This window comes from Sorghum bicolor, chromosome 2 (assembly GCF_000003195.3).
Source record: "Sorghum bicolor cultivar BTx623 chromosome 2, Sorghum_bicolor_NCBIv3, whole genome shotgun sequence".
Lineage (NCBI taxonomy): Eukaryota > Viridiplantae > Streptophyta > Magnoliopsida > Poales > Poaceae > Sorghum > Sorghum bicolor.
In genome coordinates, this window is record NC_012871.2 from 62,620,450 (window position 1) to 62,691,161 (window position 70,712).

The following is a 70,712-nucleotide window of genomic DNA, read 5'->3' on the forward strand; positions in this document are numbered from 1 at the left end:
TTTTTTTTATCTCGCCGTTGATTCTTTTTAACAACTAAAATCATGTTCTCGTCGCGAGGCACGACGATCATCTGTACCGGTGCCGCTCGATCTAGGTCCAGGACATCGGGTTACCGTGCGTCGACTCGCACAGCCCACGCGACAGCTTATTCGCTTGCAGCTATGCGTATAAATATTGTTTGTTGATTCGTTAAAAAACACTATTAAATAGTTAGCAGATTCAACAAATAAGCTTAAATAAAAAAAATTATAGAAGTGTCGTCGCCGCCGCTACCAATCTTCACCACTGCTAGTCTCTTTCCCTCCTCCCTCTTGCATAACACCGGAGGCCAAAGAAAGTGAGGAACTGTCTTTTTTTAATAAGTTCTTTTTTGTAGATTAAGTATTTAGGGTTAGTGTTTCTACGAACTAAGTTTTTTTGGAAAAAGTCTATATAACACCACAAACTATTAGGGTGGACTACTTCACCTTCTAAACTATAAAACCAGATATTCTACCCCTGAACTTTTAAAATCGGTCAAATAACCCCTTGAGTGGTTTTGAAGGGTGGTTTTGTATTTTTCTTTTTTATTTATTTTCGCTAAATATTAAATAAATCATAATAAATTACAAAAAAATCATAAAATAAAAAATTTAATTTTGTTGGACTCCTAATGAGTAGGTCTATAGAGTAAATATATAATATGGTATACTTTAGTACAAAGTTTTTCTTGCAAAATTGAAATCTATATTTTTTTGTAATTAATAAGAATAATTCATATATGTAGTTCATATGGTTCAATTTTGGTAAAAATTTTTATGGTGAGCTCATTATTGTATGCTTATGATAAAAGTTTCGTACCCATTGGATCACATATAACTTAGTTATAGATTTATTTATCTTTATTCTTGTTAAAACTATGCTTTATCTATAACCAAGTTATAAGTGATCCAAAGAATATAAATTTTTTATCATAGTTCAAACATACAATAATGAGTCCACCATAAAAATTTTACCATAATTGGACCATAGGAACTACATATATGAATTATTCGAATTAATTACAGAAAAATATAGATTTAAAGGTACAACAAAAACTTTATACTAAAGTATACTATATTATATATTGACTGTGTAGATCTACTCATCATGAGTCCAACAAATTTGAATTTTTTATTTTATGATTTTTCTGTGATTTATTATAATTTTTCAAAGATTCAGCGGAAATAAAAAAAAAAGACAAAACCACCCTCTAAAACCACTCGTAGGGGTTATTTGACTGGTTTTGAAAATTCAGGGGGTAAAATATCCGGTTTTATAGTTCGAGAGGTAAAGTAGTCCACCCTATATAGTTTGAGAGGTTGCGTAGACTCTTTTTCCTAAGTTTTTTTGGTTATAGAGATTTATCTCCTCTCCGACGACAAGGAGAGAGTAGGATGAAATGGTTTTCTCTATGGTTATTCTGCTGAAGATGGGGGCGACAACGGTCTCTTCTCCATTTTATCATGGTTAGATTTGGTCACGATAAAGGTCTAAGGAGAATAACTTTTAAAAATTACTCTTCCTCATTCTTCGGTGGCAGATCAAAGAAGGAAAAAGACACCAGAAAGAAGTTTCTCAACTCCTACATAAACATTAGTCGTCGTTCGTTGGGCATCTGTTCTCACTTCTCAAGGCTTTTTGTCGAGTGTTTATATGTGTGGTTATCCATACTACAAAGCGTTGTATAGGTTTAGTTTTGAGATTTGGAGCTATTCATAGTGTGCCTATAATGTGTTCATGTACCTAGTTATTATCTAATATTAACTAATATAATTATTCTTTCGTCAAAAAAAAGGTAGGATCTAGGATGTCGACATGTAGCCTCAACGTCGACGCCGGGCATGAGTGAGAGAATTTGGATCGAATTAGAAGGCACAGGGAGTTGGACAACAAACGGGGCGATTTGTCTATCTTTATTATTAAGCCAAGTTTTATGGAAGTTTTATAAGTATTAAATATATAACGCTCTTCGGACACTTTAGGCGATAAAGTGCGTGCGAACCCTTAAGGTTGTTGTACTTTGTCTGTAGAAAACCATGATTTTGTGAAGCATATTTTTATTTTATATGATTTTTTATGTCTATATTTATTTAGAAAACAAAATCTAGCCTAACAGCCAAACTGTTCTACGAAGCGAATGTGATTCACCATTTAAAACGTTAGAACTATTTCTTTAAAAATTGCTTTCTAGGCGTAGCCCTGCTCCTGCAGCAGGGTAGCGATGTCGTCTTGGGCTAGGCTCTGTCCAAGCCTCCAAGGTCTCCGTTAGTCACGTGGACTTGGCTGCGGTCGTTGTTTCCATGATCATTGCTTTAGGCTACCGGGGTCAGCTCCGTGGATACGAGTGGCTTGGGCCTCTGTTTGCCTAAAAGCATCGTGGATTCAGTGCTTCCCGAAAAAAATCTGGTGGTCCTGTCCTGTTTCTATTTAATTCTGTTTAGCCCATTTAATAAATTGTTTGGTGGTTATGTCCCGTTTATATTTAATTCTGTTTAGCCCATTTAATAATTTGTTTAGCTCAAATAATAGCTAAATGGTAGGTGACTGACTGTTTACTATTTAGCATTTAGAAAAACATTGGCTTGGGCAGAGCCTTGCTCGATCGCTAGCTGGTGCCAACAATGATGTCGCCCCCGTGTCATGTTTCTTCTTAGAGGCTTCTTTGGTCCACGGTGGTGCTCTTTGTTGTGTTTGTGTGAACTCTTATCATCCATCTTCATAATAGTTGGTCCTACCGAAGTGTTATTTTGGTCATCTTGGGTAATGCTTTGTCACCGTTGTTTAACTTTTTTGTGGCGGATGCTTTTGCCACTACAAACCTCTCTAGATAGATGCTTGACCATCATTAGTCTATTTCCTAGATGATGCATTGATGCTAGCGTTGCTTCGGTCTCCATAGAAGCTTTGCCTCGAGATTGCGTCCCTATTGTAGATGCTTTTGCCGTTATAAGTCTGTTTGCCTGTCTGAAAAACCATGACTGAAAGTACTGTTCGCTGATTTATTATAAGAGAAAAACACTATTGAATGACTGACAGATTTAGTAGATAAACTCAAACAACCAAACTGATAGTCTTTTGGCTCCTTTCCGGTGAATACTTTCCCACCAAGGTTTAGATGCACGTGTCGTCTACTTTGGGTTAATTCTTTGTCTACGTATTTAGGAAAAACAAACATCTTATAATTTAATTAAAAGCAAAGAAAATATTTTATTTAATAAATCGTGTCTTTTGCTCCTCGATATAATATCTTTTTGACTTACACTAATGGGGTGTTTGGGACTGCTCCACGAACTCTGCTCCATAAACTCCGTCGTGGAGCAGCTCTACAAAAAAAACTGGAGTTCGTGGAGTACCTCTTTAGGTACTCTCATAAATCCACTATTTTTTCTCGAACTAAGTGCGTGGAGCTGAAATTGTTTGGCTAAAAAACGTGGAGCGGAGCGGAAAAATATGGAGTAGAGCAGTCCCAGACACCCCCTAACGTTCTATCGGCCCTATGCTTCTTTAGCCAACATAAAAAAAAATCCACTAAGTCAAGTTGTTTATTATGATATTTCCAACTTTCAAGTAGGTCACACAATACACTTATATAAATAAATAAAACTAAACTAAGGAGCCAAATGAACGTTACTAGAAGTTTGGCATCAATTGAAACTGCAACCGAATCTGACTCGTGTGAAGTTGTTGAACGTCAAGCCTATCGAACATTAACGAGTCTCTCATATTCTCATGAACTTCACTATGATACTATATGTAGAAAAACTTTTTTTTGAAAAATTTAAGAAAAAAATTTAATCGACATTTATATGTTTTATGTTTTTTTTTACTTGAGAGTCTCTACAACGAGAATTAGATCATATACGACGGTCTACAAATTATTTATAATTCTACAGCGCTAACATACTACTACTACTATGAAAAATTATACTTTCCTCCATCTCAGATCATAAACTATTGTGATTTTTCTAAATACAGATATATATTATGTCTAGATATATATAAATAGTCATATACTATATAGAAAGAGAAGTCGGAACGATTCCCAAGGGAATATATATACGCTTTAAAAGAGTATTAACATTTATATATACAAGTTATGTAACTTCTCTTGTTATTATAAATAAATTCTGGATGACCGTAAATTTAAATCTGGTTTCAATGTTTAGTTTCAGAGGCGAGGGTATCCTGTGCTCAGCAATAGCATGTGCGCCTAAAATAAAAGACGCCTACCGGCAGCCGCAGGCAGCCAGGCACCCCTCGCACTCTCCATCGATTCACCAGCAAAAATTTCTCAGCGCCGGCCTCACGGCAGACCGGCCTCTGTATCACTGCGCAACCGATGGCTTCCTCCCCGTGGCCGCTCACCGCCGGTGCCGCCCCCGTCCCGCCGCCAGAAGCAGCAGCTGCTGCTGCTACCGCCGCCGCCGCCACCCCCGCCCCGACGTCGGAGCAGCACCGGGTTAAGGTTCCCCCACAATCCCATTTCTTATTATCTCCCTCGCTCGTTGGCTCGTTTTCTCTGGCTCTCCAGGTCCAAGCTGAGCTCCTGACTGGTGCGTGCAGGAGGAAGGAAACGCTGCCGCCGCGGCTGTACCGAAGCAGGAGGAGGAGGAGGAGGCCAAGCCCCACTTGCCGCGGGACGATGACTCGTAATTGCGATCCCCCTTGCCATGCGTCGCTTCTCTGTTACCGCAATGCATGCTCTGTCCTTGCGTGATTCTCGATAGAAACGCTGCTTCACTTACGGTTATATTGTTGTTTTATGCGTGCACCCATAGGGCTATATGGGATCCGCGAACACGCTGTTGTATACTTGTATTAGTCGACGGAGGTAGTCAGGTAGATGTATGATACTAGTGCATGGATGAGATGGGGCTGTTACCCTAATACTGGTAGCCTCGTAACAATGCATAGTATATTAATGTTATTATTATATACTCATATACGGATATACCAATAACAGGAGTACCTCATCAGGTCACCACTTTTTGTAGTTTTACCATGTGCACAAGGAGTGGTGGAGCCAGAACCAAAGCCCTGTCTGTCACTAGTATTCTGGACTTTAATAAATTTGTCTGTAAGCAAATTTCAGCAAAAGAGGTACTACTTTGCAAAAACCTGTGGGGTCGATGTGGTTCCACTATGGAGCACAGGCGAGTGCCCCTTCACCTGTGACGGTGTTAGGCATGCGAAGGGAACATGATTAGACTATATGTTACTGATAATCATGTAAAAATAGTGGCAAAAAGAAATCAAGTTAGTATGTATTTTTTTCAGAAAGTGTGTCAAGGTATGAAGGCTATCATTTGCACTTATATTTCTCCTAATTTTCTGGTTCCAGCATATTAGTTCTCTGGAAGAAGAAGAAAAAGGATGACATCTGTTCTCTAGTTAGTGAAAAAAAACACATAGGTTTTGTCCCTATACATTGATTCTTTGCATCTGCAATGTCATATCTTCTATCTTGTAGAGTTTTGGTCTCTCTTGCAACAATGTATCCAAATCCCATTATTGACAAGCTGATCTGAACAATTTTGACTTTGTAGTAAGTTACACACTGAATTATTTGACTAATTACCTTTTGGTTCAGAATATCAAACTTTAGATTATTTTTCTTTACACATTAAACACAAAATTTTGAAGAACCTATTTGGTCCTTGAATTATACTATAACTTACATTTGCAATTGGAGGGAGTAGAAATTACAACATCTTAATCCTGTTAGGCCTATGATTGGCAGAGCAGAGGTATTCCTTTGATTTGGACCTAGATTCTGCATGTCGTCACTTTGAGAAGCCATCAAGGTTGACAGTAAATTTTGTGCGTTGTGTTTAACATGTGTAGAGAAGCAGTAATCCAAGAGCATGGACAGAAGATCAATAGATATCAAGCAATCCTTGCAGCCCGTCTGAAGGCCAAGTTTTTCTCCAAAAAGGCTTTTGACAGAGGTACTCATGCACTCTTCAACCTCTTGAACTTTCTAGAGTCACATAATTTCTAGTGTATGCCATTTTTTTCTTTGTTTTATCGCAGACAATCAGATCATTTTGTCTTGTCTGTAGCAGCTCTGCCGTTGAGTGAAAATGTGTTATAGTTCTCTCTAATATATTTTGAGTACATTATCAGCGAAAGTTAGGGTGTCACTGTTCATATTGTTTTTGACTGGAATCCATGACTCAATTTCTCTTACATATTAGTCACAATATGTTAGTCTAGGACATAACTCTGTTACAAACGAGTACTCCTTAAACCTAATAATCATCAGTTCTAATTTAATAGCTGTAATTTTTTGAGTCTAGGGTCTGTTTGAGCTTTACCTGAATTAGAATGTCAATCAATTTAAGATCATCACAACTCTTTTCAGATGCTAAACTGGAAAATGGGCTTTTCCCTTTTCAGTGTCAGCTCAAGCTAGCCTTAGATCTGTTATTTGGCTGCCTGATAATAAAGAACTAATAACTTGCTAATGCATCTTCCTCTGCTAGTCAGACAGGTATTAACAACTTCAGTGTCTGTTATATCTGATGTGTATGCTTAGAGCCTTAGATTTCCACTTCATATAGAAAATTTACATCAAACAGGACCATGCAAATTATTTGTTAGTCAGCATTGAGTAGACATGATATGTGGCTATCGTTTCTGTATGAACCTTTTGTGTTGACAAGTCATTTAATCATCTCTAAGCACTACAAATCTATGTTTATGGACTTATGGAGGCTACTATTAAAAACTATGAACAATATGTCAATATGCATGTATTTATGTTAACAGTTATCTAATGAGCTGCTATTTTCTTTTCTGAATTTCAATTTACTTTGCTGTCCTCCACTAGTGGACTCTTAGAGAAATGGGATTTTCTGAGAAAGGGAAATGGCGGTGAAAATGATTTTACTGGCTGGACGTCACTAGGATGATTCTGCTAAATTTACAGATGGTCCTTTTACATGTCAATGCTTGTCCAAATAGTCTAGAAGCCTTTGTAAATAACTGAAAACTGTGTATATCAACTGTGATGTATTGTTAAATTTCTCTGTTGTGGTTGGTCACCAAGTAGTGGTATCAGCTAGACAGGGTTCAAATCCTGGCTTGCCCCCAAAAAAAAACTTGCTCTGCCTCCCCACAAAAAATAGCTTGGCACCAGCCTGTTGTAGTGGTGAGGACCTGGGTAGTGGCAGGGTTCGGGGGTTTTCTTGGCCGGTTTGGCTGGGGTTTCTTCTCAGAGCAAAGCTCTGGGGGCAGTCCGGTTGAGTTTTTTTTATATAAAAAAAGTATCTCTGTTTATGAGGATTTATTTATTACAGTTTCCTTAGTTAATGGTTATTCTTCTTGTTTCACATGTGTTTTCTAGTCAGACATTCCCTGTGTCTCGATGCAAAGTTTCATTTTGATTGATTAGAAGTTTAAAACAGTACTGGCTCTCTTTTCTTAGACTATATAAATTTTCTGCTATTTGTCCTGTTAATAGGGAACATCTTTGAATCAGAAACCATTGTTGGAGGTGAAACAATCCGGTCAAGCAGGTATATTTCCTGTGAGCTATTACTCTATCAGTACCATCTCAGATTTCAGTATAGCAAGCATCTAAATGTCTTTTCCCCCATAGGTGGCCATGTACAAGATCGTTTGCAAACCCTGAAATTTTTTCCCGCGACAAGAACAGCAATGAGAAGGGAAATTCTCCATCTTCAGCAGCAGATTCCTCTGCCAAGAACAACTCTCCACCCTTGGCTGGTGAAGCCTCACCAAAAAATAATGCTAGTGCTTCGGTCACAGAAAACAATCTAACACCTGGAAAGAGACAGCAATCCAAGAAGAATTGACCTGATGGATTAATGTAGGATAATCAGGTTATGTTCTGTTCCTCTGTAGCCTGAGGCTAGCAACCTGAAGTATACGCCTAGCAGGAAAGACAAATTGACGCCAAAAGTGCTTGTAACCTGGTATTTAAATTCAGTTTGTTGTACCTGTTCTAGAAAGCATCTGTAGCGAGGAATACTGTTTTTTACTTGGTATTTAAATTGATGTATTATAGACTATCCCTATTGAGCCATTGATTGGTTGCTCAAATCTGAATACCAAATTTTCTTCATTACTCTGAATTTCGTTATGCGATTTAACTTCTTTTATGTTGTGGTGATACACTTGCAGATGAGAATACGAAGCTAACTTTTTTTCACATGGCAATTTATAGCTCCAAAGAGCATGCTGATAGTCTGCTATTGACACTTCATGATAATTCTTTCAATTATCATTTTTTTCTCATCTCATTACTGTCCATATTCTTATATCTTTCTGTTAAAGCACCAGGGACAGAACCCGAAGTATTCAAGGTTCAGAGTTGACAGCATTATAGCAGGTACACACATTCTCATTTACAGGTAAATGCATTTAAAAATATATATATATATACTTGTAAATGGACTTACAATGCTATCGAGAGCTGAAGGTCTGGAAATGCTTATGCAGTAATTTATGGGAGGGTAAAATGTTGTTATCTACAGAATCATGTTAATGAACTGTAAGCTGTTTCTATCTGAAGGTTGGCTCTCTGTACTTTCCGGTTCTTGTCCCGTTGTGTGGAAAGCTGCATCACCAAGCCTACAGAGGTTTTTTTATTGTTGTCAGCGGCCTGCCCGCCTGTGCAAGTATGTATCAACTATCAATACTATTGCTTTCTAAATACTCTGCTTGGCCCTTGTGATGTGAGCAACTCAAAGTGGTCTATGCTTTTTGTATTTTATATTTACATGCTCACAACAACCTTTAGACAGCACTGATTGATGGCTCAATTGCCAGTTGCAAATTTCAGATACGTCCTTGTTTCAGAATCTCTTTGATTTGCAATTTTATCAAGATTAATTTGACATCCACATTACTGGAAAGATAACAAACCTGGTACGTTATTGCCTGGTTACTACATTATATTATTTCCAAGTGAAGTCAAAATTAGATGCAACACTTCTGAAATTGTGCTTGAACTATTGCACATGTATCTGATTCTTGCGTAGGGATGACAGTTGAACCCACGTGTGTGGGTGCATGCGGGCACCGCAGCCGCTAGGGTATGGCCGCGGGTGCCAAATTGTACCCGTTGGTCTCATCGGGTTGGGCCCTGAAATGTACGAGGGTCAGGTGCGGGCGCTAAATCCCCACCCGAAGGGTGCCTATCCGGGCCTGAAATATAAGGAACATCTCATGTAACTAAGTAGATGTCTAGTTGTTAAAAACATGTTTGACATCTAAGTATTAATTTTTTAGTCCATTTCAAAAACTTGTATAATTACATGGCACCAATACGGTAGTTGACTAGATGTGTGATATATAGATGACAAACTTCTCTTGTTTTCCACTTTCTATAGTTATTAATACAATCATGATGATATATTACTTGTGAGATTAACATAACCAACAGGTGCCCAAAATCCGCAGATGCAGGAGGTGTGTCGAGGGTGGGTGTGATAATACGTTGCCAGTGTTGTCGCAGGCAGATATTTGCTCTACTCGCATCACACTCAACCCGTTGACATCCCTTCTTGCAAGGTTTCCTATGTTCAAATTTGCCATTGAAAGAGCACGCATAAGCATCCTAGAATGATTTACATGTTTACTTGAGATGTTTGTATTACCTGTAGTTTCAGTTTCATTGAATTTGATATGTTAGCCCACACATGGTCTTGATTATTTTAATCTACTATGTTACTAGCCATTTCTTTCATGATCAAGTCTTTTCTGTTTACTGTCCTTTCTGTGCCCGCAGGGTTGGGTGGGTTGTGTGTGGGGGGGGGGGGGGGGGGGGGGGGGGTTATCCTATTAGAGTGTTCCAACTAAAGAGCATACATTTACATGTTCGATAATTTTGCTTTCTTTTTTATATACATTAGTTTCACTATGTATCTAGACATAGTGTATATCTAAGTGCATAGTTAAAAAAAACTTAAAAGCCAAAACGTCTTATAATTTAGAATGGAGGGCTGAAGAACCGCTGAAGCGAGCAAGTTTACAGCAGCCTCCAACCCCATCCACCACATCATTTTCAGTGGAAAGCATCAATGGAAACCAATCATAAGGCTTCTTATTCCTTAATGGTTTATGGGCAGTTCCTTGTTTTTTCATCTATGTGCTGTTGTTACTTTGGATAGCAGCTTGTTAATTAGTACATCTGATCAAAATTTGTCTTGGCCACCTTTATAAAAAGAGATGTCAATAATAGGTAGTTAGAATATACCTGTAGACATATAGGAGGCAATAAATCCACCTCAAAACATATTTTATTTGGTATAGTATAGTAACAAGCATCGTAGCTAAAATGTGAAAATAAGAATGAATTTATTCAGTAGCGCGCGGTGTCATGTTGCGGCTCTGAGGAGGAGCTTGGCGTGGCGGTGTTCTGCGCCTGGGTGAGCCGCTCGAGCTTGGTACTGAGATCGGTCTTCTCTTTCTCAAGCCGGGCGTTCTCGCAGCACACATCACTGCAGCCCCTCATTGCGCGGTTCAGCTCGTCGAGGAGGCGGCGGTTGGCCCCGCGGAGGTGGACGACCTGCGCCCACAGCTCGGTGAGCTGCCGCTGCTTGCGCATGCGTGATCTCCTGGCGGACTCCCTGTTGGAGACCATCCTCCGCCGCCTCCGCTCAGCCTCCGCCATTGCCGTGCGGCCGCCGCCGCCGTAGGCATCATCGGTACTGCCGGAGCCGGCTGGACTGTTGCCGGCAGCGACAACCGCCTGTGCTTCGTGGATAGGTTGTTCAAAGGTAGAAGGCGAGAGGTGGTGGAATAGCGGAGTGGGCGGCATGGCGATCATGTTGCTGTGGTAGTGAGCGTGGAATGCCTGGTCCGGATTTGAGAGGCAGTGAAGGCTAGCCACTCCTCCATGGTAATGGTGCTGCTGCAGCATGTGTGCTTCACTCGTTTACTTGCTCAGTGGAGACTGCTGCAGACCTTCGAGGGTGAGGTCGATCTGGGATCTCGATGTAGGCTGGCTTCTTGGTGGATTTTTGCTCTGGGTGAGCGGAGGGGGCACTTGGTTGGTGAAGGCCTTTTATAGCGTACCAAAGGTAGTTTCGCTTGGCCCCTTAAGCCTTACCCAGCTAGAGAGAGAAGCCACCTTCTCTCGCCTTTTTTTTTTATCATTTTGGTAGAATTTGGTCGCTTTAGTTTTGTCGATTTGGTACATGGCCATGAAGAGCAACCTTTCGTCTTTTATGCTCAACAATATCCAAACAACCTTCTATCCCTCTAGCTCTGCCCTAGTACTACTTTTGAAGAGAACATTGGCCTTTTCTTTTACCCGGCCTCTTGCGTGCATCCATGACTTGACTTGCGTGAGTAGTCTTGTCCAAGGGTAAAATTATATTCCAGATAGCATTCATGCATGCCAAACTCTCACTTTCACTTGTAATGTATTCTCCATTAATTCCCCAAGATGCCCGGCCTTTGGCCTCTGTCATCAACAAATTACTTTACCGATAGAAATTCTTTACCTAGTTGTAAGAGTTAGTTGCATGAACCTGCTGTATGTATGGATAGATGTGTAGCTTTACCTACTTGAGAGCCACTGTAGGAATAAACAGGTTGAGATTGTTAGGCCACTAGCTAGATTATGAAGCGGATCGGCTATGCGTATCGTTTATACATTAGTTTTTATTACATCTGCTTGTATTGTATGCACCGTGCCCGTGCAAGTACGACACCCATGAGTTTGATCACGAGAACTGCAAGTGCCTTTGATTAGCAACAGCTTTATATCACTACCATAGGGGTTCGACAGCTAAGAGGATGGATGGATGGATTGGTACGTCGTTCCTTTTTGCACTACTGTAGCGCTTTACTGTTTATAATAATTGTAGTTTCCTTTTCTTTAGCAATTTGGATGCTGGTATTGTAGTAATTAATCTAAGATATTTGGCTTTTCAAGATAATTGAACATTGCTAGATGCACATGTAATAAGCTGAGGATATATATGAGCCTTATGTCAGTTTTTGGTGGTGTGGGTGCACACCCCAACGGGCAACCACGTAGGGTTGATCCCTTTTTTCTTGGCTTGGCTTGGCTTGGCTTGTGACCTTTCTTTCAACTTTCTGACTAAGACATTGTTCATCCTCCATAAGTGGTACAATTTGCAAAAGCAATTGCAAATTGACAATTCTAACCATAAATAAATAGGTGAACCATGTAGCCAAAGCAGAGTATGAGGTGCTGCAAACATTCCTTTATTCTTTTTTTTTTGTAAAAGAAAATGGAAGCAAGGCCCCCCTTCAAATCTTTATCTGACAACAATATAGGATCAACTGAAACTGTAGGGGAACCTTTATCAACAATAAAGATGGTACCTAGGCAATAAGATTATAGAATAAAGAAATATAACAAAATCATATGTTTTAAAGACAAGAAACATGAAGCTACTGTTTGCTCCTGGTTTGGTTCAATTAGCTGCAGTCAGATGGGATAAACTTAAGAGGAAAAAAAAACGATTGACAAATTGAAAATGACTGAATTTTACCTTTACAGATAGAGATGCAAACATTTTGGGGATTCTTGTGCAGGTGCTCCATCCTCCTATTTGTAAGTTTGTTCCCTGTAGTTTAGACCATGGTTGGGGGGGGGGGGGGGTGCAGCTGCGGATGAAATTGGGGGTTATGAACGTGATTGCCCTGAATACTAAACCCAGCAGATCTCTGTGATTTACTTCTGAATTTCTCTGAAACATTTAGGCACTGAATAGTGATAGAAACCAGAGCATAGTACTCTTTTAGACTGTCACTAGAAATTCCCTACGTACTTACCAACACCTGTGCTGCGCCGGCCCAAAGCAATAAAGCTCAGCTTTGTTGATATGCATGCATCGGCATCTCCATTTCGCGGAATACTGTTGCATTATTCGCGGCAGAGCAGCAGCGGATCCGCGCTGACGCCATCGGACGCATGCTTTTGCAAAAGCAGCAGGGACGCGGAAATATTTGGGCGATTAAACCCCCCCTCGGCGCAGCGACCAGCGGCAGCGACAGGTTGGGTTGGCGATTGCAACCACCAAGAACATATTAAATCGTATAATAAAAAGCAGTTGCTATCCCGCTTTGCTTCTTGCCAATTGTGATGCCCCTGTCCAACACTTCGTTTTCAAACTTTCCTTTTAGTATGTGTGTGTGTATATACGATCGATCATGTGGCTCACAGATCTAACTTTTGTGAACCGGACTTTTTCTTCTTCTTCTTGTGAGTTCTTGGTGTGATCTGTGATGTAGTGGCCATGGAGCTAGAGGGATGGAAGTCAAGAAGACAAGAACTCAAGGCAAGAAGGGCCAGTGAATGTATGCCTCATTGACACCTCCAACCCAAATCCATTTCTCATCATCCAAGTCATTTCTTAGGCAGTTTCAAGTAGTATTATCAGCAGCTCAACAGAAAAATCAGCGCAGAGCAGAGACATTTTGTTTCAATTTTTTTTTCTCAGTGGCGTCACGCTATCACTGAACAAATCTCACTTGATTCTACGTGGGACACGGTCGAAAATACCTTCGTCGATGTTTCTGGCTTTGTGCTTGGCTGGAGGCTTTGTCCCCTCGGGTTATTATTCTCTTCGTCCTCCTAAGCCAGATGAAATCCTTAGGATTCAAGTTGAGTATTTGACATTGATGCAACAAGGCAGTAGTAGAATATGTGCTCCGAGTCACTAGGAGGAGGCAGGGACACCTGACCCGAATCCTCCATGTTTTTTTGCTTCCCAAATCTGGGCTCATGGTCGGGGCCGCATGTTATGGGATTCTAGATATGTACTCCTAGAATTAGATGCAAACTTGCGGATAAAAAAGCTCACGTGATTAGACTAGGGAGGAAGCCAGTCCGTGAAATGGAGAAAGGTATTTCAGTTAGCTTAGAGCATCTCCAACAACTCCTTAAATCAACTTGGTATTCTTATAAACGGTAAAAACACAAAAAACCTTCTCCAACAACTCTCTAAATCTACTTGGTATTTATTCCAACTTGCTAAACATCGTCGCCGCGCGCGTATACATCCGCACTCCCTATCCTCGCGTATCGCTGCTGCAATCTCCCTCGTCAACTTCGTCATCCACCACAGGAACACCAGCGGGCTGCAGCGAACTCGCAGAGACGGAGGCCTGCTGGCTTCTGAACTTGCCGAACTTCACAGGAACACCAGCGGGCTGCAGCGAACTCGCAGAGGCGGAGGCGGTCGTCGTCCGCGAACTCACAGAGGCACACCGCGCAGTCGCCCCCGTACGCGTCGCCGGGATCCCGCGGCGCCGGGCGGAGCAGGAACCGGACGAGGAGGTGCAGCAGGCGACCATGAGCGGAGGCGACCAAACGTTCGGCACGGGGGAGCAGCCAGGGGCGGAGGACTCGGTAGGGCAAGGTAGGGCGCTCGCCCTACCTTGGTTCCGCCGCGGATGCCCACCCCAAGTTGAACGGACCGCCATGGATTCCAAGTTGAAGGTCCCGATGGCCACCGCTGCTGCTATTGAGAACTCTGAACGAGGAGTCTGAGGAAGATGACTGAAGTACTAAACCGCTACTTTCATTAGTTGGCCTTTGGCCCTTTTAGCTAGCACGTCATTTTCTACGGTAAGATGACGTCTATTTGCCTTCCGCCGCCGGCCACTGGCACTCCAAATTCCTATCGTTGTATCGCGTCTCCCCGGTTCGAGTTCGTCAATTCGCTTCAAGGTCTCGATCTCTCGGATGCGGTGCGGGCAGGGGCAGCAACAGCAAGCCGATGATCACCGACTTTGAGACAAAGCCTTCAGTATTGACAGTTCGCATCCCAGAGGAAGGGGAAGAAGAAATAGACAATGACAAGTGGGTTCCATCTGTCATCCTATATTTTTACCAAGTGAGAATATTAATTTGTTGGAGATATATCTTTTTTTTCTCTTGCCAATTAAATTAGCAACTTGCTATAACCTAAGATTTAGCAAGTGAATTTTACAAAGTTGTTGGAGATGCTCTTTTGCATTTTAAATATAGTGTAGTGAAAAGATGGTGGTGGCCAGCCGGTAAGCACAATAACAAAGGTATCACTTTCTCATTATGGAACAACTTCTTATTCCGAACTTCGCCGCAAAAAAAAAAAAGGGGGATTTGATAGAGTTCACTCCTGATTGTCTAGGTTAACGGTGACTGTGAGAAGAAAAAAGGAGTTGGAGTTAGCTAGCTAGATGTGCTTATTGAGATGGCACTTCCCGGCACACTGAGTTTAGTGTGTTTGTATGGTTTAGGACGTAAAAGTGATTATTCTTGAGAGGCATTAATAAATTTGATTCCTTGAAAGAAAATTCCAATACCTCTAATTAAATAGTTTTTGTCACCTCTCGGTACCTTCCAACCATAAAAAATTGAGAAATTTAATTCGTTACCTTTTGGTAGAAAATCACAATGACGAATTATGAAGCAATTCATTCATTCATTCGCATACGAGGAATTTAAGTTGGGCCTTGTTTAGTTACCAAAAAAATTTGCAAAATTTTACAAATTTCTCATCACATCGAATCTTCAGATGCATGCATGAAGTATTAAATATAGACGAAAATAAAAACTAATTGCACAGTTTGGTCGGAATTGACGAGACGAATCTTTTGAGCCTAGTTAGTCCATGATTGGACAATATTTATCAAATACAAACGAAAGTGTTACAGTGTCGATTTTCCAAAAAAAATTGAAAGTAAACAAGGCCTTGAGGTTCATCATGTTTTTCGATTCTTATTCATTTCTTCTAGGCAATACTTTAAATAAAATGGATTTATAATATCGAAAAAATTGGTTGATGCATCATACACCTTGCTTTGAGGAAGCGCAATCGCATACCATCTCCTTCGGAGCAAAGCTGGACATGAGGGAAAGGGGAAAAAAAGTGAACTCATCAGCTCAAAATGATAGGTTGGCAGTCGAGATTCCATTTGTGGTGCATCACGCGCTCTTGTATAGTTCATTTAGCTACCTTGCCTTCTTGTTAGGGCCACATTGTCGAAAATCTTGTATGATAAGTTCTGCTTTCCATTTCTCTAAAGAAAGCTGCTACTTTGGTTTCCCTCTCTTTGAAAGGAAAATTATTCAGTTTTGGAAAAGAAAAGAATGGTTCTCTGTTCATGAAAATGAGGTTTGCTGTTCAATTGACAACATAAAGTTCCAATGATGGTTGTCTTTGCAATTGCTGTTAGCTAGTATATTAATTCACAAAATTTAGGCAAGCTTAATTTGCACCTCACCGTACTAATTAAAGGTCTCAATGATGTATCATTATGAGACAAACTAAAAAAGAAAAATCCTACAAATTCTCACAACAATTAGAAACATATGACCTTTATTTCAGTTGACTCTAATCATCGTCGCTGACTATAGCCATTGGATCTAGATTATTTTATAATGCACACCTATACCATTATGAAAATTACATAAAGTAACCCTCTAAGTTTGCATATGAATTACCTAACTCTGGCATTATAAAAAAATAATTTTAAATAACTCTTAGTTTGTATAAAAAATTATCCATCTTTAGTATTATGAAAGATAATGCAATAACCCCTAAATTTCTATCTAAATTACTAATTTATGTCATTATTAAATATCTCTAGATTACTATTTTACTAAGTAAAAACTTTAATTTTAATCTAAACTATCCGCTTATACATTCATAAAATAGACTAAAATATCACTAAAATCTGTTTATAAATACCAATATAAACCATTATGGAAAAATAATTCAATAGTCACAAATTATAAAATATATATTTCTAAATTACACATTTCTACTAAAATAAAGTAAACAAAATTCTAAATGCCACAATATAGATGAAGTAAACATGCAATATATATTAGCAAAAATATTATTTTATTAGCTATCTGGTGTGGAAAAAGTCCCTTGACAAACCACATAACATGACACTACACAATTTGTTTAAATATATAGTCTGTGAATAGTTTTGTAAATTATATTTGAAACATTATGCTGTATCAATATTGAAAATTTAGTTTTAAGTACCTATGTGTTTTTATTAGACAATACTATTACACATACAATTCTTTGATATAGCAAAATTCAACGTCTTTAATGTTGCGGGTGCAACAAGCTGAAACAACCAATTTTGTCATTGTAGGAACTAAGAGCGTAGCCTAAAATCTAGAATTTTTCTTTATAAAAATGGAAAGTTTTGAATAAAAAATGCAATAAGTACTAGAGTTTTAACTTAACAAGCAAAGAAAATTTAGTAACAAATAATAACATCAAACATTGAAATCTAGTATATAGATTTATGATGCCACTGAAAGGATGAAACAAGTGCTTATCTAACTACTCCCTCAATCTTGAAATATAAGATATTGTAGGAAGTTTAAGACAAATTATGAGATAATGCAAATGATACATGTTCTGTTAATGACTCATGATAAATGATATTAACAAGCTATGTAAAATTATATTAATATCCATGATTTATACTTATAGAGATTGTTATTTTAGAAAAGTTTATACAATTTAACTTAATGAAAACCATTTGACATATTTATATTGATAGTACAATTATAATAACTTTACTTCTATAATAAACAGTATCACTACACAAATAATCTTTTATAAGAAAAATTAAACATCTTGAAGCTCATCCTAATCTCACTCTTGAAGCTCTACCACCGATTGTTGAGTGATGTGGTGTAGGTTTAAATGACTATTTATACTATAATAGTACTTAAGAGTACTGTTTAGTACCTAAAAGTCTTTATGTTTAACAAAATATAAAATAAGAGTTAATAAAGATATAATATAAGAGTTTCAAGGAAAAAAAGTCTATAGCAACTGACAAGATCAAAATTTGGAAATCAAACTCGATATTTCTGATGCCATGGGGTTATGTCTCCTAAGATTCTAGCTCACGAGAGTGCACGGCTTGATGAACTAGTATACATATGTACAACAATTTGAATTTTTTGCATATCTGTCGTAATAGAGCATTTGATTCAGTAACATGAACTATATAAGTCAGAAATGGATTGATAAAAGAAAATTACACCAACACCATTGTGTGTGATAGTTCCTTTTGAACTACGGCATAACGCACGCACCACGCAGCTAATCCCATGTTCCTAAACAATAGCCTCCACAACCCCATAGTAGTAGTGATCCGAGTTGGGAGCACATGCAACATATGCCTGCTCACATGAATAGTTTCACGGTGGCTTGGCTCCAACGACCCACTACAAGGCCGCCTCAAATCTGCTCGTGCTGGTGCTTGCATGGAGTGTATAATAAACATCATTTGCGATTGGGATTTCATTACGAACACAAGCTCCACATGTGTGCCGATACAGGCCTTGTTTAGTTCACCCCGAAAACAAAAAACTTTTCAAGATTTTTCGTCACATCGAATCTTACGGCACACGTATGGAACATTAAATATAGATAAAAACAAAAATTAATCGTACAGTTTGTCTGTAAATCGTGAGATGAATCTTTTAAGCCTAGTTACTTTATAATTGGACAATATTTGTCAAATAAAAACGAAAATACTACAGTGTCGAAATCAAAAAAAATTGTATGTAAACAAGGCCATGAACGCACGCAAGACAAAACAAACAGTTTGATTGATTCTATGTGCATGCATATAGGCGGCTGAACTGTTTATAACCAGGGTTCAAGAAAAGCACTTGCTTTCAGTGAGCACACACACTGGATTATAGGCCTCTGTTTGCTTCACGCCCCGGCAGGCAGAGCACCCGCCAGGCAAGAATCCTGGCCCAGGCGTGGAGAATCAGACGTCTGGGAGTGTCTCCGGTGCCAGGCGGCTCTATTTGGTGATAAAGCAAACATGCCCTATGGATTAAGCACAAGATCCAGATGAAAAGCCACATGATCTGTGACCTAAAACCTGCAATATGGTGAAGAAAGTGAGCAGAATGGGCAGTCAAATCACAGGGTATTGGCGAATAAAAGTGGTAAGGCTGAGTTCACAGAGAGGGGATATGCAAGTCATCACAAGATGGGACACCACCAGCTTTGGATACAAGTTGCAACCAACGGCATTCTGTGGTGTTAAGTTTCAACGCTTCCAGCTTCCTATATATATATATATATATATATATATATATATATATATATATATATAGGTATACTATTAAGAGCTTAGGGCTCCCAATAGTAACAGGAGCCTACCCCAGTTGATCCGACCAAACCATCTAGTCATCCAACAACCCATCCTGGCCAAGCCCATCTCAGTCCACCTAGCCGCATCAGCCCATCATCACGGTATATAAACTAAACCCTAATTGCGAGATGCCCACCCAGCCGCCGCTCGCCATCCGGCCATTCACCCCCCCGCCCGCCCGCCTCCCCCCCCGGTCATGCGGCAACCGGCCCCGGCCGCCCTTCCTACCCACGGCGTGGCCCGTCGCCTCTGGAGCGCCGCGACCGCCCCTGGAGCGCGCGCGGCCACCGCCTGGAGCGCGGACAACGGGCGCGCGACGAGGCCATCACGCGCGGGATAGCAACGGCGACGGTGCTCTGGAGCTTGTGGCAGCGCGCGGGATGACTACGGTGAACGGACTGCAGCACGAGGTAGAGAGGGACGGCGACAACAAGGTCCCCAGCTGTGACCCCGGGCGGCGTTCCTCGAACTGTGACGGCAAGGTCCTCCACGAGACTCGATCCGCAGGCACATAGCCCTCAGCAACCTCCATGCTAGGCGTGGTTGTGGATCCACCACACGCCGTGGCGGGCCTCGCCGGCTCGCCCTCACCAAGTCACCAGCCACGGCATGGCTCGCGCACCACCGGCGATGGTGGCCTGCCCAGCGCGGACAGTGCCTCCCGACGATGGTGTTACTGGCTCGGTATGGATCTTTCCTCTTGTGAGATTTCCTGTCCTGCATTTCTGTTATATGCATCTTGCTCCCTCTCTCAGTTTTTCTCTTTCCATCCTTTTGGCCACAGATCGGCAGATCTGCGAGGTCGTCAAACAGCTAGCTAAGGAGGCCACGACGGTGGTAGAGCATTCTGCGCGTCCTCATTTTCTACGCGTCCTCACTACTATTCCCAGATCCAGACTGGCAGCGGCTGCGGTGGCCAATGAAGCACCAGCGGCGGATCCTTGCGAGAAGGCTGATAGGCTCGTGAATGGCATACAGAGGTGTAAATCCCAAATTCAAAAATTTTTCTCATGTATGCAAATTTAGGTGTGAATTGCAATGCATTTGTGTAGTTTTTTATGCAATTGATAAGCTAATTTTTATGAATATTATTATTGCTTTTTAAGCACTCAGGGTTGTTGGCTTTGTATATATATTTACTCAACTGATGTGCAATTAATTCTCTCATGTTAATTTCTCTTATGTTAATTTCTATTAAATGGATTGATATATTGTTGTGCCTTCGTTTATAGAATACTTTCCTATTTCTAGATGACCCGTGTGCACTTAAGTGGAGAAGGTGAAGCTTATTAATTCTCCTAGCAGTAGTTTTATGCTTGCGTTAGTGTCTCCTATAAAATTGAAATCTTATTTTTTTCTATGCTTGATGAGTTAGCTTTTTATGCGTTCAATTCATGTGTGTAATGTGATTTTAGCTGGAGTTGCTCTTAGGGAAGTATCTAGTCGGTTAATTTGCTTGTATGTATAGTTTTTTTACGCATGGTTCATAGAGCATTTGTTTGGTCACTGGATTTGTGATTCTTGGTTGCCAATAATTATATTAGGATGCATAATTTTGATTGTGTTTCGTAACTCATGAGGATTTTGACCCTTGTGCACTTAATTGGAGAAGGTGAAGCTTATTAACTCTCATAGCAGTACTTTCTATGCTTGCGTTAGTGTCTGCTATGAAATTGAAATATTATTTTTTTGGTTCTATGCTCGATGAGTTAGCTTTTTATGCATTCAATTCATGTGTGATCTGATTTTAGCTAGAGTTGCTCTTGGCCAAGTACCTAGTCAGTTACTTCGCTTGCACGCATAGTTTTCTACGCATGGCGAGACTGTGTTTTAGACCTGATAAAAAACTTTTATTCATGTTTCTATGCACCCACTCGTTCAATTTGATTGTTTTTTTTTGCAGATTTAGAACATGACACATATCAATTTTGTGTGCTTGCAGTTCTTGATTGTTCAAGTTATTCATGCTTAGTTTGTAGGATTCTATGCTTAGTTTGCATAGGTTTTATTCATGCATTAGGTGAGTATTTTAGACTGTAGCTCAATTTTTGTTAGGAATGACAGATGCACTAGTATCTAGGATTCTAAGTTAGATGCTTCATGTTTGATTATTCATGTGGAGATGCTCGATCTTTCTTGTTTGATGTCTTTACAAGCTATTAGCTTTTTATGCTTGCAATATATTTACATGTTTTTCTTGCCGCTGTAAGGTTTCTTTGTGTATTAAAACATGTTTCTATTCTTTGCCACTTTAAGGATTCTGTGCATGCTAAAAACATCTTCCTATGCTTTTGTTGTGATGTAGGATAGTTGTGGGTTCCAGATTTGGTTGGATTTTTTAGCAAGCATAGATTTTATGCAAGAAATCATAGTTTCTATGCAAGAAATCTGCATGATTTTATGCAAGAAATCATAGTTTGTTGCATGATGAAACTATGATTTCTATGCTTATTTTCCAGGTTCCTCGCCTGTTGCACAAATGCCCGATATGCTGAGTTGCATAGGCCCTACACCAGTTGCTCGATATGCTTAGCTTTTATGCAAGATTGAAGAATTTCTTATGTTTTTATGACATGTTTAAACAATTTTTGTTGGAGCATATTTTTATACATTGTTGGAATGCAATTTTATACATTGTTAGAGCATATTTTTCTACATTATATTAACAGTTATTTATGCATTCTTGAAAGATGATGCAGTCCATGGCTACGGTGCTAGTATGAAGCATCGGTGGCGGTTGGTGGCGTGTAGTTCACGGCGGCGGCGCTAGTGCGATTCAGTGATGGTGGTCGGTTCGATGGAAGATAGTAAAGGAGCAGCATGACGCGGCCAAGGATTTTTTGCATTTTGTTTGTTGAATTTAGTGTTCTTATGCTTGTGTGCATAAGTTTCTATACACACAATGGAGCACTTCTATGCATTTTTGTATTCTTAATGCTTGTGAGCATAAGTTTCTATACATTGTTGGAGCAGGTCTATGTTGTCTCTATGCGACAATAAATTCACTTTTTATTCATCAAATTACTAAATTCTATGTAATGCCAGCACGAAAAATATTTAAGTGTATCTTGATCACTGAATTTACGAATCTGGTCGTCTATCACGTGCTATTTTTTCAAAATTTTAAATTTTTGAGAAGACGAGATCGTCTTTTATGTTTTATGTGTGCGGTTCTCATGTTCTATGTGTTTCTAAACATTGTTTCCTATATTACTTATGCATCCTCTCTAGAAAGGTGTGGTTGGACGCGGTCACGATTTTTCAAATGAATAATATGCAGAAGGGAGGGTTTTTACGCGACAATGAAATTATTCTTATTCACCAAACCACTAATTTCTATGCAACGTTGGAGCAAAAAACTTTTCTACGCATTTTGACTATTTGATTCTATGCATCTAATCGTCATCACGTGCCATGATTCAAATCACGGTTGTGTCAGATGAAATGTCCATCTCGCGGCTTTAGATGGTAACAAAATTAATTTTTATTCATCCAACCACTAACTTCTATATAATGTCAGCACCAAAAACTTTCTGTGCATCTTGGCCATTGATTTTATGCATCCAATCGGCCATCACATACCATGATTCAAAAGTCAAAGTTTAGAGGAAGACGAGATCATCTCCATATTTTTTTTCACGTCCAGTCTCTATGTTTTATGAATTGTTCCTATGTTAGTTATACATCCTATAGTGAGGAGTATGATATTGGTGGAGGCAATTACAGTTGTTTCGTGGAATATCTATCTCATAGAGAAGTTTTTATGCGATAACAAATTTAATTTTTATTTACCCAACAACTAATTTCTATGCAACATCGACGTAAAAACGTTTTTACGCATCTTGATACTTGATTCTACGCATCCAATCGGCCATCACGTGCTATGATTCAAATTTAAAATTTATGAATTTTAAATTTTTTCAAAAAAATATTCACAATGGATCTTGAATCATGCACAAAAATATCAGGAGTTTAATGGTGAAAACCGTTTTTGAATCGAAAGCTTCATTGAGGAACTATTAAGAAAAAATGGACGAGATTAGAATGGATGCATACATGACTGTATGTGTCAGCTTGTGTCAGTACGTGGCAGGTGCAGTTAGGTGGAACGACTAACTCGCAGAAAGGTTTCTATGTGGTAACGAATTGATTTTAATTCATGCAACCACTAGATTTTATACATTGTCGGAATAAAAAACTTTCTGTGCAGTCTGACCTAGGATTTTATGCGTTCGATTGGTTGGGTCCCCAAGGGGTCCACCACCTGCGCGCATGTCAGCTCCGTAGCGGGTTAGGTGGGATGACTGGCTGGGGCTTCCAATAGCTATTTGTAGCCCTGGGCTCCCAATATACCGACCCTATATATATATATATATATATATTCTCTCAAAAAATATCTAAAGATATCTAGCGAGATCCAGCGATAGATTTTTTCATAATAAAAACAGAAAGAAAAGTAAAGGAAAATGATGACCAATCAAATCACATCAGTGTGAGTTTTTCTTGCACGACAATAATTTTATGTGTTAATGAACAAATCCTATAAACTTTGTGTCATGTTTAACGCTTGACATTAAAATTTTGTTTAGCTTTGGATTGTAAAAGACTGCTTGTGAATTTTGAAAAGCTATCTCGTTATATAAAAACATTGATTGCAAAAATTTAAGAGTAAAATATATTTTTCAACCTTCGAGTTGCATGTCAATCCGATTTTCAACCCTAAAATATGATTCAACTCTTAGAACGTGACAAATTTGATCCTCAAGCTGATTTCATTGGTGGTTTTTGATTTTCCAAAATTAATAAAAAAACTGGTTTATTTGTATAAAAGTCTTAATTAATTTATTTTAAATTTAAAAATATGAAACTAATATTTTTTTTCTAAATAGTCATCTACATGTTTGTGATATGTAAATAGTTATTCAGAAGTAGTTTATTTATGATCCTATTTTTATTGCTTGTAGTCGTGCTCTATTCATTTAAATTAAATAAGATCCAAATAACTATAAAAATGCACAAAAAATAGGAAACTTTTTTTAGAAGAGAACGGACTGGTTTTGTATTTTTATGATTTACGTAGATAAATTATTTTTGAATTTTTAGAGATGCAACTAGTTTTTTTATTATTTTTAGAAAATTAAATCACCTATGGAACCTAGGGACCAAAATTTATCCGATTTTGATGCTTGGAGGTCGTCCGTTATCCGATTTTATAGTTTATTTAGGGTATAAAATAGAACCAAATTACATGATGAAAAATATAATTTACCCAAAAATTAATGTCGTCTAGCAAAACGCACACACACACGGACTTTCATAACCCTTGTCATTGGTGCATCCCCTGGCCTGGGCATAAGGTAGTTCAATGTAAAGGTAGATAATTTTCCTAAAACTCCAATGGATATTTTGGTCATTAATCTGCTGCAAGTTAGTGGAAGGTGAATTGCTAGATGGTTAGTATCTGACGTCGCCCACATTGCCTTTTTCTTTCTAACAGCTCAAATTGTATTGTTGGTTTCACTTTCCGGTTGTAAAAAAAAAACCACGTTCCATAACAATCCAAAAACCAAAAAAAAAAGAGCTCCCCCCCCCCCCGCGAAATTCACACGAATAGGTACAGTCATTATGTACGTAAAAGAATACCGGAAATCCACTCCCGCGTTTAAAACGAGCAACCTCTGCCACACAAAGAGAGCGCAGACCGAGAGCAAAAAAGATTTGTCAAAATTAGTGGCACGCAGGTCCAATCTGGCCCGTCGCGTCCGACCATGCACGGCTGACCACGAGTGCGGACGGTGCGCCTGCCTGGGACGTGACGGGTCGGGCGCACGCCCTGGGCTCTCGAACTCGTGCTACGCCCAGTCGCCTAGCGAGGCCAATTGCCATCGCTCGCGGGGGTCGCCGGGGCGGCAAATCGATGCCGGCCACCTGCGCGCGCGGCGCCGGCCAACCGCGGCGCGAAACGTCGCCCCACTCGATCGGGTGGAGCCGATGGCGACGCGGGCGCGTCGCGTCCTGCGCCTCGCCCGCACCGCATGCCTTTCGTTTCGTTTCGACGAATCGGGCCGACCGGAGCGGAGGGCAGCAGGCCGTGGCAACCGGGCGGCGGACCGGTCGCCTTTAATTTGCTTCTGCTCGCTATCGATGGCGCGCGCGCGTGCACGGAGGGGAGCTGAGGTCGACGTCGTCGTCGACCCACTCATCGATGCGGATGCATGTGGAGGCTCGATCTCTACGTCAGCTGCGAGCGTGTCGCTCGATCCACCGTGCAGAAAAGATATGATTTGGCGTACGGGCACCGAAGCTTCGGCTCTCCGATTCATTGCTTGGAGTGGACGACGACGATGGCGATGAGAGTGTTCCGTAGATCGTACGGATGGGAGTCTCCTGAATGCATGCTTCATCATCTCTCCCGACCATCGTAATGTTTTTTTTTTTTCGATCGGGTCGTTACCTGTTTTTCATCGAGAGGAAAGCAAACTAAACTGACGAACAAAGCTCGAGAACGAAAACAGGTAAAGGCGAGCTATCTTAACACCAACAAGAGAGACCTAGGACTATTGTGTTCACAAAAAGAGATTACATAATAGCAGAGTTTTGCGACGTAAGCGCCGAGAGCACTACCAGCGGTGCGAACCCCGCCTCGGCCCATTCAACATCGTTGGCCAAAGACATCGGACGCCCAAACACCCTGGCGTTGCGCTCTTTCCATAGCGTCCAGGAAATCAGCAAGAGCACGCTATCGAAGATCGGTTGGGATCCCCTGTCGATGCGTTTTCGTTGCTGAATCCACTAGCTGCCTAGATCACTGTCGCACCGGCTTAAGGTCAACCGGTCAAGAACGCCGAACCAGACCTGCCGAGCAAAGGCGCAGCCCAGAGGTGACTCGCGGTCTCCGTGTGCTGATCGTAGAGCGCGCACGCATCGTCGTCTTGAAGCCCATGTCTTTTGCGACACTCCGTGGTCCACAATCTCCGGTGCAAAGCGACCCAGAAGAACATTTTAACTTTCGACGGCGCCTTGGTCCGCCATAGCTCCTTGGCTCCGAGCAGCTTGGTCGAGCCGGCGAAGAACGCACGATAGGTCGAGGACATCGAGAAGGATCCGTCAGCTGTCCACTTTCAAACAAAACGGTCTGATTGAAGAGGTTGAAGCTGTACCGACCGCAGCAGCTCCCATACCTTCAGGTAGTCTCTCACTACCTGTACGGTGAGAGCTCCATTGACATCGTGTGCCCACTGGTTGTCAGCCAAGGCGTCCCTTAGCACGCGCTTCCTACCAGCGCGCGACGTTGCCACATAAAGTAACGACGTGAACTTGCTGAGTACCCCGATCGGCGTCCAATTGTCGGTCCAAAGCAGCACCGTCGCCCCATCACCCACCACTACTGAGAGACTCGCAGCACACATTGCAGCAACATTCTGCTCCGCACGCGATGGCAGCAACGCCCAACAGCGTTGGGGTCTGAGCGTGAAAGCCATTCCCATCTCAGCCTGAGTGCATAGCCGAACACACGCAGGTTTAACAATCCCAGGCCGTCGAGCTTCGTCGGCCAACATACCAAAGGCCAAGCGACGCGACATTTCCCCCCATTGCAGGATTCAGCACCGGTCCATATGAACGCCCGCCTCCTTTTGTCAATCTATGAGATGGCCCAAGACGAGAGACAACAGACAATGCTGAGGTGGACAGGTATTGCTGATAATGTTGCTTTGGTGAGGGTAACTCTCCTGGCACTCGTCAAGAGACCCGCCTTCCACGTCAGGATTCTCGCGGCAACGGCGTCGAATAGGGGGAGTTCATCAGCGCGACTGAGACGTTTGAGCGACAGAGGAATACCAAGGTATCTGTACGGGAAGTTGACCACTGAGCACGGGAAGGCTGCCTGTACCACGGCCAACGTTTCTTCATCACAGGAAATCGGTGTAGCAACACACTTCGCCGGGTTGCTAGCGAGGCCCGAGGCACCAGCAAACAAATGTAGGATTTCCAGCAGTCAGTGCAGATCTTCTACTTTGGGCACAGTGAGTATGATCAGATCATCCGCATAAAGTGAGGTACGGTGAACGACCACACGGCCCGACAGTGGTGACAAGGCAGCACGACGATCAGCCTCTCTGATGAGGGAATTCAGTACTTCCATGACGAGGACGAAAAGCATAGGGGAGAGAGGGTCGCCCTGTCGGAGTCCTCGTGCATGAGAGATACGACGCCTAGGTCTTCCATTCACCAGCACGCGCGTGCTGGCAGTGGACAGCAAGAGCAAAATCCAGTCTCTCCAACAACAGGAGAAACCTAAGTGCTGCAGGATCTCAAGGAGGAAAGACCAGCCCACCGAATTGAACGCTTTCGCAATGTCTACCTTAAGTAAGTAGTGACGAGAACTTTTTTGAATTTAGCCATCTGCAAGCTAGTTGAATTGTCCTAAAATTGTCGTGTATGGCCCTCCCCCTGATGAAGGCGCTCTGATTGCGCGCCACCATCTCATTCAGTCTTGGACCGAGACGCCTAGCCAGGTATTTGACAAATAACTTCCCGAAGCTGTGGATCAGAGCGATCGGACGAAAGCCCTTGAGTTCGGTGGGTGCATTGTTCTTCCGCAGTAGCACCATGGAGTCATTCAGTAAACTGAAGCTCCGACCGTCAAGCGACCAAAGCGCGTTCAGCGCGTTCATGACATCGTGCTTGATAGTTGGCCAAGTGACCTTGTAGAACAGCCCGGTGAATCCGTCAGGCTCTGGAGCACGATCAGTCGGCATATCGCAGATTGTCTCCCATACCTCCTACTCAGAAAAGCACACATCCAGGCCTGATAAGTTGAGCTGAGGCAGTAGATCATCGAGCAGGATGGAGTGCGCACGGTTGAACGGTGTTCCGGGGATGGAGTTGAAGTAATCATAGATGGCCTCGGATTTCTCATGGTGACCGGAGAGCCAAGAACCCTCATGCATAATTGGTGGGATTATGTTTTTGCGGTTTCGATGACATGTTTGAAGGTGGAAGAACTTCGTGTTGGCATCGCCTTCGTGAAGGAACCTGAGCCTTGAACGTTGTCTTGCAATTGTGCGCGCCAAAGAAGCGAGCCCGAGGCTCATCAGCTTGGCCTTGTTTAGTTTCAAAAAAATTTTAAGATTCTCCATCACATCGAATCTTACGACACATGTATGAAGTATTAAATATAGACGAAAACAAAACTAATTACACAAATTACGTGTAATTTGTGAGACAAATCTTTTGAGACTAGTTAGTCTATGATTAGATAATAATTACTAAATACAAATGAATGAGTTATAGTACTCAAAATCTAAAATTTTTGGCGAACCAGGCCTTGGTGTGCTAGAGAGAATCAACATAACGAGAAAATTGAATATATGGGACTCTAATCGTTACATTTCGCAGTTTCGTCATTCGTAACGTGAACTTCACAAAATTGGGTCTCCAAACATAATACACTATTTTCTTGCCATCATGTGTATTTTTCTCTCTTGTATACTATTCTCCCATGTATTTGGCACCTAAGCGGACGTATTTACCGATGTATGAAAAGATTGTTGTAATCATAGGCATAGATTGTTTCATATAAATTACATGTACAGGGTCTTGTAGCCTCGTAGTACATACATATCTAGACATTGTTTTTTCTCTCTAAATCCGTAAATTGGTTATGTTTTGGACTGCTCTGCTTTATTTTATTTAGCTCCGGTCCATATTTTTTAATTCAAACAGGTGCAACTCTACTCTAGAATAGAGTTAGGAGAGCATAAGGGTGCTTAAGAAACTCTTGTGTTTTATGGAGATGTTGTATGATGCAGTTTGTGGAGCAAATTCAACTTCTTATCGAAAAAAGTCACATTGAGAGAGAGAGAGAGAACACTACTACTATTCAGAATCTCCATTTCCCTGGTGATATCTAGCATTTTAGATAGTTTTATACATCCCTATCTGGCACCATCTGCAGAGGAAAAAAGAAAGAAAAAAATTGTTTCGCCATGCGCATACTCATGTGCAAGTTGTGTTTCATCATTAGCCTTTTTCTCTCGAAGTTGCGCACTTGCGTGCGCATAAACATCTCTTTCTTGGCATAAAGCTAGCAAAACTCTACTCACATCTCCTCAAGTAGACTGTTCCGGAGTTTAGATGCCTTTAGTTGCACCGAGTATTATATTTACCCCCACTGAACTCCCCTTCTCATTGGACTGATGTGGATAAGCCCTAATCTCTCTTTATCTCTCACGCACACAGACGTCTCTCAATTGCAGCACCTAATCAATTAAGCAATAAACAATGCAAAGACATGGCTAATGGAATCTTCTTTCATTTTTTTCTATGGAAGATCATTGTCAAAATAAAAAAAACTTGACCCATGAGGGTAAAAGACAACCATGAGCATTATGTTTAAAATAAAAGGTATTATTCTCATATAGGTTGAGAAAACCCTCGAATGACAAGGTGCTCATGCGAGAACCTAGCTAGGTTGTTCCTTTGAACCTGTGTTTTGGTGTCAGACAGACGAGGGAATTTTTTTAACTTTAATCCTAACGTTCGCTCCCATAAGGAGTAGACCCAAGGAATAAGAAGTGCTTCTAAAGCCAACTGACTGGCCTATTCTAGAAATTTTAGAACAAATTAAGTGAGAATACAAAAGACATATATACCCTTATTTCATTTTTAACTAGACGTTATCATCGGCTTGGTTAATGGAAATTGGTTTGTACATGATAAGTAGCGATATAATTCCTACTAATTAATGTTATTATTAGTGCAAAACTACGGCTCTAAAAATCCATTATATTTGTGTATTTTGAATGCACATCGACCCCCACGGTGACATTTGTTTTCGAAAATACGCCTTTGCACTTGCACACCAGCTATATATATTTTGAAAGAAATTAACCAAGATAACGACAGACATGAATCAGAAAGTTATTAACAAACATATTGGTTGCTTCTGGTGAGAGAAATGCTGACAGTGTTGAATGTTACAGAGGGTGGTAGATTGGTTGCTGCCACGGAAAAGGAGTCTCCAGTGTCAACAAAGCCTTGACGCCTAATAAGATTAGGCCAAAACTTAACACAACGGCACGATCGAATAAAAGTTGTTGGGTCACCGGAGAGGTGATGCAAACAAACTTTGGCACGCATGTTAAAGTCTGCTTACGCATCTGCTTTTAATTAATTACTAGGGTGACCCACTAGCGGCAATGTGGATGACGAGGATAATGAAGGCCATTAAGGCAGTAAACCTTCTATATTGCCGCAACGTCCAGACCAGAACAGATGCCGTACGTCGTCCTAAGACGTGTGCAACCAAACTCTAATAGTACTTTAATTATTATAAGACAGTGTTATTATGATGTAGTATGAGTAGTAGCTAAGAGAATGGCATTACTGACAGAGATTCATCGCAAAACCTCTAATAATCAACCATTTTCTAATTTTTAACGTCGTGCAAAAGTGTTCATCGCCGTGCATTCTGTGTCCTAATCCGCTAGACGCGACAAGGGCATGCAGCCCTAATGTTAAAAATCACACATAGGCACTACACATAAAAGCTATATTCCTAATATAGATAGTTTTTATAGAATTATGTTTTGCTAATCATATGTTTTATTTCTCTCCCATCTACCTATTACATGTCTTCATGTTTTGGTTTTTGCGTAAACATAGTTTCTTATCAAGAAACTATTTACATCTATCCTCATTAAATCTCTGCTCACATCAGCAAAATATTTAAGTGGTAGATTAAAAACTATGATTTTTTTTTGTGAGTGTCCTAACTAATTGACTGAAGTGCAGCACTATTATATATACTAGTAATAATAATATCAAAGAAAGAGGGTCCGGCCGGGGCACCAACCCAACTAAGCGACTACGGTGCTCTAGCTCTCTAATGGTGATTAGAACAACCGCCGCGTACGTCGCCATCTCCCATGTGGCGCTCGCTGTCAAGCTGACGCCGGGGCTGTCACTGTCAGCGTCGCCGGGGCCGGAGGAGGTAGTAGGCCTTTGCAGTCTGCACTCCGCCGCGTGACGCCGGCGCACGACGCTTTCAGGTGTCGCCCAACGAGGCGCCTCCTATTCCGCTCCCGTCTCTTTTTCGCGTGGGGCTCCGTGGTTACAGTATTTTTTTTCTCATAAATCAGATAATAATATTTTTATTATAGTTTATCAGCCAAACGAATAAGATTGACTTATTCATTTGAATTTATTAGCCAAATCTGCTAGCTTTTTCTCTTACAAAGCCAAACGATGCGGGCCTCGCGCGCTACATAAAGATGGGGATGATCCTCCAAATGCATACCCACAGTTTTTCTATATTGTAATTTAATGAACTAAATAAACAATTCTTTTTCTTATTTTTTTATTTAGTTCATTTTGTTACGCTAGAGAAAAAAACGTGTGCATCCCTTTAAAACACCGTTCCCATCCTTAGCGCTACGCCCACTAGTTTATAGCCAGATATACTTGTTCCGGCATGCATGCATATGCGTTGCATGCCCTGATTATCTGCCTGTGTGAGTGGCACGGAGAATGTATAGTGTCAAACACAGGTGCACGAGGAGCTAGAAAGCAGACAAATGGATGGAGCATCGTTCAAAAGACGTGAGAAACTGGGGGGGAGAAAAAGGTGGCTAATGGTCCACGCTCTAATTAAACTCCAAAGGGGAGTTCACGGCTTAAGCTTCGCCATTAGCACAAAAATATTCCGGTGTGCTTGTGGATAGATATATAGCTAGCTCCTTGCTTCTGCTAGCTTAATTAGTGGCCAACTATGGTGTCGTCTCTGCTTTGCCGTCCTAAACTACCGAGAAGCACGTGTCTAAGTTAACCATGTGACGGCTGGGCTCCCGGCAGAATAATGTCGTGTGATGCATCTTTTGTTACGTTAGACATTATATATGTGTACGCAAAGTGCCAGTATACCTAATCTTCGGAGCAGCACTGTTTGAAATGGCAGGATTTTCTTGATTCCAACACAGAGAGAATAATAAAACGGCTTATACACAGACAGAGGTATGCACGCACATCTACCGTTGTGAAGGTTATATGAGTTTAAAAATAGGTTTTTTTTTACCCACTTCTCACGTCAAACCACCTTTTATAACTGTATAGTATATAGAGTTTTTTATTAATTAGAAAAACACTCCTCTCCCAGGAGGAGCTACGCATTGACCACTCAAGAAAAGATTTGGGCCTCAAGAAATTTACATGGGCCTGAACGGCCAAGCCCACTTCCACCTCATCCGGTGCGCGACGCATCACGCACGGCAGCTACGTGGGCCACGTCGCGGCGGCGCACGGCGGCCTCCTCGTCCCGTGCCGTGCGCTCTCCCGCCGGCCGGTCGCGACCCAGTGGCCGCGCGGCGCGCGCCGTGCTCTCCTGCTCCACGCACACGCTGCCAGAGCAATGCCGCCCCCTACCGTCCCCTTCTTCCTCACCGCCACCACGCTCGCCACCACCACCGTGAAGAAACCGCAGCCGCAACCGCCGCCGCTGCCATGCGACGCGCAAGCCCAGGACACCGTTGCCTCGCAGGCCTCGGCGGCGTCTGCCTCGTACGCCGCGCGCATGCGGCTCAACCCGCACCTCGCTCTCCGCCTGTTCGACCACCTGCTCCGCTCGGGCGCCGACCCGGACCCCGCGGCGTACGAGCTCGCTCTCGCGTCCTGCGCGCGCGGGAAGGACCGTGCCACGGCCGCGCAGCTCCACGCCCACGCCGCCAAGCGCGGTTTCCTCGCCTCGCACCGCCGCGTGCGCTGCAGGCTCGTCCACGCCTACGCCGTCTGCGGGATGCTCCCCCACGCGCGCAGGGTGTTCGACGGCGGGACCGACAACGACATGGTCGCCTGGAACTGCCTGCTGCGCGGGTACGCGCAGGAGGGTGGGGACGCGGACTTGCTCCGCGATTTCTTTGCCAGGATGCCGTCCCGGGACAGCGTCTCGTGGAACACAGTCCTTTCATTGTGCGTCGTGAATGGGGAGTATGACGAGGCAATCGCTGTGTTCCGGGAGATGCTCGCGAGCCAGGAGTGCCAGCCTGATAGGGTGACATTAGTGAGCGTTGTCTCTGCAATTGCATACTTGGGGGCACTTGCACAGGGTCTCTGGGCACATGCATATGTCATAAGGAAAGGTGTTGAAGTCGAGGAGAAACTGAGCTCAGCTTTGATAAACATGTACTCGAAGTGTGGGTTCCTTGAGGGTGCAGTTTATGTGTTTGACAATGTCCGAGGAAAGAGGAGCTTGGATACTTGGAATGCAATGTTAGCTGGTTTTACAGCGAATGGCTGCAGTGGGAGAGCTCTGGCGCTCTTCACCAGGATGGAGACAACAGGGCTGATGCCTAATAAGATTACTTTTAACTGCATACTGAATGCTTGTAGCCACGGGGGGTTAGTTGAGGAAGGTATGAGGTGTTTTCAGAGAATGTCTAGAGTTTATGGTATTGAGCCTGACATTGCACATTATGGTTGCATGGTGGATCTGTTCTGCCGTGCAGGGATGTTTGAGAAAGCTGAGGAGATAATTCAGATAATGCCGATGGAGCCAGATGCTTCCATGTTGAAGGCCCTATTGGGTGCTTGCAGAACTCATAAGAACTTAGAGTTGGGAAAGAAGGCTGGACATAGGCTTATTGAGGCTGCCCCAAATGATCACGCTGGGTATGTGTTGTTATCCAACATATATGCACTAGATGGCAACTGGGGACGAGTGCATAAGGTGAGAAAGCTTATGTTGGATCGTGGTGTGCTGAAGACCCCTGGGAGCAGCTCAGTGGAACTTAACGGTGTAATTCATGAGTTCATTTCTGGAGACAAAAGCCACTCGAGGAAGAGGGATATATATAAGATGCTAGATGAGATTTGTCAACAGCTTAAAAGTGCAGGATATACTCCTGACACTTCACAAGTGCTGCTAGATATTGACGATGAAGATGTGAAAGAGAGCTCACTAGCTGTACATAGTGAGAAGCTTGCAATAGCCTTTGGACTGATCAGCACTGCTCCTGGCACGCCTATTAGGGTAGTAAATAACCTCCGGATCTGCGGAGATTGTCATAATGCCATAAAACTTCTAAGCAAGATTTATGGGAGGTGCATAATTGTTAGGGATGCAAATCGATTTCATCATTTCAGAAAAGGGTCTTGTTCTTGCGGGGATTACTGGTAACATTTTGATAGCAATGATGTTCCTTCTTTTTACTTATCATACACTAAAATGTATATTATATGAGACAACTGTTGGCAATGGTTATTATTGTCCAGAGGAATTCTTAATGTGACATGAAGCTCTTGACTTTATTGCACGTCTATTGAATACTATGGCCCCTTGAACCAACAACATGATTGACATCTCTTGTGTCTCAGCAACTTGAAACCTAATTATTGTCCTTTTCAGTCAGCATGATTCAAAACTGAACATGAACCTGAGATGTATGTCCTACGCAAAAGTGTCATTAAATTCAGATAAATCTAGCTTCTTTCATATGGTAGGGACTAGGAAACATCAATTACCTGACACATACTTAATGCTATTTCCTAGTGTACTGACATTCAGTTGTGGGTGGCAGCTTCACATAAACTTTTTTTTTTGAAAGAGAAATGAATAGGAGAGGTGGTAGGGCCAGTTAGGCCTATAGATTTCCTTTTGGGGCATGGTACATTTTAGTTTCTGTTTGACAATGAGGCAACCTTGTGCATCTATATTTTCATTCAACCCATTAGCTTTTATGATTTTTTTTCACACGTAACATTGATCTACCTGGTTGGTACATTTTTATTATCACATCATTAATAAGCACTTATACTTATTGTTATACATTATCATCACTCGCTACCACTGCAGTGTCTCTGTAGAAGAGGTTGCATAGCATTATCATGTTATTTAATATAGGTCTATCTTAAAAAATAATAATAATAATAATAATATAGGTCTGTATGGTCCAATGCCTTTAAAATATTTCTTGGTGCCTTCTTAGTTTATTTGCATGTTAAGCTTGGTCAAACTTTTTCAAATGGATGGATGTATAGATCACAATAAATGGTAGGAGAAAAGTGGGGTTAGCTGTCCCATGGGCTCACATGCTTTGGAAAAGGCCCAATACATACATTAGACCTTTATCTTAACTGGGAAATTCGGAAATTGCTATATGTCTGAATGTCAATTACATCCAGTACTGCTAGTTCTATATTTCACTTGCATGACTGTTGTTAATTCTGAAAGAGACATGAAGCATTCTGCACAAGAAATTATAGCAATTAATAAATTGAGCAAAAGTAAAGACTGTTATTTGTGGTAAGGGCAAAGATCAGCAACATTATGGGAAGTAATCACTTCCACCGTGCTGTTGTTATTACTGCCTGGTGGATGTAGGGGCCTTTGAACAGGTAGACAAAAGGACATGTTCGATGCAAATGCACGCTTATCAGGCATTTGCAAGCACAGATGCTTTCAAATTTGAACATGTGTGTTTTTCTGTGTTGAATCATCAGGTAAGGAGGAAGGATGCACATATCCTCCCATGTTTAATGTTTGCTGCTGTTTTAGGGATAGCACTGCAACCAGAGAGCCATAAAATTTGAATCTAATAACCCTGTTCCATTCAAAACAAGGTATCGGTAAACAAACTAGACAAGACCAAGCAAACTGGTAGTTCTATGTGATTTATCATGGACAACAGCACTTGTTCAGTTGGATAATTTGCACTCTAGCTGTTCAATGCATTGAAATAAGCACCAGAAAAGCAAGGACTACTATACTATATTATAAGGGCTCAGATCTGGTACATTATGTCTGTGAACTTTTTTTCTTCACAGACAAGGCAACAAACACACGCACGCATACACAGATGTGCACACACATAATGCTATATGATATATAGTAGAATTACCCTAGCACCGTGCCAATCATTAACAGGTTGGCCTTGACAAAATAAGGAGCCTGGCTGCCCTTATCAACTGTATTAGTTTATTTCTCTTCTTGGGGATAGTTCTTTAGTGTTCCCCAGATATGTATTTTGCAGTTTAATCTCTAGCTTACAGCTCTAATCACTACCCTAGAAGTATAATAAGACCATTAGCGTACGACATAGTGCATAATTAGGGTTTAGAATAATGAGTAATTTGGAGTCTCGGTTTGGATGATCATAACCCCCAAGGTTACACCTAACATAGACCTTTACCAAAAATATACTCACTTGCATCTCGCGTGCAGCTGGCTTTGCCACGGACTGTGGTTTGTTTATGGTTTTCAGAAAGGTGTGGCATACACTTTCCTAAGCACAATTAGAGATCCTGTACCCTATCACATGGGTTCCGAATGCTGAATTAGCGCACGGTGTGTGCACTCGCAATGTTGAGATATTATGGGCTAGCTTGTTCTGCAATCGAATCATCCATGTTCAACTCTCATCATTCATTCTTGGTAATGATCTCATTAGGACTGCTTTTGCGTTCTGTGCTTATCGATGCATCTCTCTAGTAACTGTATGCACAAACTTTTGAAGCATGTACAAATTATGGTAGGCGTGGTGGATTTGGTCTGATCATTCTGTTTTACTTTGAAGAAGCTTAGCCTGTCCCTATCAACAACTCTTTGTGTTCTCTGGATCTTATATTGCTACTGTTCATGTTCTGATTCAAAACCCCAAATCGTCTGCTGGGATGCTCTTCTGATGATTCTCAAGTTTTGAAGGTTAGCAGTACAGTTTTGTTACAGCGAAGAAAAGGAACCTCATTGGAGCTGTTAAGCAGGAGGACAGTCTGCACAGGGAGCAGGGTCTGCGCGATGAACGAATCCGATGTCGAAAATCTTATCTTCATATAACATGGGTTGTGTTTTTTTCACCTTTAGATACTTATACTAACCCGAAAGAGACGATTGCCAGCTAATCCCATGCAGGCATTGTTCGATTTGTTTACTTTGAGTACTTTGGCTGTTATTTCTTGGAACTGTTTTGTTTGCAGGAATCCTCTGACCTCACTAGCAAGCACCGAATAGCCCAGTGCCGACAGGTAGGACCTAATCAACACAAGAAGTCTCATCCATATGAATATCATGTTTCCTTTCACTCTACAATTTTTTTTTTCTCATGAAGAGTGGAAGAAAAGAAAAAAGCAGAACATGATGCCTTCTCTTATTTTTCAGCTACTGCTCTCAGGCTCAGCTCCCTGTTGCCAGCAAACTCTGAGCTGATCATATCATCCTGCCCTCCGCATTATCCAGTTTCTGCCCGCAGGCGCATTCGATGTGACTTGCGGACGCGAGAGAGCATATGGTACACATGAATATGCACGGCAATGATTGGCAAGGAAGACACAGATCTGCAGCAACCTTTCTGGCGAGCATAATGATGCGCGGGAAGATAATCTGGTGGATGGTCGGGTCCATTCCCCCCATTCCTCAATGACTGCATGCACGATGAGCCGGAGCCGCCGATCCCACTCCCACTCCCCACTCCCCGCTCCCGGAGCAGAACGGGTGAATGGGCGACGCCGAGGCCGGCCGCCGCTGCCGTGCACGAGACCGGGCAAAAGAAGAGCAGCGCGGCACGGCAGTGGGTCGTGGCTCGCGAAGGCAACGCGCAGGGCTAGCCCCAAACAGGGCAGTGCATGCTATGGCCTTGCATTGTTCACGGCGTGGACGAAGAAAGCAGGTTGGCAGCCGTGGCTAGGAATCTAGCAAGACTTGTTATCCACGTAGCCGGCCTGTGGTCCTTCTTGGTCCGTCTTCCGGGGAGTTTGAAGTCGTATCCTTTGCAGTCCTTAGTTTACATTTCTCGCAAGATTCGGCTTTGGTTTGCTTTCCATGACCAACTTTAGGAGCGAGAGCACAGCAGCTTAGCGAGGGCGCCGCTAATGGCAGGCAGCTGCGCTGGTGCTGAAACAAAGGTAAAGCAGGAGGTAAGCAGGCAGGGAATAACCAGTAACTTGCAGGCCACTTCTGGTAGTGACCATCATGGATGGAGCCATGGAGGAGGTGACTGAGCGAGGGAGATAGATTTATCAGGTCAGGTTCCTGATGCTTTTTTTTCCTTTCTGTCTTGTGAGAGAAAACCCAAATTTAAATTTAAAAGCTTAAGGGGGGCAACGCAAAAGCGTGTTTGGAGTGAATAAAAGTATTGCATGGGCGGGGGCGCTTTAACTAATCTAAAGCTAGATTCGAGCTTGTGCGCGCCCCGAGGCTAACGAATAGTTTTTAACTTGTTTATTTGCTGCAAGGAAAGATTGAGATTAGGGGAATCTGAACCCTGAAACCGCATCTCTTTCAGGCTTTCAGCTGGCCGAAGGTTGCTGCACTAACCAAAAAAGCTTATAACGATCTACTGAAACCCTGCCTTTGATTTTTCTCAAACTCACTCTGCTTCTGCTTCTAAGCTGTAGTAATAACTGAATTCATAACCAAGAGCCAGAGAGGGCCTAATAGAAGACTGGAGAAGGGTGCATGAAATGTGAAGGAAGAAAGGGGGTGAAATGAAATGAAAGTAGGCTTGCTTTGCCGTGGGGGTAAGTAGAGAGCTAATGCCTCGATCGGCACCCCCTGCTAATGTTGACCACCATTTTCTTCAACAAAACTAATCATGCCGATCATGAAGGGCGTGTAAATAATTGGCCGTGCCGACCATTAAAAAAAACCCAGCAGTCAAATAATGATTCGGGTAGGGAGGGCGAGGCAGGGGCATAATTTACAGCCAGGCGCCTTGAGGAAAGCGAGCGGTTGCGCCCATAAACAATTGCCCGTGAGAGTTGGCACTGTCAGGGATGCCGGCATGGTATGGTAATGCCATTGCAGTGTATTGCTGGTGATGTGTGCTTGCTGTGAAGAAGAACCTGATCGATCAGCCCCGGAGCCCCCTTCCTCTTTACGCTTGCTGTGAGAGAGAGAGGGTAGTACTCGTAGGAAGTAAGTAAACAAAAGCAAAGGTAAACAGCATGATTAAAGGGCTGTTAAGAAAGATAAAGCGAGGCGGAAGCGAGACACTTAAAAATAAGGTCCATCAAGGTTAAACAACGCCGGCCATGGTGGTGGTGATTAGGAGGAGTAAAGCGGCTGCCTGCAACTCCTGCAGCTAATCCTCGCCGTGGCTGGCTCACCATGCATGGTGGTAGTGGTATCACTACTGGTGAAACTACAACAGCTACTGAACAACTGCTAGTAGACCTATAAATCTGACAAGCCTTTGCCTACAAGCCCCTCTCTCCCTCTCTCTCTCTCTCTCTCTCTCTCTCTCTCGTATATAGTCTATGCTCTCCCCACTTTCGTAGCTAGCTCTTCTTCCTATGCCCCTCGCCGGAACAGATAGCATCAGAATCTCCAGTGGCTGGCTAGGCATCTTTCCTTTTCCTGCCATAGGCCGTGACGAGAGCTTCTTGCTTGCGTGCTTGCTCCGGCTATCATATTGCCTGCCTATGAAGCTCTCTGGCCAATGGACGGAGGAGCAGAGCTACTTCTTCCTCGCTAGCCTTTCTCGTCTCTGATTCGTCCATTGACCTTCGGTGAGCTCGGCCACTTCTGCGCTCCCGGCCCCCGCGACTTGTCGCGTCTACTCTTGTGTGACTGCTACTACAAGCAACCTGCAAGCGATGGACATGAACGAGAGCGGCGAGAAAGGGATGGAGGGCAACGCGTCGTCCGGCGCCGCCGGCATCCCGGTGGAGTGGCAGACCCAATTCAGCGCCGCCGCCTTCTCGTGCGCGCCGCCGCAGCAGCAGCAGGTTCCAATGATGGACTCCGCCTTCGCGTCCGCCGCCGGCCTGTGGGCGTCCACCTCCCAGGCCATGGCGCTCTCCGACGTCGGCGCCATGTCGGCCGCGCGGGGCGGTGGCGGCTTCTTGGCGCCGGTCCCCGGTTTCCTCCCTCAGGGCCTCGGCCATTTCCCCGTCGACTCCGGCTTCATCGAGCGCGCCGCGCGGGCGTCCTGCTTCGGCGGCGGCGGCGGGGTGATGGGTGCTACCGCTGGCTACGGCACAGCTGATCATCAGACCATGAACAACGCGTTCAGTGGCTCCTCAGAGGCGCTGTTGGATCACCAGAGGAAGGACGGCAACGACAAGGGCGAGCCGGAGCTCGGCCGGAACGGCCACGACGGGGTGCTGAGCTCGGAGGCTGCTGCTGGGGACTGCTCGTCCAAGGGGACCTCGGACTCCAAGAAGAGGAGAAGGCCTAACGAGGTGAGCTACCTAGCGCTCTTCTTGCTTGCTGCTTGCTTGTGTCTGCAGCTTTTCCACTGCCGTTTCAAAAACCTGTCGAAGGATCGATCTAGCTAAGTTAAAATGGATGGATACATCTGTGCGTGTTCTGATGAAAGGTGATGGGAGGCGATCAGGTTCAGTCGGCCAACCTGCCCGCGGACTCGGCAAACGAGAGCGTGCACAGCAAGGACAAAGGCGAGGAGAGCAGCCCGGCAACGACCACCGGACCCGGAAAGTCGAAAGGGAAGGGGGCGAAAGAGACCTCCGAGTCTCAGAAGGAAGACTACATTCATGTCCGAGCTCGGCGCGGACAGGCAACCAACAGCCACAGCCTAGCAGAAAGGGTACGGATTTGATCAAAGGGTGACACCCCCAATGTTTACCGTTAGTTTGCTGTGGAACCTTGGATCGCTCTGAAATTGACATGACTGGTCCTGAAAACTCTGGTTGTTGTTGCATCTTTTCTGCAGTTGAGGAGGGAGAAGATTAGCGAGAGGATGAAGCTTCTGCAGGACCTTGTTCCTGGCTGCAGCAAAGTAGGTCTATCTAGCACAAAAGAAAAAAGGGAACTTGTGTGTTTTTATGTTGATTTTCATTGCAAATGAACATTTTTTATCCTTTGAAATCCAGGTCACTGGGAAAGCGGTAATGCTTGACGAGATCATCAACTATGTTCAGTCCCTGCAAAGACAAGTTGAGGTAATAACTAACATCTCACAATACACTATACGTTAAAATATGCACAACTTTGTCTGAATCCAGGCTTAGCTACGGACCAAGTTGTCATTTGGAAGAGAGGAAGTAGAACATCGCTAGATACTGAGACCTGAATATGAATACAATTTTCTACAACCCTCATTACATACTGATGGCAAGCATCAAAATATTGAATTGATCTTGCAGTTCTTATCGATGAAGCTCGCAACAGTAAACCCAAGGCTTGACCTCAATATAGAAGGGCTTCTATCGAAAGATGTATGAGGCTTCTTGCAATCTCATTCTTTTTTGTTCATTAGTTATACGTATAAGAATCTAACAAGAAAACCCACTCTTGTCATCAGCTTCTTCGCTTCCCTGGTGTTCCTTCTTCTTCCCTTGGATTTTCCCCAGAAATGATGCACCCACAATTACAGCTATCGCAACCAGGCCTGATTCAGGGGGGCGCTGCTGGCATGGCCAATCCGGACGTATTCAGGAGAATCATGCAGGCACAATTGAGTGCAAAAGACGGGTCTCAGGTTAGCATATCTATTCTGTATGATTGAACAGATCCTAGTACAGTACTGTTTTTTAAGTATCAACACAGCACACTAATCACTCGAGTCTTCAGGTAGCAGTTGACAACTTGACATAGCTTAAGCTATCCTGTAGCAACATAAAATTTTCTCAAACATATACTTCAAGTTTTCTTATAATACCATGATCTTCATAGCCAACTAAGTTGTGTTCAGGAACAAATTTGCCCCAAACCTGCATACAGTACATATTTTCTAACGGGCAATCCACATATACTTCAAGTGAGGCTTCTCCAACTCCTATTCCAAGTTTTGTGTTGAGGAACAAATCTGCTTGTGACACCAAGATCTTCATACAAACACTGATCGCAATTGCTTCAAATTTACAATACTGATGCCAGCTTTTGGATTTGTCGAGCAGATGTCCCACGCATTGAATGGAGGGTCATTCAGCGAGGTTGCGCAGATGGCGTACCCGTCGCTGGGGTCCCAGGACTTGAGCATCAGGCCGTCGCAGGACGGGTTTCAAATGTGACTGAACATGCCAGTTGCACATAGTAAAGAGCAAAGGCTTCCTTCCATCTGATCGGCGAACATGCAGGTGCGCAGGGCCGCATAACTGATGCTGCTACTGCTGGGAGCATGCAGCAGCGCTCGGCTGTGCTGCATCGCCATCGCCCAGGTTTTTATTGTGTTCATCAGAGGGAACTGAGAAAAAGCTCGTGGAGCCCCCCAGTCCGTCCCCCACCCCACGGAAGCAAGCGCTGGACGGATGGATGAGAGCCTGGATGGCTGGAAATTCTGTCTGTTTGGGTGGTCGCATGCATTCATGGTCATGGCTGGCGCGCAGTGCAGTAACAGTGAGCTGTGTGTTGGTAGCGAGCAAATGAGCTGCTGCTGCAGGGTGTAATGCGAGGAGCCTTGTTTTGTTAGTAGTTTCAGTGCTTTTGTTTGCATAATAGTTTAAGAGTCCAAGAAACACTCTTAAAATTGGGGGGGCGGTCCGGCGATGGTTATGTTGAAACATCATACGTTTGGCAAATTCTCCTTGTGCCACAAATCAAAGAAGGATGCTACATCGATCATGCATATTCATGGGCTGTGTCTGTTCCTCATTTGCACTCGGAGCAAACTGTCCATGTATCGTGTATGTATACGTAGAGACCTACTCTACAGTATTTTTTGCGCTTTTTGTGGCGAGAACATCATTCGTCAGTCATCACAAACTGTCTGTCTGTCTGTGATGGCAAACGGTAGGTGCATGATCGATGGACTATAGGGAGAAGGTGTGCCCGTGCCACGGGCCTCTCGAAAGAGATGAGCATGAGAGCTCATTCACCTAAGGGCCAAGGACACTTAGGGCAGAATCATTTGGCATTTGGCCCCAACCCAACTTGCGACTAATCATGGCCTGAAAACAAACTTGGTGACGGCCATGACCTGAAATTCTGAAAACAAACTTTGGTGATGACCAATGGTCGTGCACAGTGAAACTTCTGCGCACTCTCGTACCAGCTGCCCACCCAAAGCGGACAAGACAACCGGCACAGGCAATAGATAGATAGAACAAACAAACGTTTTGGTATATTCCGTGTGTGTCGGCAGCCACGGTCGTTCCAGGACAAGGCTAGGCGCTGCTGCTTGTGCTTGGTACTGCCCGAGGCGTGCCGGCCGGACCCCTGCCATGCGCCTGCTGCCGCGCGCCTGCGCGAGGCCGTACGCTGCGGCGATTCCACCCGCGCGTGCGGCCAGCTCGCTCGTGGCCTCGTGGGTGGGAGCTCCGGCCGGGCGACCGCGACGCCGGATCGGACAAGCGCCTGAGCGTGTGCTCGTCGCGCACTCCAATCCTGATGCCGGTGGGGATTCCGGGATTCGCCACGTTCCGCTGTGCCTGTCGCACGCACTGCGCGCACGTCGTCCCCGCAGGATCCCATGCCCCCCCCCACTCCCCGTATCACACAACGGGCCTCCATATCCATTGGCCCATTGTCTATGCGCACTCCCTGTATCACACAACGGGCCTCCATCGGCCCATTATCTATGCGCTCAGTCCGTTTACACATCGAATCTTGCGGCACATGCATGAAGCATTAAATATAGACGAAAATAAAAACTAATTACACAATTTGTCTGTAAATCACGAGATGAATCTTTTGATTCTAATTAGTCTATGATTGGACAATATTTGTCACAAACAAACGAAAGTGCTACAGTAGCGAAATCCAAAAAAATTTGGCATCTAAACAAGGCCTAAAGTAAATTTCGCCTCCATGTCTAGTAGAATGGTTGCAACGGTCTTTGATTTCATGGGATTTTCCAGTTTAAACATACAGTACATAACTGCGCGGATGCGATTTTACAGAGCGTGAACAATATAGATAGACAGCATGGTAAAAAGCATTTTCAGTTCCCATTGTAAAGGACATGTATCATCAACAATTCTGGGTGTGTTTAGTTTTCCATAGAATGCAAGATATAAAATGTTAATTACTCATTCAAAATATAGATTTTATTGTCCTCATTAGGGCCTATTGAGGATCTTTTGGGCATTTTTTTTACTTTTGAGGCCAAAATCTAAAATGGAGAATAACTACCTTTTTATCAAAAATTTTGCATAATGTTTAGTTCCATTATGCAAAATGTTGAATCAAAACCCAAATTCTTTTAAGATAAACGACGCATCAGGTTTTTCTGCCACCGTGATCTATTACCCATGAGGCCATGACAAAATATCGGTTGGGGGAACACCATGGAGTGTAGGATCACAATCCTTCACACTAAAATTATTAAAAAGTCGGTACAAGAAAACTTGACACAAAACGACCTACAGCAGATAAGAGAACATTGAAGACCAATTTGATCATCTTCTTCCTTCGATTGTTGGCTGTCCGCCTGAACCTGAAAATTGCACTAAAACGTCAAACAAAAAACAAAGGAAAGGAACACCTTAGAGTAACGCTAAAGCCACTTGCTGTTGGCAATGACATCTACTAGCCCTGTGGAAAAACACCGCTAACACATAGGCTCATAATCACTAGCGGGAACCAGGGGGCAGCAGGGGCATGCCCCCTCCCCCAGCACATTGATTTTTTTTAATATCTATACAAAATTCAATTGCATAGTTAAGAAATATATTTTCACTCTATTTTTATGATAAACAATGTACATTTTCATTACGAGTAATAAATATATGTCAAAAACATTGAAAAACTATTGAGACATACATTCGTTGTACATATTTATTATGTTTATGAGGTGTCATCGTATTGCTCGGCCCCCTTATTTGATTTTTTTTGGTCCGCCATTGCTCATAATCCTTCACAACCAAAACACAGGGTTGGAGAAACTCGACCTTGCCACATGACAGATCAAAAGAAGGGTTCGAAATCATCATATCGAAAAGCCAACCAACTATTTGCCTTGATAAAGGCATCAACTGCCAAAGTCCCGAGAGAACCCAAAGATCTGTACAAACCCTCGCTAGCCCTTCAAAGGCACTACATCAGACATCATATAAAATTCATATAATTTCTAATTTAACTGGTATAAAATCTAGTTTAATATAAAAAAATCAATTCTTTTCTATGTTAAAAACATTCTTTCTTTGAATCATCTAATATTATATCAGTTTTTAGTATTTTGAAATGCATATTTGTTTCAAAAAAATATTTGGATATTGTTTGAAAAAATATTTCTACGATTTCTTTTATAAAGCCTAATTGACCTCCTGAACTATCGCAAAAGTTGAATTTATCTTCTATGCTGCTGGTGTCATGGTGTGGAGCCACGTAAGACGGTTGGCGTAGCGTCATGCCGCCACGTCATCAAGGACCACCCTAAGACGTAAATTGAACCACTTTATTAGAGTTTAGATAAAGAATATAAAAGGTTGAGTTTTCTAATTAATGGAGATAAATTGAACTAACGCAATAGCTTTTCTTTAGGGAAACTAATGCAACAGCTTATTTTTTTAAGGAACAACAACTAACGCAATAGCTGACAGAGATCGTATGGACTTTTTTTTTCCTTTATATAATTTCTCGACACCACTTACACGCCCAGGCCGAGCAAAGCAACACGCTGGCGCCACGCCACGCCGGCCCAGAAGGCCTGTTTCCCAGCCCAGATACGTTGACCGGCCTGATGCATAGGACGTTTCGCGGCCGGACTCTTGCGTTGCGCCGTTCCGCCCGCTCGGCACGACGGCACGACCGGCCTGAGGCATAGTCGCATAGACCAGACACCGCTGCCTGAAACACATGGTCGCGGTCTCGCGGGACCCGTGCCGGGCTGCCGGCACGGGCACTGCCGCACGCCCGCCCGTGCACACGCGCTAGCTGCCATGCTGAAAGTCGTGTGCGTGCCCGCGCCCCGTCAATCAATTCAAATCAAAAACGAAAAACAAACGAAACGGCTGCGCTGCGCGCTCCAGCAGCAGGTCCTCGTCGACCCGGCTCCTCGTCCTCGTCCTCGTCCTCGTCCTCGTCCTCGTCCTCGTCCCTGTCCCGACGCCGCACAACTGGACTCTCCCCCGACCTGCCGGTTGCCGTGTGTAGAACGGACATAAATTGTCAACTTAACTTGACTATAACCTCTCCCAATAGAAAAAATATATATTAGCTTGAAGTGGTCTTATATTAACTTACAAAATATATCTAAAAATAAAGTCTTAGCCCATCCTACCTTATAAATTTATGTCTAAAATTAGAAACAAAAACACTATGAGCTCAACTGAATCGCCAGCGGTAGAGAGGCTAGAGCCCCCTAACCCCACCGCTAGCTCCGTACATGCCCGCCACAGACTTCACAGGCAAGTGCCAGTGTGCCACCGTATGACAATCGCCACCTTGGCCCTGCCGGAGTACAGTACACTCCGTAGGCAAGGCTCTCCTCTTCATTTCCGCGGTCGCCGACCGTTGCTGACAACGAACGAGACCGTGCGCACATCATCGGAAAATGCACTCACATGCTTCGAAGCCCCGTCTGCGTCTGGTGCCGGTCGCCGACCGTACACTGCAGAGAGCAGGAGGTCCGACACGAGCAGAAGACAAGCAGGCCCGCCCCGGTGTCCCCTTGTGATTGCTCGTGCACTCTTGCGGCCTGGCGCCCCAGAACTCACGGGAACAATTGGGTTGCAGCCTGCAGCGCCCGTGCACAGGGTCAAAGATCTGGGATGCCCCATTGACAAGCCGGCCCCTGCCATGTGGGGACACGTTTCGCGGCGACCCCACGTGCAGAGACTCGGGCATGGGTGATCCGGGGCCCATCGGACGCTAACCCTTTCGCCTGATCTGTGATCTCTGGCGCCCATTTTGTAATCCGGCCAGCACAGCACGAACGCAGTTGGCGCCAGATCTTTGACCGACCGGGGAGCTCTGAGCCGAGGTCGTGGAAACAAACAAGCAAGCAACGCAAACATTTAGGCCCTATAATCAAAGATTATTTACTGCTTACTAGGCCTGGCCACGAATCTTGACTGATACGTAACGTGGCCTCACCGCTTAGGCTTAGGTAACCTCAAACTAAACCTCCCCGAGATCAGCTTTATTAAATCCGGCATATGCTCCCTCTCGATCTCGCTCGCCACTAACCACTAACCACTAACCTCTCTCGATCTCGATCATCAGCAGATGCATGTAAATGAGGCGATCGAGATGACCGTTTTGTTTAAACTCCGTGTCGTGCAAGCAATTAAGCGCAGATTCTTAGTGCGGATTAGCAGCTAATTGTGCTCGTGGCGCCGTGCCGGATCTGTGAAGCAAATTAAAAGGAATCCGAGACCGCAGCTAGTGATCTCCCTGCATGCGACGCAGCCCCCAATATCTACTGCCCCCCATGAACGGCAAGGCACATGAGCATGCATGAACACAACACAAAAGGCTCGTGGATCTGAAGACATTCGCACGCTGGCACAGTGGACTGGACACCATATCTCACTACGTGTACGGTTTCCAGTCTGCTAGTACAATTGCTAGCACTGCCTCCCAACGACATACTAGTAGATGCATGGATCGCGGCAGATGTGCGTGCGTGTACATGTACATGCACGGGCGTCGATCGGCAGCAGACGTACACGTACGTACGCCTCAATGCGAGCGAGGGACGGACTCGAAGGCCGCGTCGGTCGGGACGAGTGGCCGGCCGCAGCGGAGCGCCGTGCGCGCGACGGTGCCGGGGGGTCGGTTTCCACCGCCCCGCCCGTCCTGGCTACTCGATCTCGGCTCGCGGCCTCACGTTTTGGCACCCTCCATGTGCAGCTGCAGCGGAGGCCAACCGGGGGCGCGCGAGGACCACCGTGCTGTGCTGTGCTGTGTGTCTGCTCTGCATCGGTGAGCGAGCGCGATGGACAAGCCGGGGATTAAGAAAAATGGAAAGGCACAACGCCACCAAGCACGGATTTGGTATTCTAGAGGGGGGGGGGGCTGTCAGACGGGGGATTTGAATACGCACGGGCTCGCTTTGACTAGCATTTGCGACTCTGCCAAGTGCAGTTTGTTCAGCTTCAGCAAATCAGCAGCCTGCTGTGCTGGTGCTGCCTCCTTTCCTTATATATAAAACCCTGCACCTGCCACCTAAACCTCTCCTTTTGCTTAAGTTTGATCCTGGCTTCTGAATCTGCAGCTAGCAGCTCCTTGCAAGTTGCTAAGCTGGTGCGCTGTGCTGCTGTGCTGAACAAGGGGTGTGTGTGTGGGTGTGTAGCAAGATGAGGTGCGCAGGTGTTTTCCTGGCACTTCTGCTCTCCCTGTCCGCACTATCTGCCTCCACTGCTGAAACACACAAGGTTAGTGGATGGAATCTTGCAGGTGCTTCAGTACATGGTGGTAGCTTAGATGATACCAGTCAGTATCACCAGTGATATATATAACACTCTATTTTCTTTTTCTTCTGAAAAAAATTTGCAGGAACGATTGGGCGACGCTGCAGCATTGTTAACCACGGGCCGGAAATGGTTGAGTGGACGCAGGACATTGGCAGATGCCCGGAAGGATGAGGTGATGGAACAAGGGAGGAGGGGAGCCAAGAGCACAGGTGCAAACACTGCCCATGTCCATGGAGCGGACAAAACTGTAGAGGTTACCGTTGTCGGGTTGGGTGGTGAGAGTGCTGCGCGCAGGAGCGTCGGCAAGAGCGGCAAATCTGCCGGCCTCGTGCCCTTCTGTGCCGATTACCGCACGCCGAGAACTCACCCGCCAAGGAATAACTGAAAAGTAAAGCAGGCAAATACTTCCTTCCTGGTTGGTTCTAGCCTCTGATAAAAGATAGTACAGTATCTTCCAACTAATCCACTAATCTCCTACTGGTATTGCTCTCATGCTGCATTGCGTAGTGAAGTGTAATTGTTGCCTTTCTGAATGTAGATCACCGGTACGTAGGAATAGATGTATAGCATGAACACTGAGATTTGGATGATGTGCTGAAACATTTTGATCTCGTTGTTGCAGCAGGAACAAATCAGGAAGCGGATGCACCTGCTGAAGCTGTACATGACTCGGTAAATGCACTGCTCTCTTATACTCCGGCGTCTCATGAATTTCTGCAGCACGCATTTGGTTTGCTACTACCGTCTGCTAGCTGTCTGTGTTTGCTTATACTAGGCTAAAATTCGCTTTCAGGGTAAAAGGAGTAAGAAGGGCTCGGCAACCCATGCCACGTTCCAAGCATCGTCAAGGCATGGCGGTGGCGGCTCGGATGCTTCAGAACCTGAGATCCTCGGCATGGACTACAACCTGAACCTGAATCCTCGTCGCCATCGCCCGATCAACAACGACGCTCCGCTGGGTCTGGGTGAGCTCGCCGCCAAGACACCTTAGGACTTCCGACTTTGCCTTGGGTAGCTCCGGCCTCCGGAGGCATGAAGAAGCTGAATCTTGAGCTGCTTCATACTAGATAGGAGTACATCTGACCACAGTAGCCATTAGCAGATGGTGGTTAGCTTAGCTAGCTAGGAACTCGCTCTCCACGCCACACGTAGCCCATGCTTGGCACTCATGGAATGGAACAATCTGTCACTGTACTGGGCGATTTTGGTTGTAATGTGCTTGCATGGAGAGCATTTGTAACTAGTCATCAGCAGACAGCAGCGTTTCTGAAGTTGCAGAGAATAGAAACTGGTGGGCAATTCAGTCTGCGTTTTCGGTGACAGGAGCTGCTGTTGGACACTTTTCCGGGTCCAAAGCGACATGTCAACGTTTCGGCCCACCTTAAGAGTAGAGATGCAACATGGCCAGCCCGCGGTCTTGCGGACGCTCCCGCCTCCCGGTCACGTACAAGCTTGCTGCAAAGCCTCGGATAGCAGTATCTGAATCTGAAGAAAAGAAACGTGGACGTGTGTGGTCTGAGTTGCAGCCTCTAGGCAAGATTACACTCTACTACATTTTCTTTCCTTGAAAGGTCTGATTGGGATATCAAACGATTACACAACACTACAATAAAATACTCCCTTCATCCCAAATTGTAAGTCATTACAAGAATCTTGGAGAGTCAATTTTTTTAAAGTTTGACCAAATTTATATAATAAAATAATAATTATTATGATACAAACTAAATATCATTAGATTCTTCCTTAATTATATTTTCATAGTATACTCACTTTACGTTACAAATCTTAGTATTTCACTCTATAATTTTGGTCAAACGTGAAAATGCTTTAATTCTCTAAGATTCTTGGAATGACTTACAATTTAGGATGGAGGAAGTATACAGTAGGTATTGATCTAATATTTGCTAGACAAAGGAGCATGGGCCTAGGTATCCATAACCTAAACAAACAGAATATTTGCTGAGAAAATTGTTATTTAAGTTAATAACCTTAACATACAGAATATTTGCTGAGTAAATTTTTATTTAGGTTATATAATGAAGATGGATTATGGCAGAGGCACAATTGCATAAAGGTTAAACATCAACTCAAAGTAAAAAGAAACTAGAGATTTTTATTATTGGATGAGTTAAATTGGAGTGAACGGTCATCTATTATTTATGGAGTGTTTAGTTCCTATTTTGTCAAAAAAAAAATTGAATTTTAGTTTACATTTTGCATAATAAAACTAAACACCATATAATTTTTTGATAAAAATAATTGTCATTCTACATTTTGGATCTTGACCTTAAGGGCCTGTTTGGTCCCCCTTGCTAAATTTTAGCCAGCTAAACTTTAGTCATTTTAGTAGCTAAACTTCCAAAAGCACTGACTAAAAATAAGCTTAAATAGTTTAGTCTTACTAGTCACCCAAGAGTAGCTAAAATAATTTTAACTGGCTAAAATTTAGCATTGAGAACCAAACAGGTCCTAAGAGGCCAAAACAAGCCCAAAAAAGTCTCAAGAGACTATAATGAGAGCAATAAATTTTGTATTTTAGATGGAACTAACAAAGTTAACTTCTTTGATGTAGCTTCTTTCCGGTGCCTAGATGTTGTTGGCTCAAGCTTCAGAGTCTCCGTGGTTTGTTTTTTGGTCATGATCATAGCGGCCCTTGACACTTAGCACCATACCACGGCATTGTTTTGCTTATTTGGCCGATAAGTCATGATATAAAATATTATTCACTGATAACTACTCCCTCCATCCTAAATTATAAGTCATTCCAAGAATCTTGGAGAGTTAAAACATTTTAACGTCTGATCAAAGTTATAGAGAAAAATACTAAGATTTGTAATGTAAAGTGAGTATACTATGAAAATATAATTAAGAAAGGATCTAATGATACTTAGTTAATATGATAATAATTATTATTTTATAATATAAATTTAATATTTTTGGAATGACTTACAATTTAAGATGGAGGGAGCAGCAGGTGATAACACCAACGCGCAGAGGAACTGCTTCCCGGCACCATCGTTATCGAAGCAAGGCAATCTGTTTGCTGCGGCGCTGCATTCGCCGGTCCGGGAGTCGGGACCCGCCCCCATCGCCCCAGTGGCCGCCGTAGCGAAGCGGACCACGCGACCTTTTTGCACTTTATAGGGCCCACGTTGGCGCCGGGATAAGGTGACTTGGCCAATATGATAGAGAGCCTCGCTCGCAGTCACTCACTCACTCACAGCAGCTCGATCGCAGTCGCGGCGCGCGGCGGAAGCCGCTGGTGTCCATCGACGAGCCACGGGGAGAGACACCTGTACCTCTGCCGTTGGAGGACTCGGCATACGATGCTGCACTGCGGTCTGCTGGCGATAGACGACGACGGCGGCGGCGGCGTCGTCTTCCTCCCGCATTCCGCCTCCAGACAGGACTGATTATTCTCTTGATCAGCGACAAACACAGAGCTTTATCTCGTGTTTTTTCGCTTGGAGAAAAACACGCACTATGACGGGACTCTGAGACCGACTGGCTACCTAACGTGATTTGGGAATATATAAAAGGATTCAAAGGTCACTTATGTTGTGGATAACACCACGGTGACGAGACGAGACGAGACGAGACGTGCAGCGGCACCATCCGGGTCCATGCTGCTGGCGATATCCTTCCAGGCGCTCACGTCGCAGCAGGAAAACCGAGTCAAGACTCAAGAGACTGGCCCTACCCTTTTCTAAACTAGATATCATGGAAATGAAGTTTTATAGCACCAAGTGGTCAAACACGATGCGTGTTCTGATGCGCCCCCACACACACTGAAGTAATCAACCAATCATGAAGTACGGGCAGCACATGGGGTGTCTAGATCTGGGGGCATTCTTTGATGCCTTGTTCAGTTCGCGACAATTTTTAGCTGTAGCATTTTTGTTTGTTTATGATAATTAGTATCCAATTATGGAATAACTAGGCTCAAAAGATTCGTCTCGCAAATTACAAACAAACTGTACAGTTAGTTTTTATTTTTATCTATATTTAATGCTTCATATATGTGTATAAAGATTCGATGTGATGGAAAATCTTAAAAAAAATTTTGAAACTATTCTAGATCGTTCATTGCAGCTACTGTATCATTCTTTTCTTTTCTTTTTCCAAACGTCCAGCACGCAGGCTCCACAGAGTCGAAACACACAGATTACTGATACAGACAGCAGGTGATACATTTATGCATATATATCTGTAGCAATATCATATCATAGTTCATATTATGGTAAGCGTCTCCAAAATGGTACAGCGGCAACGATGCCAGCACACTCACCACCACCATCAGGTAACGACGGCCGAGATCGAGCCCGAGCCCGGTGCTGCGAGGCAGTAGGAGTACTTCTTACTATATACAAAGAAGAAAAGAACAACGCATCTCACATGTCAAACACTATGCACAAACACACCACTCTTCACCTGCAATGCGAGCTCATCTCATATGCCCGCCATGGACGATCTTATTCTCGGACCACCTCTACCGGCTCCATACACCTAAAACAAGCATATATAATATACCTGCTGGCTGCTGCAGCTGCTGCACACCACGCCAGAGCTCGAACAGAAGTTGTACATTCATTACCTTGGTGACTTCTCTTCTACTACTTTCAAAACTGGCAAGACGTGCCCAGCCTCGGCATCGGACGCTGGCCAACACCAGCAGTGTGCTTCCGGGTGTGGAAGGCACCTGGGAGCAGCTCCTGGAACTTCTCAAGGAATGCACTCCACTCTTTAGGGCTCATGTCCGACAGCTTCACAAAACTGGCGCTGGGCGGGAGCAGCTCGTTGGCGCTCCTGCTCCCGGACTGATGCTCACTAGCTTTGCCACTGTAGTTAGTTCTACCTGTCACTTTACCCTTTGGAACTCCTCTACGGTAGAGTTTAGATTTCCCGATGAAGCCAAGCCCCTTCATGGACGACGACAGCTTGGAGATAGAAGGAATCTTCTGGGGCAATGCACTGGTCAAGATGTCATCATCTTCGTCGTCCTCGGTCTCATCTTCATCCTCCTCATCACACTCATCTAGCTTGGATAGTGGATTCCTGGAACTTGCCTTCATGCTACCAAACTTGCAGAAAGCTGGTGGTTCAAAGGCATCCGAATCATCCTCGCTGTCAAGAAGGAACTGGGTGAAGTCATCATCGTCATCTTCAACTCCGGCTTCGTCAGGAAGAAAGAACTCTCTTTCCTCAACCCACTTCCTTGCCTCCATGCAGAGAAGCTCAAGCTGACTTGGTTCCTCTTCTTTTGCAGTGAACTGCCTGCTCATCATGTCTCCTATCTCGGAGAGGCAGAGACCAAACACAGCAGCTTCCTTGAGAAATACTGTTGACAGCACCAGCACCCTGAGACATGCCTCTCGTATCATCGGTAGCTCCGTGCGTAGCATTTCTGCATCTTTTACAGGATCAAGTTTTGCAATGTATTCAAGCTCCTCCTCGGAGAAGGGAACAGATGCCTGTGGCCAGTGGATCCACTCAAAGTAAGGGTCTTCTAGGCATTCTGGAAGACAAAGGCCATGGTCAATCGGGATAAGTTCTGTCTGCTCTCCAAAATTGTCAGCCCCAGGACCAAGCTTCTTGACCAGAAGATTTCCAGCATGCCTGTCAGTGTTGAAGATTCTAATGTCAAGTATGCCAATTCTATGCACTGCAGATACAGGGAAGCTTGAGGTCCCATGGTCACTGGCATCAAAATCATGAGGAATGAACTCCTGCAGTGATGCAATCTTGCTCACAGCCTCTGATTTGTTGCAGAATACTTTAGTTTTGCAGCCAACGCAGTCATTCACATTGAAGATGGTGTGTGTTATCTTGACCAGCATGGTGCGAGGGACATTTGCAAAGTGATCATAGTCGAGGAGGTAAGCAGCAACCTCTCTGAAGCCCGTCTCACCGACACGCACAGATCTTTTTAGGCCTGGCTGTCCCAGAGCCTTCCCCACAAAACCTTTTGGATTGTTTGGGGCAAATGGTTCCTCATCTGTTGGCTTGACAATTGCAACACGCTCTCCCCAAATGTTCTTGAAGTAGTAGGCACCACCCATCCCACTGTTAACAGCAACTGGATCAACACCATTCTTTATGGCTTTAATGACATCTTTAGCAAGCTGCTTCATCCGAGAGGAAGGGCTTGAACAGCCAAGGATTTCAATGGGCCCACTCCGGTCTCTTTGCCAAACATCCTTGCCAGTAGGGGAGAGGCATGGTGTGGAATTGCTTCGGTGAATCTGATTCCTTTTGAGAAGCAATGGTGAGTCATTGCGAATGCTGCTAAGATCATTATTCAGAACCAGGTCACCAAAGGTCAAGGAGCTCTCATCAGTGGGCATATTGAGGGCTATCTGCAGCTTCTTTTTCACAGTTTGCACATTTTCTCCTCTCTCCAGCTCGATGCCAAGGACAGAACCATTGTCAGTTTGGACAAAGACTCTCTTCCAGCTCAGCTGCCTCCCCTCAGTTCTGCTACCTCCAGGATATTCACTGCTAAAGCTCCGATCCAGGACTGCCACAGCCATCTGTGTCTGAACAGGACAGTCCAAATCCCTGGACATAGAAGAGCTGAAAGGAGCTGCCAATATCTGCAAACTTCTCTTGTGTACTCCACCAGAGAAGGCAGCAACAACACAGCAAGGGCAAGACAAACTTTTGCAACTTGCAACCAGCACTCTTTGAAGAAGAAAGATGTTTTCACCACCTCTGCATCAACTGAAGCTCGATATCACAGGACCGTATATATATCCTGTAAGGAGGAAAAGAGAAATTAATACTATATAGTACAAAACAAGCATCCAAGCAATGATAAACGTAAGATTCTAGACAAAACTAGGAAATACAAATAAATGTGGAGTCGTTATAAATGTCTCATACAAACAGATTAGCTAGCATGTAACATACTAACAAACCTATCAAGTTACTTCCATAAACGATATTCTTTGGATCATTTCTATGCTCATTCCATTGCAAGCACTAAGTTACAGTCCTTTGCCAGAGTGAGGTAGCATGGTTTTACAAATTTATGCCCGATATAAACCTATTCGCCACTGTTGACCGGAATAAGTAGAAGATTATATTGTGTTGCAAGTTTCTGACTGCATTCCAAAACCACTGGTGACAAGAACAAATTGAATATTTTGGCAACAATAATAAGGATAAGAACATTATAACTAGAAATGACAGTAAGCTTAGATCTCAATCTCAGGCAGAAAGTATAATCAATTGAGTGGAGTTTATAACATCACACATGTAAGCATGCCCATGTTTTATTCCTCACTAAAATCTGTAAAAAAAATAATCACCTCCTCTTAAGGAAAAATAACCACTTGAAAACGGAAACTGGGACCATTTCCACCTGTTTTAGTACAAGTGGACTGACCAAATCTCATCAGAATCACATAGGTTTGTAATACAATCAAGTGATTGAGAGAAAATAGCACTATTAATAGCATTAGTCCATACAGGGATAGGCAGATTTTGCATGCAACCAGAAATGAAATAGGATTAATCAAAGGTCACAAGCTACATAAGAACTCCAACATTCAATTGATTTAAGTTACAGAATGTTCGGAACAAATCGATTCCCCGACGCGGATATTAAAAAAAATGTCTGTTTAAGACAAAACCCCCGTCGCTGACCGGATCAAATTGTTCAAATAGCTCACACGGTTTCACACCAGTGAGAAACACTCAGTGCAAAGGAGGACCTAAGAACACGAACTCAAATGCATCTTTTGACTGGAGTCTACGAATTCCTGACGATGGAACCCAAAAAATCCACGAGTAATCAGCATTAAAATACGAGTTATGCAATAGATCATACACGTTTGATAAGAAATTCTACGGGACCCGAATCCCCACATATTTCCAATTGAATAACACCAAAAATCAGAAAGCCAAAACACGCCTCAGGAACATGCTGAAACGAGTTACCATTCACCAATGAAATTTTTGAGACGGCGCCGGCGGGTCTGGAATCGCGCCCTGAATCGAGACACACAACATCAGTGGCAATCCCAGGCGCTCATTCCGACCAAACGCCTCCGCAAAATCCGGAAATTTAGCGAGCCCGGACTAGCACCGCCCGCCGCAGGCAGCGTGCAGCCCCCGTCGAATGACATTCATCACAGACAGGCCGAGGAGCTGGCGTGGGGACTGGGGACTGACTCACCGGCGGGACGGATCTGGGCGCTCGCGGGCAAGGAACGGCCACAGCGCCGCCTCCCTCCTCCTGCGGCGGCGTAGATCCGACGTCCGGTCGCGTCGCCGGCGCAGATCCGGCGGCCGGGCGGTGCGCCGTACGCGTCCCACGGTGGCTCGACCCGGTTCCTGTGCCTTTTGTTCCCTCTGTCTGTGTGTGTGATTTGTCCTTTTCTCTCCGGGCTAAACTCGTCCTGGGTCCGAGAGACGGGTTAATGCGATAACCGCGGTTAACGAGACTCCTCCCCCGCCAACTTATAGCCTTGCAGTTTTGCACTCGGGACCTTACGAGTTGTTATATTTCCTGGAGTGGTGCTCTTGTCTCCAGGAGTCACGACAAGGAAAATTTGCCACTTGCACATTGTCATTGTGGTACGTCGCCCAGTGTGGTTTGGTGCATTGCACACGACAAGATTGAGGAGCTTAATCAAGTGTTGCTGTGGGCGTGAGCGTGGTACAGCTTGGAATGTGTTCCCCGTTGCTTGTTTTACAAGAGAATGGTAAAAGGCACGAGTTTGATTTTGATAATCACATAATACTACGATATATTTAAGGATGTATAGGTATCATTATCTGTTTAGTTTTTGTCCACCCTGTTTATGCCATACTATCAAGTTTTGGAGTTGTCCGTCTTCAAACTCTTCCGATTTTTTTCACATCGTTTGGGGAAATATTTCGAGTTAGCATCACTTTAGAATTTAAAACTGCTCATGTCACGTCAAACAATTACTAACATACTATAGATGTGCATCTAGACATCTCATGTAAAACTTGGTGATTTAATTTCCCAGACCAGCCATAGCTATGTTATAAAGAGCTACGAGAGTATCTAGTCCTCGAAGTCATATTTAAAGCATGTCAAGCCATCATACTTTAGGAGCCGAAGTAGTTGGTACCAACTTGGTTTATATTGAAAATAAACAGATAACTAAATTGCTAACGATGTATGGCACATGGCAGTTATGGCTGGAACTCGGAGAGTACTCCAGCTTTTTTTGTTTCGTTTTTGGTTAATGTAATTCCAAAGCAGTCCTATGACGAAATTGGCCGCCACTTGTCTACCCATCATAATTATCATTAATTTTTGCAGGGGTCATACGAAGAAAGCAACACCAAGCCCCTCGTCACAAAAACAAAAGTCTTGCCGTGCTTTCGCGCAAAAGCAGGTCCAGATACTTTCACGGGCCGAGCCCGAGCGCGCAGAAAGACAGGCAAACGAATTTTCTCGGACCAAAATTATTTAAAATAGGAGGCCATCACGCCGTCTGTTTGCTTTGGGATCGGAACTCGGAAGGCTCTAGAATCCCCAGTACGACGGCCTCCACCTGGCGCCGTGCGACAGGGCGGTGACCGCACCGCCGTGGGGCCCGCATGGCAGCGGCAGCGTCCGCTCATTCGCGGTGCGCGAGAGCCCCCCCCGGGCGCGCTGCCGGCACGGAGGCGGCACCGCGCGCGGGGTGCGGATGCGGTCCCAGTCACCAGTGGTGGCGCGCGATCGTCTCGAGCCGGAGGGAGAATCTGGCCGTGGCTGTGGCAGCTGGCAGCCCTCTCGGACGGTCGGTCGGACCCGGCTCGCTCGGCTCTCGCCGTCTCGCGGGCGGGGACCGAGACCGTGGCGCAACGCGAAATACTAGACTTGACCCGTCCATTTGCCCGTGACCGTGAGTTTATGACTGAAAATTGACCGGGGAAGTCCAAAAGTGGCGCGGAAACATAAATATTTGGCGTGAATTCGGTCCAAGCGGTGTTCGTGGTTTTGGCACATGCTGAGTGGCGTCAGCGGGAGCCTAATTGGTCAATTTTATTCTGAGCACGATGTGTACGTCTACGTACCGGATTGGCGATCCTTTCGTCAAAACTCGAAACACGGTGGTGCATGATAAATTGACCATGCTGCATCGCTGCTGTCGTGATCGGCTGTTCGCAGGCTATCAGGCCTCAGTTGTCCATTTCTGCTTGATGCATGCATGATGCATAGTACGTATAGTGTATAGACCAGGGTGCTTTCTTCAAACTCGAGCGTTGACACCAGAGAGCGCCGGCAGTGTGGCAAACACGACTGGAATTCTCGGAGACTTGTTCACAAGAACTGGCGTTATAAAAAGCGATTTTATTTTTAGTTTTGTATTATATTAATTGGACAACGCATCAATAAAGAGAATAATTAAAATCATCAAGATTTAGCTACGTACTCCGTGGAGTAGTATATATAGAAGAAGTGAATTGGTTAAAGCATTTTTTTTTCTGTTCGTAGAGCGAGGAATGTGCAGGTCTGTCCGTGAAAGATGAGACACAGGTACCTGCTCGATTATTAGGCTTAGGGCTAAGAGAATCACTTTCACTTGGTAGTGCTAGCTAGTACTTCAGTAGCTAGCCAGAAACTATAACAAACGTCTCATTGCCCCACTCCACGGTCACTAAAAGCGACATCTTTGACTTTGAACCAGAAAATAAGGTTAAAGTTCTTCGATTCGATTGAAATGAAGTACGTGCACCTCACTTCTTTTTTGAAAAAGGAACAGAACATGTGTAAGATTTTAATGAGGGGAAAAACATTTGCGTGCTATATTGTTTCCTGGTGAAAAACTTCTCCATATACCCTCGAATTTTGTGAGCATGTTTAAAGAAGAAATTCAGGTGTTCTAGAGGAATTCCGTATCCGGATCAAAGATTTTTTATTAACCAGGTAAAATACTCATTCACCGCATCACCAATTCTATGTAGAAAATTACATCAAAAATAATCAGCCGTAACTCTTAACAAAACCCGACTAAGGCAAGTGCACATGGAAAAAATTGCCCGCTATTTTTGCCGCTATAGCTCAAAATAGCTTGAAAAAATTATGCCGCTATTTGCGTTCAGGCACAATTTTACCGCTAAAGTACGCTAATTATGGTTTATAAAACGCTAAATACCTTGGCCTTATCTCGCTATTTAAAACATGAGTATTGTCTCATAGTTAGTCTCATGCAGTGCCACGTAATTATGAGACTACTTAAAAGGTAACAAATACAATGTATTGTCTTTTAAGTTGACTTAATGTAATTTTAGAGTCCTTACTTTGTGGATACAACGAAGGAATATTTATGAGTTGCATGACAACAACCACTTGTAGTGATATGTAAGTTCTCTCGTATCATAAAATTTTCATCATGATGTGGTGATTTCGCAAGACAACAACCTCTTTCTCTCTCTCCTCTCTCATTCTTCCACATGAGTAAAAATCCTACATAGCACTACATGAGACCGAGCATGAGGCTGTTGATGTGTAGAATTATACTTGCCCTAAATCCACTACAATTTGTCAGTAACTAAAATCTCTGTGTGGGAGAGAGGATTTACACCCGAATATTCAGCATTGGTTCTATCTAAAAAACATATTAGAGTACTCACTATAACACTAGCTAAACATTAGTGACAGTAAGTAAAATAAATGATTTGGAAGAAAAAAATCCAACCAAAAACTTAGTTTTATTCCCTTCCATACACGCTGTTTTATTACGTATAAAGAAGAAAGTGAAGGCAAAAATATTCAAATAGAAGGAGAGATGATTTTCATAGGAAAAAATGGTAAAACTAGGAGAGAAACTGGTCTTGTTTAATTCCTTCCTCCAAAAGTTTACACCCTATCTTATCGGTTATTTGGACATATGCATTGAGTATTAAAAATATAGACTAAAAAAATAACTAGTTGCATATATTGTGACTACTTTACGAAATGAATCTTTTAAGTCTAGTTAGTCCATGATTTGTCAATAAAGTACTACGATAACACATATAATGATAATAGATTAATTAGACCTAAAAAATTCGTCTTTGGATTCTACACTTCGTACGACACTGAAACTTTATACGCTAGAACTAAGGCTTTGTCTAGTTTACCCCAAAACCCCAAAAATTTTCAAGATTCCCGGTGTCGGTGTCTGGATTCGTGGTTTAGGCACTGAAAAGTAATATGAGTCTGTGTGCCCTTTAATCTATATGGTGATGCAGGAAGAACATGGAGGTTTATACTGGTTCAGGCTGAAGGTGCCCTACATCCAGTGTGAAGTGATGACTTGTATTGTCCTGCATCCGAGATGCTCGTAGTAGGGGTTACAAGCGAAATGTGAAAGAGAGAGTGTGTGTCGCAAGTCTCGGCTTGAGGTGTGGTGTATGAAATTTAGCTCATGTTCGTAGTGTGATTGATCGTGTCGACCTGTCTGTTCAATGAGACCCTCCCTCCCTTTTTATAGTTCAAGAGGAGAGAAGGGCTATATATGTTTGTGTTATAACGTCGTGGTGTTGATCCGAGGCGTGGGTTAGGATATGGTGTTGTACGACGGGTAAGGTGCTCCATTCTTGCCGTTGTAGTTGATCGTGGTCGTGGTATGGATGCTCCTGTTAGTCATGCCGATGCTATAGACAAGACGCTTGTTCCTGTGGTCGCCATGCCGACCCCTGTTTCTTGTTTGGGTTATCCACCGAGGCCTCTTTCCATTAATCTGTGATTAGGAGTTCTGACGGGTCCGTGGCTGCAGTCCTTGGGATTTGACGTTGCCTATTCCTCCTGACCTGATCATACATATAGTGATAGGAGCCAAGCGCTGGAGTGATGGGAGTAGTTAGCATAGTGTGCGCCATGCTCTACATGCACAACATGGGTGTTAGGGCGTGCCCCACGTCCCATCAGTCGTACGACAGTTGCTAGACGTGCACAAGAATCTTGAAGTGCTTTTATTGGGGAAAGGGCGCGCATGGACTCGAGCGATGCGGAAGAAACCATCCGAGGCTTAGCCTCGGACGAGACGGAAACCGTCCGAGGCTTGGCCTTGGGTGAGACGAAAACCGTCCGAAGCTTGGCCTCTGGAGAGATGAAAACAGTTCTCATGTCGCTCACGCCCTACGTTGGGCCGAAGCGGAATAATTGTGGTATTGTTTAGTTCTGGTATTGTTTTAAGGTCGGTTATAAGATGTCTTTTCGGTGGCCCAACTGTCCTCCTTTCCAAGGTCGGGAGATTGGGCCCTGGCTTTTGTTTTGCTTTAAAAAAGAGATCTGGGTTGTCATGACATCAGCTTGGGTGACACTCCGTTAAATCGAATCTTGCGGCACATACATTGTACATTAAATATAGATAAAAAAAATAACTAATTGTACAATTTGTCTATAATTTATGAGACGAATCTTTTGAGTCCAGTTAATTTATAATTGAATAATAATTGTCAAATAAAAATGAAACTATTATAGAATCTTTTCCTGAAGACCGGCTGTCAAACGGTAAAAACCAAAAACCGTGTCCTCGTATGGTGTACGCAGTACAGCGTGGGAGTAGATAGATTGACGGGTAGTTCCTGACGGCTGCAGAGGAGGCATGCGCGCGGTCATAAGGCTTTGTTTACTTCTAATTTTTTTTTGCAAAATAAGAATATTAGTATTTTTGTTTGTATTTGATAAGTATTGTCTAATTATAGACTAACTAGATTGAAAAGATTCGTCTTGTCAATTCTGACCAAATTATACAATTAGTTTTTATTTTTATTTTTATTTAATACTCTATGCATACGTATAAAGATTCGATGTGATGAAAAATCTAAAAGGATTTGCAAAATTTTTGGAAAACTAAACAAGGCCTAAAAGCCGCCCCGGCCCGTGCACGTCATTGCACCCGTCCCCAACCCTCAACACACTCCTCTCCTCGCACTAATGCGCATACGTGACGACGCAGTACAGTACCATATTCTACGGCCTGGGAGTAAAGTCCACTGCACGCATGTCGATCCATCTCTCCAACCGCGCGCACATGCCACACCACAGTTTTTTAATAATAACTGTCGTTTATTTAGGGTGTGTGACGGTGCCACACCACAGCCAGAAAAATTACGCTTGCGTGGATGGATTACGCTGAGCCCGGACGGATCCGATGATCACGAGGGCTCCGTAAACAAAAATATCCCAGGACGCTGCGCTTGCGCAGCATGCTTTGGCTTGGTGCGGTTCGTTATCCCCCTCCTTGCCTTGCTGCTGCTACCTATAGCTTTGCTCGGCCGCGTGCACGGCGGCCGGGCAGTGGGCACGGCGATGCGAGGTGGCCCGTGTCGTCGTCGTGCGCGCATGTGCCGGGGGAGAGGACGACGTGCCGGCTACCTTGAGTGAGAGTGCGTCGTACGAGTGGTACGTACTGCCTGCCTGGTAGCTGATAGTAGCTAGGCGGGCGACCGAGCGCCGCGCGTTGTTGTTGTTGCCCCCCCGGCCTGGGTGCGTCGTCGTCGGATCGCGGCGCCTAGATAGGTATAGCTAGTAGCAGGAGTCCTAGCTGCTGCATGCACCGTGTCCGTGCGTACGTGTGGGGAGCGAGGACACGGGAGGGGCGCCCGAGACCGCGACGTGGCCGGGCGCGGCTCGACGCTGGCACCGTAGCCCGTAGGCCGTGCGGGGAGGGATCTCTCGTAGTCGTAGTATCGTTCGGTGCCGTGCGGTTGCAGCGACGGATGCATGTGCCGTGCCGCGCCGCGCCAGTGCCCGCGTCGGAAGCAAAGGATATGCTAGCTGCCCCGCTCGGTGCATCGCATTCCGTTCGCGGATTGGCGACAGAGGATTTAAGTGTGGGGGGGTTGTATCTTTCACTCATCACCTCCTCGGCACGAGCCACACCACCAACAAAGCGATAGCAGTCGTCTCGTACTCTCGTCCCAAGCCAAGTACTACGCGGCTGGGTGTCACGTTCTTCGGGTAGCTCGGACGGATCCAGAGGAGATAGGCGAGAGGAACACGAAGAACAGGGAAGAACAGGGGGATTTGGGATTGCGATTCTGTTATTCCATAACCGCTCGGGTTCTCGTACAACGGCTTATATTGCCGCACACCGCCTCAGAAACGGGTCGAGCCCACACACAACGGCTTAGCCCACTCAATTACATGGGCCGAGCCCCAACCTGTAACACTTCTTATTTACTGGTTGCTTAGCCACTCTTGGACTTGGTCATGATCATGACATTGCCGCCTCCTTTAGCAACAGCTTGCCCCCAAGCTGTACGATACCTTCTGTACATATCTTGCTCGTCCTCCCAAGTAGCCATCGAATCAGGCTGACCTTCCCAGCGTACCAGAACTTGCTTCCTCAAACTACCACCAGACTGAACAATCCGCAATGACAGAAGCATATCAGGCTTGAGCTGTGTCAATGGATCAGAAGCTACCAAGTGCAGAGACTGCAAGACCTCAGTATTTGGTGGCACATGTTTCTTTAGTTGCGATACATGCACCACCGGATGAATAGCGGCAGATGAAGGAAGATCAAGTTTGTACGCCACTGTACCAATTCGGGCAAGAATCCTGTAAGGGCCAAAATACCGAAATGATAGCTTATGATTGCTTCGGTGAGCCACAGAAGACTGAATATGGGGTTGCAGCTTGAGATATACCAACTCTCCCACAGTGAACTCCCTTTCAGTCCTGTTCTTATCTGCATAATGCTTCATCCTTTGTTGAGCCCGGAGCAACTGTTGCTGGATCAACTTAGTCAGCAAATTTCTTTCAGTCAACCAAGATGCCAGATCTGGAACCGTGACAGCTAGTGGATCAGTGATACCCAGTTGTCTAGGTGCATGACCATACAGGACCTCAAATGGAGTTGTACCCAAAGCTGTATGATAAGTGGTATTGTACCAGAACTCAGCTACAGGCAACCATTTATGCCACTCCTTGGGACATGAGTGCACAGTGCATCTCAAAAAAGCCTCCAAGCACTGGTTCACCCTCTCTGTCTGCCCATCGGTTTGAGGGTGATAGCTTGAACTCATAAGCAACTGTGTATCAGTAAGTGCAAATAACTGCTGCCACAAGTTGCTAGTAAAAACCTTATCTCTATCAGAGATGATGGCACTGGGCAAACCATGAAGTTTGTAGATATTGTTGAAATATAATTGAGCTACTTGTAAGGCAGTATATGGGTGTGCAAGAGGAAGAAAATGGGCATACTTTGTGAATTTGTCCACTACCACTAAGATGACGTCACACCTGTTAGACTTAGGTAGGCCTTCAATAAAATCCAAGCTAACAGTATGCCAGGCTTGTTCAGGAACAGAAAGAGGTTGCAGCAAACCTGGAAGCTTAACATGCTCAGTCTTAGCCTGTTGACAAACCTGACACCCTTGCACAAACTGAATAACAGTGTTCTTGAGCTTAGGCCATGCAAAAATGGCTTTAACTCTGTGATAAGTTCCCTGAATTCCAGAGTGACCACCAATGCCACTAGCATGAAGAGCCTGAAGAATATGTTGCTGAGCTAACTCATTGCCTCCCACCCAAATCTTGCCTTTGTACTTGATGATACCATTTTGAAGAGAGAATCCTCTTTCATTTTCACCAGATATGCTTAACTCAGTTAGCAATTGTTTTGTATCAGCATGCTCCTGATAACCATGTTGAAGTTTGTCCAACCAAGATGGTGAACTAACAGATATGGCCATCAGTGGAGCTTCTTCCCAGACTCTAGAGAGGGCATCAGCAGCATTATTGGTAATGCCCTTTTTATACTGAATTTTATATTGCAAATCCATGAGTTTTAACAGAGCCTTGTGCTGAATTCTTGACATGACCCTCCGATCTTCCAGATGCAGCAAACTTTTATGATCAGTTTTGATAATGAACTGCTGACCATGTAAGTAAGGACGCCATTTATCCACTGCCATGACAATAGCTAAACATTCTTTCTCATAAGTAGAGAAAGCCTTTGATCTGGCACTGAAAGCTTTACTGAGAAAGGAAATGGGATGGCCTTCCTGCATCAACACAGCCCCCATTCCTATATCACTGGCATCAGTCTCAATGACAAAGGGTTTGGAGAAATCTGGAATTGCAAGTACAGGAGCTTCAGTTAGTGCTTTTTTGAGCAGCAGAAAAGCTTCTTGAGCCACTGGAGTCCACTGAAACTGAATCCCCTTTTTGAGCATTTGAGTCAATGGTTTACTTATCAAACCATAATGCTTTATGAACCTTCTATAATATCCAGTCAGTCCTAGAAACCCTCTCAGTTGCTTAATAGTAGTTGGGACCGGCCATAGAGAAACAGCTTGTATTTTGGATGGTTCAGTTGCAATCCCGCCAGAAGATACAATATGCCCTAAGTATTCCAAGGATGGTTGTGCAAAGGCACATTTGGACCTTTTTAACAGAAATTGATTCTTCTGCAATATCTCAAACACTTGTTGTAAGTGCTGCACATGTTCCTCTAGAGTCTTACTGAACACTAGAATATCATCCATGAAAATGAGGACACATTTTCTGAGCAAGGAAGAAAAAATAATGTTCATAGCCCCTTGAAAAGTTGTTGGAGCATTGGTGAGCCCAAATGGCATCACCCGAAACTCATAAAGGACACTATGAGTTTTGAATGCAGTTTTCAATTCATCTCCTTTTGCAATCCTTATCTGATGATACCCAGATTTACAATCCAATTTGGAAAAGATTGAGGCTCCAGCTAACTCATCAATCAATTCATCCACTATAGGAAGAGGATGCTTATTTTTCACTGTTATATTGTTCAGTTGTCTGTAGTCAACACAGAACCTCCAGGTTCCATCCTTCTTCTTGACTAACAGGACTGGAGAAGCAAAGGAGCTGCTGCTGTGTCTAATGATTCCAGATCTAAGCATCTCACTCACTTGTCTTTCTATTTCATCCTTCTGTTGGGGGGGCATATCTATAAGGCCTCACATTAACAGGCTGAGCTCCAGCTATAAGAGGTATGTGATGATCAAACTCTCTCTGTGGAGGGAGTGTAGCAGGTTCTTGGAATAGATGGTCATATTGTTGCAATATAGACTTCACAGTTGGTGGCAAGGCAGATTCGTCACTGTGCTCAGAAGTCTGTGACTGCTCAATGACGGCTACTGGCAAAAAACTCTGGTCAGACAGCCCGTGAATAGACTGACTGTGCTGCAACTGCAACATATGAGAGACAGCCCCTTTCTTCAATAGTCCTTTGAGCTTGTGAGCTGGTAATTGAGTACACTGAGTCAACTCATCCTTGACCCCTTGCAAAAGAATTCTCTTGCGCTGGTGAGTGAATTTCATACACTTTTTCTTCCAATGGAACCACATTGAACCATGTTCCTCCAACCAGTCAGCCCCCAAAATCAGATCATACCCTTTAAAGGGCAGAATCCTAGTATCAAACTGGAAGGTGTGACCCTGTATATGCCATTGCAATTGCGGTATAACACCATCTGAGACCATTGTACTGCCATCTGCAGCCATAAAAGACAGAGGGTTGCATGCTTCACGAGCTAATTTCAACTTTTCTGCCAACTCTGCAGTGATAAAAGTTCCTGCACTTCCGGAATCCAACAATATCAGGATCTCTTGTTGTCCAATAACTCCTCTGAACCTCAGAGTTCTACCCTTCTTAGTATTCTGAGAGGTTTGTTGGACTGCCATGACTTGCCCACCTACTGCCTCAGAATCTTCCTCAGCTGAATCATAATCCGTTTCAGTTTCCATTTGGACAGCATCCAATAGCTCCTGGATCACATGCAAGGATACATTGGGTGGACATTTATGCCCCCTTCCTGTCCACTTTTCTCCACACACAAAACACGGGTTATTAGCTCTTCTGTAAGCCTTCAGAGCTGCTACCTTGTCTCCTGTTTCAACCCCTTTTTCCCCTTCCTTCCTTGGCACTGGCTTAATTTTTTCAACATTTCCAGTTTGCTTCCCTTGATATCTTCCACTGTCAACCTTATGAGTCAACTTAGGCTTCTGCATCTCCAACTCCAATTCTTGCAAGAGAGCCAATTCACTTGCTGCTTGAACTGTCTTTGGTCTATGTAATGCAATGGCTGATCTAATCTCTTCCTTGAGTCCTCCCAGGAATCTGGTCACAAAGAAAGTATCATCATACGAAGGATTGTATAGAAGAATTCCATGGGCAAGTTCCTCGAAATGCTTCTGAAACTCTTGAACAGATCCCAACTGTTTCAATGAATCCAACTGCCTCAATTGTATTGGGTACTGATCCTGATCATATTTGGCAAACACCCTTTTCACCAACTCATCCCACTCCTGAATACGCCCATGCCTTTCTTCAGTTTGAAGCCAAATTGCCGCTGAATCAATGAAATTCATGGCTGCGAATCTAGTCCTCAGAAATGGAACCACAGAATACACCTCAAAGTAACGCTCACAGTTTTCCTTCCATAACCGAGGGTTGGTTCCATCAAACTTCGGAAACTCCATCTTAGGCAAATGGGAATGACGAAACCCAGACTCACGCTCAAATCCGTCACACCGAGGAGAGGGTTCCTGTAGCGAACCTGCGCCCAACTGGGGTGAAGACCTGAGAGCGCCCCCACCCTCAACCCGCTGGGGTGCTCTAGCGTCGTTGCCGAGGCCGACGCCTGCTGTCGACGAAGAAGGTCGCAGCGACCCAATAGGAGCAGCGTTGAGGTCGATCGATGCAGCCAATCCCGTCGGCGCTGGTGGGGGCATGTGCTCCAGACGAAGGAGGCGTGCGGACGTAGCATCCGCCTTGAGCAGCATCGTTCCCATGGTCTCATCCACCGCGCCGCGCCACGACTTGAGGCTTGTCAACTCATCCAACGCCTGCTTCATCATCTCCTGAAAACCTTGGAACTGCTTCGACAGGTCGTCCAGATCCGTCGCCATCTGCTGCTGAGCCTTGCTAGGCTTCCTTGGGGGCGCCAGCACGGTCCCAGAAGGCGGCTTTGATACCAAATGTCACGTTCTTCGGGTAGCTCGGACGGATTCAGAGGAGATAGGCGAGAGGAACACGAAGAACAGGGAAGAACAGGGGGATTTGGGATTGCGATTCTGTTATTCCATAACCGCTCGGGTTCTCGTACAACGGCTTATATTGCCGCACACCGCCTCAAAAACGGGTCGAGCCCACACACAACGGCTTAGCCCACTCAATTACATGGGCCGAGCCCCAACCTGTAACACTTCTTATTTACTGGTTGCTTAGCCACTCTTGGACTTGGTCATGATCATGACACTGGGCATGCATTTACGCCCTGCACCAGGCATCAGCTAGCACACTGACTGAGAGTCCAGTAGTAACCACTGTTCGGTGCCCGTGAGAGTCCGTCCGTCTCCGTCTCTCGCTCCCGGCCGGTGGGTACGTGTCTCTACGAAGTAGTACGGGAGTAGTAGTACCCCACTAGCTACCCGCCTGTTGTACGCGTACTACATGTCTAGGCCGGTGCGTAGTCGCGTACTACAGTCATTACACCCCCTTCATTTTTCACGCGAAGCTAGCGTACGCACTGGCCGCGTCGTAAATGCACGCACTGATCGAGAGTCTGAGAGGGCCAGCCAGTCATCATGTTTTTGCCCGGTACTACCCAACTGCAAGTCTGCGACGCCACAGACGACGCCGCAAGCGCAACGCATATGCTGCAGGGAGAAGGCACCAGGCTCCATCATATCATCATACTGTTCATACACGTATACCAGAAAAAAAAAACGGCCGGCCGGTAGAGCGAATTTGCTCGCGAGTAGTTGCGACCTCCTCCGGGCCGGCTGCCGGAGCCGGTGTCCCGATAAGCATATGCGATAGTCGGTCCTTCTCCGACAGCTCAGGCCTTTTTTCAAAGGCGATCGAATCGGTTCATCACCACAACCCACAACATCCGTAGCGCTTTCAGTGCAGTTTACGTCGCCCCGGCCGCTCAAACAGTTTTAAGCTGTCGTCGTCGTCCCTAGCTAATAACCCAGTCCGATCCCATCCTCATCAGAGACACCAATCACTCGATCGCGTCGATCACATGGCCCGTGGCAGGAGCAGGACACGCCACGGGTGGTTTAGTTAGTAGTAGTACGTACTTATATAAACTCCGTAGTACTATATTTATATACTAAGTAATAAAGAGCTCGTCAGCTAGCTCGAGCTTGCCTGCCGGGTTTCGGTTGTCTCGATCGTCCGCGGCACCGGCATGATATATGGCCGCGTTAGGTGCGATGGCCGGCCGCGGCCCGGCGCCCGGCCCCCTCGCATCACAAACAAAAAGCGGTCGGCCGGCCGGCCGGCCCTCACGTGGGGGACCGGGACACGTACGCCCTTTCACGAGGCCGGCAGTTGCAAAGGATGGCGATCCACGCACCACCGATGACCAAACTGTACCGCCGCGACCACGGGAGCCGGCGCGCCGGGCATCGATCAACCGATCGAGCAGCAGGTGGCCAGTTTGCCTAGCTAGCATGCAGTGCATCTGGATCGTCTCGGAGGGCTGGCTGGCTCGATCGCCACAGCCGCACAGGCCGGGATTGGTTCGCGCGGGCGTGATTTGTTGGATGGATCGCGGCCCGCCACTAGTCGTCCGGTCCGGCGAAAACTGCTGTTGGGACTCGGGAGAACATGCGGCTGTGCCTACTGCATGCTTGTTAGGGTTGTTTGGTTCGTGGCCGGCTAGATGTGGAGCACCGCTCGTGAGCGCTTGCTATATCATCTGCAGGCAATGGCAGATGCAGGGCGCGGAAGGCGTCGTCTTCACGCTGAAAATGACGACGACGGATGCATGGGATCGGAGTGGATATGCTTAAGCTTTATTAGGTACTATGAAACTGTCGTGACATAGCTCCTAGCATCACAAATACAAAGTCGCATTGAGGAGATAGATGAAGCAACAACTCGACCTTTATTCGATCATTGGGAAAGTTTTTTGCTTATCTGGCCATATATGATATGACTCGTGAGAGCTGAGAATGAAACTTGCAACCCCTGCTTGCTTGGCAGACGTCCAACTGCGGAAAAAATCAGTTGAGACTTGGAGTTGCGTATCCGTATTTGTATTAGTCATTCTGTTTATGTCAGATGTAAATATTGAAACTACTTGAATTTAGTTCACAAACTGTGTATATCCATACTGGATATCGAAGCTAGATAGCTGTACTGGCACTAAACAGAAGGGAAACAGGTGTGTATTAGCTAGGATTGACTCGCGTCTATAGAAGAAGCGCAACGAGCCAATAAACAACATAGAGGTTATTTTTTTAGGTCAACGTAGAGGTTAATTACTGATTAGTGTGTGTATTCTAGGTTCTGTGTTTTAGACAAATTTTCATCGTAGATACTAGATACCAAGGCCGAAG

At 44.4% G+C, this 70,712-nt stretch overlaps 5 protein-coding genes and 1 long non-coding RNA gene across 12 annotated transcripts; 4 read left to right on the forward strand and 2 right to left on the reverse strand.

The window, feature by feature from the left end:
* LOC8063741 lies at window positions 4,250-9,728 on the forward strand. Of its 4 annotated transcripts, none has more exons than XR_002449696.1 (6): window positions 4,250-4,487; window positions 4,586-4,671; window positions 5,867-5,970; window positions 7,488-7,542; window positions 7,626-8,917; window positions 9,031-9,728. XR_002449696.1 is itself a non-coding variant. In XM_002460345.2 (5 exons), the coding sequence occupies exons 1-5, from the start codon at window positions 4,362-4,364 to the stop codon at window positions 7,840-7,842; spliced, it is 588 nt and encodes a 195-aa protein (XP_002460390.1). In that variant the 5' UTR covers window positions 4,250-4,361; the 3' UTR covers window positions 7,843-9,728. The 4 variants fall into 4 exon arrangements, 1 of the variants encoding a protein (XP_002460390.1); XR_002449698.1 differs by having other exon boundaries at window positions 7,626-8,667; window positions 8,819-9,728; XR_002449697.1 differs by having other exon boundaries at window positions 7,626-8,378; window positions 8,562-9,728.
* Window positions 10,257-11,962, reverse strand: LOC8083274 (basic leucine zipper 43). The gene has a single exon (XM_021452953.1). The coding sequence runs from the start codon at window positions 10,911-10,913 to the stop codon at window positions 10,353-10,355; it is 561 nt and encodes a 186-aa protein (XP_021308628.1). The 5' UTR covers window positions 10,914-11,962; the 3' UTR covers window positions 10,257-10,352.
* LOC8063742 (pentatricopeptide repeat-containing protein At3g62890) lies at window positions 31,059-34,476 on the forward strand. The gene is made up of 2 exons (XM_021453556.1): window positions 31,059-31,163; window positions 32,397-34,476. Exons 1-2 carry the CDS (start codon window positions 31,059-31,061, stop codon window positions 34,338-34,340), a joined length of 2,049 nt encoding a protein of 682 aa, XP_021309231.1. The 3' UTR covers window positions 34,341-34,476.
* LOC8083275 (transcription factor bHLH49) lies at window positions 38,886-42,690 on the forward strand. 2 transcript variants are annotated; one of them, XM_021453187.1, is made up of 7 exons: window positions 38,886-40,339; window positions 40,495-40,704; window positions 40,831-40,896; window positions 40,991-41,059; window positions 41,264-41,335; window positions 41,422-41,598; window positions 42,017-42,690. In XM_021453187.1, exons 1-7 carry the CDS (start codon window positions 39,752-39,754, stop codon window positions 42,128-42,130), a joined length of 1,296 nt encoding a protein of 431 aa, XP_021308862.1. In that variant the 5' UTR covers window positions 38,886-39,751; the 3' UTR covers window positions 42,131-42,690. The 2 variants fall into 2 exon arrangements, with proteins under 2 accessions (XP_021308862.1, XP_021308861.1); XM_021453186.1 differs by having other exon boundaries at window positions 38,895-40,339; window positions 40,477-40,704.
* On the forward strand, window positions 48,196-49,687 carry LOC8083276. Of its 2 annotated transcripts, XR_002449975.1 has the most exons (4): window positions 48,196-48,376; window positions 48,498-48,830; window positions 49,038-49,087; window positions 49,209-49,687. It is a non-coding gene; the product is annotated as an uncharacterized LOC8083276 (long non-coding RNA). The 2 variants fall into 2 exon arrangements; XR_002449974.1 differs by having other exon boundaries at window positions 48,498-49,087.
* Window positions 52,585-56,851, reverse strand: LOC8083277 (phosphatidylinositol 4-kinase gamma 5). Of its 2 annotated transcripts, XM_021453181.1 has the most exons (3): window positions 56,595-56,843; window positions 56,357-56,407; window positions 52,585-55,169 (listed from the first exon to the last, which is right to left on the reverse strand). In XM_021453181.1, exon 3 carries the CDS (start codon window positions 54,979-54,981, stop codon window positions 53,035-53,037), a length of 1,947 nt encoding a protein of 648 aa, XP_021308856.1. In that variant the 5' UTR covers window positions 54,982-55,169; window positions 56,357-56,407; window positions 56,595-56,843; the 3' UTR covers window positions 52,585-53,034. The 2 variants fall into 2 exon arrangements, with proteins under 2 accessions (XP_021308856.1, XP_002462528.1); XM_002462483.2 differs by lacking the exon at window positions 56,357-56,407 and having other exon boundaries at window positions 56,595-56,851.

What these genes read in the sequence shown, in the direction of transcription:
- LOC8063741 (XM_002460345.2), top strand. Translation starts at nt 4,362, where the DNA reads ATGGCTTCCTCCCCGTGGCCGCTCACCGCCGGTGCCGCCCCCGTCCCG. An exon ending in CGGAGCAGCACCGGGTTAAG is followed by an intron (nt 4,488 to 4,585) that starts GTTCCCCCACAA and finishes TGGTGCGTGCAG; the next exon opens with GAGGAAGGAAACGCTGCCGC. An exon ending in TTGCCGCGGGACGATGACTC is followed by an intron (nt 4,672 to 5,866) that starts GTAATTGCGATC and finishes TAACATGTGTAG; the next exon opens with AGAAGCAGTAATCCAAGAGC.
- LOC8063742 (XM_021453556.1), top strand. Translation starts at nt 31,059, where the DNA reads ATGGTGATTAGAACAACCGCCGCGTACGTCGCCATCTCCCATGTGGCG. An exon ending in CGTCGCCGGGGCCGGAGGAG is followed by an intron (nt 31,164 to 32,396) that starts GTAGTAGGCCTT and finishes TGAACGGCCAAG; the next exon opens with CCCACTTCCACCTCATCCGG.
- LOC8083277 (XM_002462483.2), bottom strand. Translation starts at nt 54,981, where the DNA reads ATGTCCAGGGATTTGGACTGTCCTGTTCAGACACAGATGGCTGTGGCA.
- LOC8083274 (XM_021452953.1), bottom strand. Translation starts at nt 10,913, where the DNA reads ATGCTGCAGCAGCACCATTACCATGGAGGAGTGGCTAGCCTTCACTGC.
- LOC8083275 (XM_021453186.1), top strand. Translation starts at nt 39,752, where the DNA reads ATGGACATGAACGAGAGCGGCGAGAAAGGGATGGAGGGCAACGCGTCG. An exon ending in GCCACAGCCTAGCAGAAAGG is followed by an intron (nt 40,705 to 40,830) that starts GTACGGATTTGA and finishes TCTTTTCTGCAG; the next exon opens with TTGAGGAGGGAGAAGATTAG. An exon ending in TTGTTCCTGGCTGCAGCAAA is followed by an intron (nt 40,897 to 40,990) that starts GTAGGTCTATCT and finishes TTTGAAATCCAG; the next exon opens with GTCACTGGGAAAGCGGTAAT.